The sequence below is a fragment of the Prionailurus viverrinus genome, chromosome X (assembly GCF_022837055.1).
Source record: "Prionailurus viverrinus isolate Anna chromosome X, UM_Priviv_1.0, whole genome shotgun sequence".
Classification (NCBI taxonomy): Eukaryota; Metazoa; Chordata; class Mammalia; order Carnivora; family Felidae; genus Prionailurus; species Prionailurus viverrinus.
Genome location: NC_062579.1, coordinates 92,760,438 through 92,832,526, shown reverse-complemented (window position 1 = coordinate 92,832,526; position 72,089 = coordinate 92,760,438). Strand labels below are relative to the sequence as shown.

The window sequence follows — 72,089 nt, the reverse complement described above, 5'->3', positions numbered from 1 at the left end:
CCACCATGCACTAGAAAAGCTCAGCACTCAGAATTGTCACATGTAGGTGCTAAATTTACACACCCAACTGAGTCGGCATCAACTCCCAGGCATATAATTACACCATACTGGATTTCAAAGACCAAGACATGCCTTCAAATGGCTCAAATTTCAAATGACTTCTAATTTCAGCAACCATTAATGACAAACACACGTGAGAAGGTCAGGTGAGTACTGTGTGGCTGAACAAAGTTGACTGATACAATAATGAAATAAAATAATAGTTTTAAGCCACTACATTTAAGACTGATTTGTTTTGTAATAACAGATAACCAGTTTAGTTCATAAACCATTCATGAAGATATATTTACATATAGGTAAACACCTTTTTTGTATATGCAGAGGGTATAGAAATGGATTGTTCTATACATCTAGCGTGTTAACTTATTTTTTACATAGAAGATATGTCAAATATATTTCCACGTCTCTATTTTTCTATCTATATATTTTACTTGTTAATAAAATCATATTGATGGTATTAATAATCAAATAGGAAGTAAGGTCAGTGTTATTTTAACATTTGTGAAAAAGACATTTTCTTCATACACTTTTTAAGAATTTTCTTTAGGGGCACCTGGGTGGCTCGGTCAGGCCAATGCCTCTTGGTTTCAGCTCAGGTTATGATCTCACAATTCATGAGTTAGAGCCCCACATTGGGTTCCATTCTGACAGTATGGAGCCTGCTTGGGATTCTGTCTCTCCCTCTCTGCCCCTGCCTCTCTCTCAAAATAAATATATAAACCTTAAAAAAAAAGAAATATAAAAAAACTTTGGTTTAGCTATGAGTTGGAAAATGATTCCCACATCATGACTCTTTCAAATTAATTCCCCACTTCCTTCCTAAAAGGAAATAGTTACCTTTATTAGCCCACGATGCTCCTGTCTACATGGCTCTGGCTAAGAAGACAAAGCAGATATGGCCTTACATTCTTTCCAGAACACTGGAGATGAAAATTACTCTGTGTATCACCACTGGACTTTGATACTTTCTCTATGCTGTGGTTATGCCTATTTATGGACAAGACAAACAGACTACAATTACAATCTATATTACATAAATCATAAAGAATTACTGGCCTTCAGTTTCCCTGTGAACAAGAATCTTGTAATCAATGGCACAAAAAGGGTACTCTAAAGTACAGCGGCTTTTTCTGTTTTATTTCTCACATTCAGTCTCACTCAGACTGGTAGCAGCAGGTGATATTTAAAAATTCAAAAACCAGGGGCGCCTGGGTGGCTCAGTCAGTTAAGTGTCTAACTTCGGCTCAGGTCATGATCTTGCAGTTGGTGAGTTGGAGCCCCGCATTGAGCTCTGTGCTGACAGCTCAGAGCCTGGAGCCTGCTTCGGATTCTGTGTGTGTGTGTGTGTGTGTGTGTGTGTGTGTGTGTGTGTGTGTCTGCCCTTCCCCCACTTGCACTCTGTGTCTATCACTCTCAAAAATAAATGAACATTTAAAAAAATTCAAAAACCAGATATAGTCAACTTATCGCACCAGTCTCCTATTTCTAAGACCAGTATTTGCTCAAAAACCTAAAACATATATAATTAGTTTTTGTTTACTTATAGTTCCCTTCCTCTGCATAACTTACCAAAATTGAAAACAATATTTCTGTTGTATACTGTCTAAAATTCAATAGATGCACAAATGGAGAAGTCAAAAATCAGGAGTCATAGATGAGGAATTTTGACATAATTGAATGTGAAACATCTCATCTCAGGAAAATGGCTTTCCTTTAACATACACAAATTTAATAGCACAGGATATTCTGAATTGCAAAAAGCAATCTTTGCAAGTATGTGTAAAATTAGTTACATTTTGTCAATGCACAGTAACTTTTTTCCATTCAAGAAGGAAGTTGTTTGCATTTATTTCCTGGTCTGTGTGATATAATTTACATTCAAGAAACTTATTCCAATACACAAGCAGTAAGTTAATGGCCTTGACTATATAACAGCCACCATTCAAACAAAAGTGCAGTGTTCAAAAAAGTGACTAAAGTTATAAGAGAAAAGGAAAACCAAATAAAGAAATAATGGTCACATGTTTTGGAAAGGGGGGTAGGCAAAAAAAAGTACAGAAAAATGAAATCAGGAGAGTATTTTTTAAGTTTTTATTTATTTTGAGAAACAGAGAGAGCAAGCTGGGGAGGGGCAGCGAGAGAGGAAGAATCCCAAGCAGGATCCACGCTGTCAGCACAGAGCCTGACACGGGGCTCGATACCACAAACTGTGAGATCATGACACGAGCCGAAATCAAGAATCTGATGCTTAACCAACTGCGCCACCCAGGCGCCCTGAAATCACAAAGTATTAACCACTGGTAGGTTGCTTCTACAAAGCAGGCTGACTTAATCTCTAGGAATTTGGGGCAATACACAGAAGCGTGAGTTTCCACACAAGAGTTAAGACTCCATATTTTACCACATTTTAGAATCACTCATTAGATCCCCCAGCAAGTGTCTAATTTAGTTCAAAATAAGTCCAATTACAGGAAGCCTTTTTATCTATATAACTTTAAACATGTTAGAGCCTATATTTTTGCTGCCAATGATAACATTTTCAAAAATAAGCAATTTTACACTCATCATATAATACTGATCACAAGTGATACAAAATAATTTCAATGCCCAAATATATCCATGACTAATATTTCTTCCTCTGGAATGAATAAATTCTAAGACAGAAATTTTGGTTTCAGGACAAAAAATTATTGCCAAATTTAATATACCTAGATGTTAATGAAAGAAAAGATTTTCTTTCATGTGTATAATAACTCTTTTCTCAGTGTAGGGTAATGAAATTTGGATTATAAAATCACATTGCTTGATTACTGCCATGTATTGCCCTTAGTTCCAAGTCTATTTCAAATGGAACTTATCAGAAGTTATACCGCAAGCCACATAATCCAGATACCACTGACGTCTGTTAATTTTGAGTTACAGAAATGGTAAGGACAGGGGCACCTATGTGGCTCAGTTGGTTAAGTGCCCGACTTCGGCTCACGTCATGATTTCACGCTTCAAGAGTTCAAGCCTCACACAGGGCTCTCTGCTGTCAGCACAGAGCCTGCTATGGACCCTCTGTCTTCCCCTTTCTCTGCCCCTCCCCCACTCACAGGGCTCTCTCTCCCTCTCAATTTCTCTCAAAAATAAATCAACATTAAAAAAAATGGTAAGGACAAATGTACCATGGTGACCAATCAGCAAAGATGATAGCATATGTGTTTTTTGTTTTCTTTTTGTTTTATTTGTGATACATCTTTGCGTAAATAACACATAAATTTAGAAAACCAAAAAGAAAAAAGGAGTTGTCAAGGGCATACAAGGGAGGCAGGAACTCTGAAAAATATGCCACAACAAAAACAAATATTGAAAAACATTTCTTTTGTCCAATTACCTGTTAGTCACTTCGGCACAGACTAGTATTACTTTGCATGTGTATAATTTTCAAGATGCATTTACATACATTTTATAATGGACCTTTCCAACAAATTTTGCAATAGCTGGGAAACACCAGAAAGACCTAAGTAGTCTCCTATAAGTTTTTATACACAAGGGCATACTTCATTCTTCCAATTCTAAGTCAGTCATATATATTATTGTCATAATTACATACACTTACTTACAGGACACACATAAATATATTATCTTGATAGGTGTCGCCATATGGTTTCCCAATTCGTTCCACATGATATATGTGACAGAGTCTGGTCAGAAATATAAATATCTGAATTCCCCTGGACTGGCTGTTATGACCAGAGGTAGCAAAATAATTTTAAAACATTTTTCCCCTTTCTGGTCAGTTTCAGTAGAGCTCAATGTGAACCACGAGAAGATATTGATTAGGCTCCTGAGAGAATAACACTGATTGTGCACACTTTCGGTGTATAAATGACAGAATTCATTTTACCATATCCCCAACTCCAAAGGCCAATTTCATCATTATTATTTTCTAAACAATTCATATTTCTCTGTCAAGGCAGTCCCAGGAAACATTTAGTCAGTTGCAACTGCTCCTTACAAGCACAGCCAGACTATGGAACTCCTAAAAAATGGTCAGAAACAAGGGCAGCCTTCACATATTGAGAAGCACTGACACATGACTAAGGAATGGCATTGACAGACACAACATCCTCTCCCTCTCCCTGGAACACGGATTTCAGCTCTGATGACATGTGTTTTTATTCCTGAGTGGCCGTTCCAGACCTTGACGCCCTTCTCTCAACCTGGGAGACCTCTCTCAGGCCACCCTAGATTTTTCTCTACAGGAAAATTACTAAAAAGATTTTAGAAGTTCTACAGAAAAGCAGCTATGTTTGTTTTATTCACCATTGTATCAGTATTTACCAAAGAAATAAACAACTTAGTGACTGAATAAATGTGTGTGATACCCACTACTTTTCAGAAGGTAGCTTCAATGTTTTTCCATCTAAGAGCCTTGTTTAATGCAAAACTAGGAACTAGAAAATGAAGCATTAGTCAGGGATGACTACACAATTGAATTGGCATTTACTGACTATAAGCTATGTGCCGAACACTGCGTAAATCATTGTACTGGTGAAATTTAAATTAATTCTTACACCACTTCTACTGGGTAATTAATATTATTATGCTACAGATGGTAAATAAACAACAATGGCAGGAAGGTTTGTGTATTTTATCTGGTTCTGCAATTCACTTCATATTACTCTGCCTCTGCAGTGAGAGTGGAAATAAGGAGGTTGGGTTACCTTTCAAAATGTAACGAGATACATTTAGAAATGAATACATCAATATAATAACAGTGTTGCCAGGCATCTTCTTAAGCACCTTAAATGCATTACCTCCATGCAACCCTCAAAAAGACCATGAGAAAATATTAGCCTCATTTCACAGGTGAGCAAAGTAAGGCTCAGAGAATTTCACTAACTTACCTAGAATCATTATCAGTGGTGAATCTAAACTTCACCTTAACCAGATTTCGCAGCATAATCTATAGCCTCTTAATCATTAGTATTTCTACTATCTACTCAAAAATACATACTTTAAAAACAGTTTTACTAAGATTTAATTCATGCACCATACAATTTGCCCATGTAAGAGGTATACAATTCAGTGGTATTTAGTATATTAACAGGGTTGAACAATTGGCAACTACAATCTAATGATAAAACACTTTTGTTCCCACAAAAGAAAACCCCACATCCATTAGCAATTCCAAGCAACTTTTAATTCTAGTCTAGAAAAATCATCATGCCATACTTGACTCTGAAATCAAACTTTTTAATTATTTATGGTGAATACTGGGATAAATATTTTTTATACCCTTATTAGTCTCTATTCACCCGCCTGAGTATGCATCATAGGCCTCTTATTACAGTCATGGGGCAATAAAGACATTTTCTAACACTTTCTTAAATGATTCTACCAGGATACATAATGATGGGCCAACAAGGTTCATCTATAGTAATATATGATAGGAAGAGTGAAAGGGCTTTTAGCTGTCCACAAATCATGGGCCATGTTTTCTCAGGACAAAAGCTTTCTTAGTTTACGTAGAGACAACAGAATACCAAAGAAGAAGTTTTGGATGATGAAATTATGGAACAGGAGCAGTGCAAAGAGATGGATTTAATCCATCCAAAGCCTAGAGCATTGCATGAAAAAAGAGAGGACCTGTGGACGACTGAGGAGCAGGTCATGGGTGCTGAGCACATGAAAAAGTGAAAAGAAGAACAGGTAAGAAAATACCAAAAAGAAACTTTGGTAGCTTAGCAATTATCCTTTTAGCTGACGCTGGACACAACTACCAATTAAGAAATCAAACTCCCCTTCGTTCTACTGATAAATGTGGTCTACAACCTACATTTTCAGAAACACCGATTTAGAGTTCCCATCTAGGGAAAGTCACATTCTCGTTGTTTCTTTTCCTTTCTCCACTTAATTGGGATAAACAAGATTGATACTGTGGCATAATTAAATAAGTACCACTTATTGCTTATTACATACTTGTAAACTGCAAAAGCAAACAAATAGTGGAACAGAACCTGTCAGAGAATTGCTTATTCATCACATGGAGTCTGTTTTCTCAGTTATTAGTGCCAGCCCAGCTCAATTTATAAGCACAGTCCTTGGGACAATATTGATAAATGCGCTTCAAAATTTTCTCTTTGACATTATATGCTTCCCAACCCCTCAAAGTACAGAAAATCTTCATTAAAAACACAGGCTTATAGTTACAAAATTCTGGCAATACCCCATTAAAATAAGAGAGTAACAAGATTTTCATTAGCTAAAATCAATAACATACACCACTGCAACTTGCCATCATTGCAAAAGTATATTACATTCCAATCAGAGAGTATAAAATATTGTAACTTCTACAAAGTTGCAAAGGTAACCAAAATTAGAGCAGTAAACTAGTGAGTGGTATGAAATCAATAGAATCATTGAGCTCCAAATTCTATGTAGAGTTCTTTATAGCAAAAATATATGATACACAAGAATGTGTAACACCAATCAATGATGACCACTCTTAACCTGACAATGCAAGTTGTGAAACATACTCTACTTCCTGTCTGATACCAATCAAAATTAATGAACAGATTTATTTCAGAAAAAAAAAATAATTCCGAGTGTTTTTCCTTTTCTAGCAGAGAAATCTCCCTTTAATAGACCATCAGAAAAGATGAAAGATAGGCCTCTTCCTAGAACTAGCTATTGCTATATAATCCCCATTACCAAAGGTCTTCTTCATCTGAATAATAAAAGCTGTAGTAATCCTGATGGAAAAAAAATCAATTTGCAGAGGGGCTGTGAAAAATGATATAAATGTAAACTTGAGGGGCTCATGGCTGGCTCAGTTAGTAGTAAGGCCTTGATTTAGGCCTTGTGAGGTGGAGCCCCACACTGGGCATAGAGGTTATTTAAAAAAAAAAAAAAAAGGGGGCGCCTGGGTGGCGCAGTCGGTTAAGCGTCCGACTTCAGCCAGGTCACGATCTCGCAGTCCGTGAGTTCGAGCCCCGCGTCGGGCTCTGGGCTGATGGCTCAGAGCCTGGAGCCTGTTTCCAATTCTGTGTCTCCCTCTCTCTCTGCCCCTCCCCCGTTCATGCTCTGTCTCTCTCTGTCCCCAAAAAAATAAATAAATGTTGAAAAAAAAAATTAAAAAAAAAAAAAAGGAAACTTGGATACATGTGAAAACACACTACTGATAAATTGCCATTGTCTAACTGTCCTGAAGTGCTCTCCTAAAGGAAAAAGTCTAGTTTCAGTGACGTTCCTTCATTGTGACATGCACTATTACATATCTCACAAATGATTAGTATCATCGCTTTTTCAGGAATTACCAAGTATGACACACCATTCCACTTGTTTTATATTTGTTATTTCATTAATCCCCCAATAGTCCTAAGTTTAAGGCATAAGTCACTTTTCAGATGAGGAAAACAAAATTATATATACCCAGAGATATGCAAAGAGCTAATAATATATATACATATATATACATATATGTATACATACACATACATGTATGTATACATACACATATACATACATATACATATATATGCATATGTATACATATACATCATATACATATATGATATATACATATACATGTACATATATGTGTGTGTATATCATATACATATATATATGTATATGTGTATATATATACACACACATATACATATATGCATATATAATTATAATTATTTCTATAAATAGAGAAACATAGGGGTGCATGGCTGGCTCATTCAGTAGAACATGTGACTCTTGATCTCTGAGTGGAAAGTTTGAGCCCCACATTGGGGGTAGAGGTTACTTCAAAAAATTTTAAAAAGGGCACCTGGGTGGTTCAGTCTTTGAGCATCTGACTTTGGTTCAGGTCGTGGTCTCACAGTTTGTTAGTTCGAGTCCCACATCGGGTGACCTCAAGCCCTGCTTTGGGTAAAACATGAGCCCTGCTTCCAGTAGCCCCGCTAAAAAAAAATAACATTAAAAATAATAACAAATAAATGCTTTGCACATACAAATTCATTAAAAATAAACAAATAAACATAAATTATGCTTATTACACTATTATATATTAATAATTATACATAATTATGAATATTGCATTTATTACAAATATATTTTAAAATGTAATTATATATTCATTACAAATATAATTAATATAATGTATATTTCTATATTTAACAATTACATATTTTATATAAATATATATTTGATTTTTATTTTCATAACAAGCCCAAGGACAACCCCTAGTATATACCTCCTGGATACTGGGGTACAGAATGACATGAGATTTATAGCAGGAGAATCTACTGATTCCAGATAAAGCAAGTCATATAACAGATAATTTCCATGAATACAACAGATTTTTAAAAATGAGGGACTCAATCCAAAGTGTGAGCATGACTGAGTTTCCTCTTCATTTCAAAAAATTTTCATGCACTGATATTCCTTAATTTTATTAGCATTCCAAAACATGTATGTCTGGCTACATATTCATACAACAGAGATTTTTCTTCATTGTTTGCTTTGGTTTTCAAATTGCTTTAAATTCTTATAGTATGGTAAATTAATACAGTATTTCAAAACATTTTAGTGATCCATAGTTGACATTAAACCCAAATCCATATTATCATTTTTATAGATGTTTGGCTATAGTATAGGACCAGGATTGGGCACAGGATTTGGGGGGTCATAGCCATGAGAATAAGCCCCCTCTTAAATTCTGTACCCCAGGGGAGCACCTGGGTGGCTCAGCTGGTTGAAATTTCTACTCTTAATTTTGGCTCAGGTCATGATCCCAGGGTCCTGGGATTGAGCCCTACTCTGGGCTCTGTGCTGAGCATGCAGCCTGCTTAAGATTCTCTCTTTTCTCCTCTGCCCCTCTCCCCTGCGCTGTCTCTCAAAGAAAAAAAATTCTGTACCCCAGAGACCTCACTCAGCTCACCTTAGTCCTGGCCCTGAACATTGGTAATTACAATTTAAAAGTCCTGGAGACTTTTGGTGATTAACAAAGGGATGCGATCCCTGGTGTTTTATTTACCATCCAATAAGCATCATGCCTGTGGATATTTCCACTAATTCACCAAAAGCAAAAAAATGTGCTTTGATTACTTAAGTAGCAAAAGATGGGAGGCATTTTAGGGAGGTATTAATATTCCATTCACTTAGTCTCCAAATCTAAGTGAAAGCTGGCACACGAACTCCAGTAAGTGTTCAGTTATCTTTGGAACATGTAATATTTTCCCCTTACATGACATCCTATAAATATGTGTAAAAAACCCACAAAACATTAGCATCATGAGCAATTAATTCCATGTTCTCCCCAGCTGATAATACTAACTCAAACTTGTTTCAGGTCTGTTCCAGGAGATGAACTTTCTTGAACATAGTAACATTGGCAGAATTTAAGAGTGGTAAGCAATTTCTGCTTATCCGAGCAGAATTTTATCACAAGGTAACTGAATTACTGAGTTACTTACTCTATAAAAAAATGTCCCCATATGATCACACTCAAGGTCAGTAGTGATATGTTAAAGGTGCCTACAATTCATTAGCTGGGGAATCTAGTTTAGAATTCAATTTTTTATGTTCATAATTACAGGTATCAAAATTACTTGAAGAAATAAATTTTAGAAAATGAAATCAGGAGATTCTATTATAAAGCACCCTAGACTTTTCTAATTTTCCCATTTATGAACTTATCTTCAAAAGAATGAGCACAAGGAGAAAAAGATTCTTTGAAATATAATACAAACTTAGAGAAATAATGCTAGTAAATACAAAATATATGTCATTAAAATTAGTAAATATAAATATGCATCTTTTTGCACATGGCCATAAACTGAGACATGATAAAGAAGTGATGTACCTGACGGGGTGCCTGGGTGGCTCAGTCGGTGAAGTGTCCGACTTTGGCTCAGGTCATGATTTCATGGTTTGTGGGTTCGAGCCCCACTTCAGGGTCTGTGCTGACAGTGTGGAGCCTGCTTCAGATACTCTCTCTCTCTTCCTCTCTCTCTCCGCCCCTCCCCCACCTCCTCTCTCAGAAATAAATAAAACTTAAAAAGAAGTATGTACTTGAGAATTTATAATGTGTACTAACATCAAATGGAATAAAAGAACTCAATATTCATGACAAGAAGAGCTCAACAGGGGTCATCAAAGGCATTCAAATGTTAGGATAAATATTATGATAAAAAATATCTAGGTAACCTCAGGTAGTATGGAATGCCATTTTAAATATAAAACCTATTCCTATAACATTAGATGCTAAAAGTCTGCTTAATATGTCCTTCTGCCTTATTAAGTGGAATCAAGTGAACAGAAATATTAATTTAAGTTTCAAACTCTCTTCTAAATTCCAGGATCATGTGGAAGCCATTTTGTCACATCACGCAGGATTACATGTGGATATAAGACGGGAGATAGACTGACCTTGGGCAGATAGGGATAAGCGGCCCCTTGTTAACAACAATGGAGCAGAGAGTACCGGACCTTCTGAAACACCCACTCCCTGGAGCAAACGGCCCAGACCATATCCTGGCTCAGCAACTGCACAGTTACTCCCCCTCCGAAGGCCCTGCCACTATAAACCCATGTAAGCCTCCTCAGAAGCCTTCATGGCCTCCTCTATAAGGAGCCCCTCCCCGGTAGTAGGAGTCTTTTTCTTTTGTTTCATTGTCACCCTAATACACTTGGGCATGTGCTGCCCTTAACCTTGTTTGTTGGTTCCATTCTTTGGCTCCCTCAGAACACTACCCCTGGTTTTAAAAAAAGCAGTAACGGATACAGAGATAACATGATGTTTTGTAGTGAACACAGACCTGCCTGCAAGATACAATACGTTTTTATTTTCATTGTGGCTCTCCAATTACTTTTTCCTGTCATTTTATTTCTACTAAAACAAAAGGCAATGTCAAAATAAACGTTGACTCAGGGTCCTAGTTAGTCAAGTTCCCATTAAAGTTTTTATGAAGACAATTTAATTTAGTGTATTTATGTTACCAGGAAACCATAAGTAAATAACCTTAACCACAATTATGTAATTGTCCCTTTTATGTTTATTAGGTACTTCCCTAGGAGATGAGAAAGAATTACTTTCCTTTACAGACAGTAAAGTATTAAGGTAACTATCAATTCTAAAACATTAGAACATTAGGATTAGAAAAGCTCCTGAAGACTGTATAGCCTAACTACCTCATTTTACAGAGGAAGCAAAGGATAAAAAAATTTCTAGGACACAAATCAGTCAAAGTGAAACTGACAATTTGCCACGTCACCACCGTGATCATGTACTATCACATCTCACATTCATAGAGCGAAACTACTTAGAACACTGAAATAGTCAAAAAATAAGAATGTAAATCTGTTGAGATTTGGACGGGAATATACATGAAACATTAAACATTTCTTCCAAGTTATTGGTTCCTTCACAAAATCTACTTTCCTCTCACATGTCAAGGCTGATAGATGATGTCCTGTCATGATTTTCTGGACATGACAGTCACATGAAAAAATTTCCCTTCATCACATAGAGAAAAGCTGTCACGTTAGTAGCCTTCGCAATCTTGCCTGTATTTTCCCTTTAAATAGCCATTGAGTGTTTAAACTAAAAAAATATACGAGCTAAAGTATGCTAAAAAAGAATACTAAAAAATAAATGAGCAGATAATATAAAGTTCTCATTTACTATACCCTACAGTTTCCCACATTATTTACATCTTACATTAGTGTGTTTGTTGTATTTGCTATAATTAATGAACCAATGCTTACAGGTTATTATTAACTATGAGCATAATATACATTTATGGGAAGTTCCACTCTTTATGTTCTACAGTTCTAAGGGCTTCCATAAAGGCATAAACCAACTGTCCTCCATTTCAATATCATACAGGATAATAATCACACCAAAAATTCCTGTGTGTTGCATCTGATCAAACCTCTCCCTCTTGATCTCTGTAGTTTTGCCTCTTCCAGAATGTCATATAGGTTGGAATCATGCAACACATATGCCACCTTTCCACAATTACTTCTTTGACTCAACAATACGCATTTAAGATCCATTCATGTCTGTTGTGTCTTAATAGGTCATTTCATTTCATCACTGAATAATATTCCATTACATGAATATACCATTGTCCCTTTATCCATTCACCTATTGAGGGATACCGGGATTGCTTTTACTTTTTTCCAATAATGAATACGGCTATTAGAAATATTGATACATACAGGTTTTGGTACGGACATAAGTTTTCACGTCAATAAGGTAAATATCTGGAAGTTCAAATGACAGATCATACCATCAGATTATTTGTACTTTGCAAGAAACAACGAAATTCACTTCCTACATGACTCTACATTTTGCATTCTGACCAGTAATGACAGTTCCTGTTGCTTGGCATGCTCAACAATGTTTAGTATTGTCAGTTTTTGTATATTTGCCATTCTAACAAGGATGTAATGGTTTCTCATTGTTACTTTAATCTACAATACCGTAATTACCCACGATAATGAGTATCATTTTTAAATGGTTTTTCAAGTTTATTTACTTTGAGAGAGAGAAAAAGCATGAGTGGGGGAGGGGCAGAGAGAGAGGAAGAGAGAGAGAATCCCAAGCAGGCTGCACACTGTCAGCACAGAGCCTGATGCGGAACTCGAATCCACAAACCATGAGATCATGACCTGAGCCGAAGTCAGACAATTAACCGACTGAGCCACCCAGGTGCCCCTGACCATCATTTCATATGTTTTTTGTTCCTACTATTTTCTTTGGTGAAGTATCTGTTCAGAATGATTGCCTATTTTCTTCCTGGATCATTTGTTTTCTTATTGCTGAGTTTTAAGTAGTCTTTTTATATTTTGGATACAAGTCTTTCAGATATGTACTTTGCACATATTTTTTATCAGTATAATTTTTTGTTTTCATTCCCTTAATCTTTCACAGAACATAAATTCAAGTCCAACATGCCATTTTTCCTTTCATATATTTTGATTTTGGTGTTGTACCTAAAATTCATTGCCAAACCTAAGGGCACATAATTTTTCTCCTGTGCCGCCTTCTAGAAAAATTGTAGATTTGCATTTTACATTTGAGTCTATGATCCATTCTAAGTTAAATTTTATGTATATATAGTTTTACAGACATAGTATGTGAGTAGGGGAGAGGGACAGAGAGAGAGACAGAGAAATAGAGAATCCCAAGCAGACTCCATGCCCAGTGCAGAGTCTGACACAGGGCTCGATCCCATGACACTGGGATCATGACCTGAGCTGGTATCAAAAATCAGATGCTCAATCGATTGAGCCACCCAGGTTCCCCAGTGAGTTAAAAATTTTAAAGTGTAAGGTCTGCGTCAACATTTTTTTATAGGCATACAGATGTCCAATTTTTCTAGTACAATTTGTCAAAAGATTATCCTTTTTGTACAGCCTTTACTCTTAAGGATCACATGACTTTATTTACATGGGTCTATTCTTTAACGTCATACTTTAATTCATTCATTTATTTGTCAATCTTCAATAATGTGTTGGCTATTCTAGGTCTTTTATTTTCCATATAAATGTAAAGTCAGTTTGTTGAGACACACAAAATAACTGGAAGGGATTTAGATGGAGACTGTATTGAATTGACAGATCAGGATGGACAGAATCGACACCTTAATAATATTCACTCTCCCTATTTATGGACATCAAATATCTCTGTATTTATTTAGATGCAGTTTGACTTCATTCAACAGGGTTTTAGAGTTTTTCTCTTATAGATCCTATAAATTCTGTTAGATTTATACGTATTTTTTTGTTTTGCTAATGTAAATGTGTTTTTAATTTCAAATTACTTTTGCTCATTTCTGACATACAGAAAATCTCAAATTGACTTTTAGACATTAACTTTGTACCCTACAACCTTGTTTATACTTGTTTACTGGTCCCAGGAATTTTTGGTTGTTCTTGCTTCTTTGGGATTTATACACAATCATGTCATCATGAGCAAAGAGCTATTATTTCAACCATCCAAATCTGTGTACTTAAAAAAATAACTTTTTAAAGTTTATTTATTTATTTTGAAAGCAATTGAGAGGGGCAGGGAGGAGCAGAGAGGGAGACAGAGGATCTGAAGCAGGCTCCACAGCATGGAGCCTGATGCAGGGCTCGATCTCACAGACTGTGAGATCATGACCTGAGCCGAAATCAAGAGTTGGAGGCTTAACTGACTTGAGCCACCCAGGAACCCCCCAATCTGTGTACTTTTAATGCCTTTTTCTTACTACATTACCTAGGTCTTACAATATGATGTCAAATTGGACTGAAAAGAGAGAATGTGCTTATCTTTTTCCCAGACTTAGGGGGAAAGCATCTAGTTTCTCAATACACGTGTATTTACAGAAAAGTTACAAAGACAATACAAAGATTTCCTATATATACTTCACACCGTTGTATAACATGATAATCTTACATTGCTGTGGTACATTTCTCAAAATTAAGAAGGCAATGTTGGTATATTATTATTAGAGAAACTCCAGGCCTTATTTAAGTTTCATGAGTTATTCTATTAATATCCTTTTCTGTCTCAGTATCCCATCTAAGATAACACATTGCACTTAGTTGCTGTAACTCCTCTTAGTGTCCTCTAGTTGTCTCTTTCCTAGTTTTTCATGAACTTTACAGTTTTGAGGAGTATAGTTCATATGTTATGAAATGTTCATCTCATGATTAGAATGTGTATTGAGTATTTGGAAAGTACCATATCCGATCCTATTAAGAGGTACATAACATTCATATGACTTATCCTGATGATGATAACCTTCACTGATAAATAAAGTAATAGTTGTCAAGTTTCTCCATTAAAACTTAACCGTTTTTCCCTTTGGGGAATATATTCTTTGGGAAAGAGTCACTAAATCCAGTCCACATTCAAGGAAGTTTTAGTTCCTCTTCCTGGAATGGAAAGCATCTGAGTATACATCTTCTGTAAGGAAGAGTTGTCTCTTCTTCCTCATTTACTGAATATTTTACTGATGTCAGTATAGACTCATGTAATTGTTATATTACACTTTAAATTATAATCTAATACTGTTTTATTTGTTTTGTTGCTCCAAACATTCCAGTTTTGACCATAAGTAACTTTTTCAGGTTAGCTCATATACACTTCTGACACACACACACTTTTTGTTTGTGAGGCTCTCTGCTTCAACCCTGGAATTACTCATTTCTCCAAGGAGCCTCAATACTTTAAATGAATGTTGATATATAGAAACCAGGATATGGGCACTGCTTGCCGTAAGTTTTAACCAGGTAAATGATAAGATCGTATCTGTGATTTTTAGATCATTCTAATATTACATTGTGGAGAAAATATTTAAGGGGGATAAAAGTGGACATGGGATGACGCAATGGGAAAAAAATGAAGTATTCAAGGTGAGATGTCTACCCTAAATTAGATTCATAGAAAAATTATACTTCATGAGTTTGTGTTCTATTTCACTGATCTCCCTGTCCGTTCCTAAGCCAGTGTCATGATATTTTAGTTAATGAATCTTTACTACAATATTATAGTGTCTGATATGACACATTTCTGCTAACTATTCTCTTTCCAAAATTTTCATGGGCATTCCTGCATATGTTTTCTTACACTTGAACTTCACAATGCATTTTACACCCCCTAAATTCCAAGAGGGATAGTTATTGAAATTGTGTTAATTTGAGAGAAAATGAGTAAGTTGGCACAATTTAGTCTGGGGACATAGATTTATTCTGACAGAAAGTGTGACTCCAAGTAATAATATGAGAGGTGAGGTTGGGAAGGAAACATACAGGCAAGCCATCAGGCAGGATGCATTTCCCCATCACATTGAGTTGAGGACATTCTTGGAATTATGAACAGCCACAGAATCTACATATACATACACATATATGTATGTATACATATACATATATACATATACATATATACATATATATAGAATATACATGCACATATATACATCTATAATATATATACATATATATGTATATATATACATATATATATAGAATATATGTATATAGAATACATACATATATATAGAATATATATACATGCACATATATACATATATAATATATATATAAATATATACATATATACACTATATACATGTATATATATATCTATTGCAAAGCACTACAATAAACTACTTATTCAAAGATTTCTATTTCTGGGGCGCCTGGGTGGCTCAGTTGGTTAAGCATCCGACTTCCACTCAGGTGGGTAAAAGCCCCGCATCAGCTCTGTGCTGATCAGCTCAGAGCCTGGAGCCTGCTTGGGATTCTGTGTCTCCCTCTCTTTCTCTGTCCCACCCCCCAGCTTGTGCTATCTCTCTCTCTCTCTCTCTCTCTCTCTCTCTCTCAAATATAAACATCAACAATTTTTTAAAAAATAAATATATATAGGTCTGTGTAGAGAGATATATATAATACTTAAAAAAACAAGATTTATTTTTCTTTATTGGACAGTATTAGAAAACAAAAGCTGGGAGTGAGATGGGTTTATCCATACCGGTTATGTTTGCTTCTAAGCCCTATCAGTGGGCAGGGCTAGGAAATAGGTGTGTGTATACTAACTCACGTACACTATAATTATTATGATATGTATCCATTTATATCCATATTAGGCTAAACAAATTCATAATGATATCACCAACTTAAATGCAATGAGGCATGTTCCTTCCTTACCTGTAGCCACTGGAAAACCTGGGTCTTACTGTGTGGAATCCCCTTACACAATTCTTCAATTCTCATTTACAAGTATAATGGTTCCTGAATTGTTGATCCACAACCCCATGGGAAAAATCACCAATTAGAATACAGTGCTTACGTATAGTTCCTTTTACCTTTAGTCCTAGAATTTCCATTCGATTCAAAAGTAAGATTGGCACAGTTTTGTCCAGCCCCATTTAGTAAATTTATGTAATATATATGTAATTCATTTAGAGTATTTTAGGATAGTGTCCATTCCAACATGGGATCTACTTGCTTCCCAAATGATTTTTAAAGTTGCTTAAAGATCAATCCTTGTGTGGTAAAGTTCTATTCATTTTAACAAATATTGTGTTGTTGCTACCAATAAAGTAGCATACAGAAACGTTGATCTGCTCTAAAAGCTACGCTGTGCTACATTTACTTAAATTTTCCCCACCTTGCACACATAGCAGCTCCTACTCTGTAATCTCTTAAAATTTTACTTGTAGGGGCGCCTGGGTGGCTCAGTTGGTTAAGCGGCCGACTTCGGCCCAGGTCACGATCTCACGGTCCGTGAGTTCGAGCCCCGTGTCGGGCTCTGTGCTGACAGCTCAGAGCCTGGAGCCTGTTTCGGATTCTGTGTCTCCCTCTCTCTGACCCTCCCCCATTCATGCTCTGTCTCTCTCTCTCTCTCAAAAATAAATAAACGTTAAAAAAAAATTAAAAAAAAATTTTACTTGTAGAAGATGTTACATAAATGGAATGGCATAGTACGTAGCCTTTTCAGATGGTTTTCTTCCCGTTAACAATATTCATTTATAATTTATCTAGGTATTTACATGGCATTATAGCTCACTTCTTTCTACCACTGAATAGCATTCCATTGAATGGATACACCATAGTTGAATTATACATTAATCTATTTTTTAATATCTTGGTTGCTTCCACTGTTTTATTTTTGTGAATATATATACTACAAATATTCCTGTGCAGGTTTTGTATGTCCCGAAGTTTTTTTTTTAATATATGAAATTTATTGTCAAGTTGGTTTCCATACAACACCCAGTGCTCATCCCAAAAGATGCCCTCTTCAATACCCATCACCCACCCTCCCCTCCTTCCCACCCCCCATCCACGCTCAGTTTGTTCTCAGTTTTTAAGAGTCTCTCATGCTTTGGCTCTCTCCCACTCTAATCTCTTTTTTTTTTCCTTCCCCTCCCCCATGGGTTTCTGTTAAGTTTCTCAGGATCCACAGAAGAGTGAAAACATATGGTATCTGTCTTTCTCTGTATGGCTTATTTCACTTAGCATCACACTCTCCAGTTCCATCCACATTGCTACAAAGGGCCATATTTCATTCTTCCTCATTGCCACGTAGTACTCCATTGTGTACATAAACCACAATTTCTTTATCCATTCATCACTTGATGGACATTTAGGCTCTTTCCACAATTTTGGCCTGAAGTTTTAAAATCAGTTAAGAAAATACCTAGGAGCACAACTGCTATATAAAAAGGTAAGAATATGCTTAGTTATGTAAGAAACTAACAAAATGTTTTCCAGTTGCTTTACCCTTTTCCATTCCCACCAGCAACGAAGGATACTCCACATCCTCGCCATGCATTGGCATCATCAGTTATATTGTATTTTAGCCAATCTAACACGTGTGTAGCTGAAATACGTGGCTGATTCAATTTTCATTCCCCTAATCACATAGAATGCAGAACATCATTTTATATGGTTACTTGTCTCTAGAAGTTATTTGGGGAGTAGTCTGGTAAGGTCTTTCACCAATCTGTAAAATCTGGTTGGTTTTTTTACTGTTGAGTTGATCAATTGACAGTGTATACAAATATCAAATGATTATGTTGTATACATGTAATTAGTATATATGTCAATAATACCCAAATAAAAAATAGTTCTTTGGTATGTGTTTGGTTAAGTCTTTTAGGGGTTATATGTTTTATAAATATCTTGTCCTGCTTAGTGGCTTGTCTTCTCATTCTTTAAACATTTTCCTTTACATAGAAGAAACTTTTCATTTCAATAAGATCCAAATTATAATCCTTTTTGTTCATGTATGATGCAGTTAGTATCGAAATCTCATCACCAAACTCAAGGTTACATAGATTTGCTCGTATGTTATCTTCTAGAAGTTTTATAGTTTTAGATTTTGGAGTTAAGTCTATGATCCATGTGTAGTTAATGTTTGTCAAAAGGTTAAGATCTATGTTTAGTTACATTTTTTGTGTGTATTGATGTCAAATTGTTCCAGCACCATTTGTTGAAAAATCTACACTTTCTCCATTAAATAACTATGGTGTCTTTGTCAAATATAATTTCATTGTATTTGCTTGAATCTATTTTTAGATTTTCAACACTACTATGCTGATTTAAATGTCTTACTATTTTTCACCAAATCCATACTGTTTTAGTTATGTTATTTATTATTAAAGAAATCTTGAAATTTTATTGTGATATTCTTCCAATTTGGTTTCCTTTTTATATAACTTTGAGAATCAGTCTTTCAGTATCTTCAAAATAGCTTGGTGTAATTTCATTTGGCTCTGCATTAAATCTATAAAATTGGGAAGAATTGACATTAACAATAATGAGTGTAACAATTCATGAATTGAGATTTATTTAAATGTCCTTTTTTTCTCTTTTCCCTGTTTTTTTAGTTTTCTGCATACAAATCAAGTATACTGAACTAAATTTATATTCCAGTATTTATTTCTGGTGCCATTGTGAATGTTACTATTTTTTTTAACTCTAATTTCAAATGTTAATTGCTGGTATATAGATAAACAATTCACTTTTATATATTTAGTCTATATTCTGAAAACTTGCTATATATGCTTATTAGTTCCAGCAGGGTTTAATTTGCTTTACTTATTAATTGAATCAGGAAATTTTGGGTAGTTTTTCAGGTGGAGTTTTCTACATAGAGAATAATATATGGGAATAAAGGCTGTTTTATTCCACCCTTATAATGTGTAAAACATAAAAACGAAATCTTATTGTAATAGCTGAGCTTTTCATTATGAATCAGATAAAAGTGGTAAAGAAGAAAATCCATGAATTTTCTCCAATCATAAAAGTAAAGTGTCCAGTATATCAACATTTACAGTAATGTTAGATGCACATTTTTAGATGTCACTTATCAAGATGAGAACGTTCTTTTATTTCTATCTTGCTGAGAGTTTTATCATGAGTGAGCAAAATACTTTTCCTATATGAATTGATATGATTTTCCTTATTTAGCTTGCCATGATAGATTACACTCATTGAATTTTTAATGTTGGACCAGTCTTACATATCTGGAACACATCTGCTTATAATTTTTTTAAACAATTTTTAGATTCAATTTACTAAAAATTTGTTGAGAATTTGTGCACCTAAGTTCATAAGAATTACTGGTCTGGAGTTTTCCTTTTCTGCAATATCTTTATTGGGTTTTATTAATCCTAGTTACACAGAATGTGCTAGAAGTGTTCTCTCTACTTCTGTTTCCTGGATAGATTATATAAAATTGCTATAATTTCTTCCTTAAATCCCTTACAGATTAACCAAGAAAACATATATCACTTTCCTTCTGGAAGGTTATTAATATTCACTCAAATGCTGTTATGTACTAACACTATTCATATTAGCAATTTCCCATCATGTGAATTATGGTAGTTGGCCTATAACATAAGTGGTCCACTTCAGTAAGCTATCAAATTTGTGAGTTTTCTTTCAAACCCTGAGAATCTCTGTCTTCCACTGGTGCATGCAGATCATTCACATTTAAAGCCATGTGGATTATAATTACATTGATATTTACTATATTTATAATAGTTTTGTACTAACTGCTTTTTAAAAATTTCTTTTTCCTTCATTTCCTGCCCTTTATATTTTCATTGAGCATTTTCTCTATTTTCACTTTATATCCTCCTTTTTAAAAGTTGTTTTCTTGGTTGCCCTAGAGTATACAATACAACTTATTAATAATACAAATCCACTTTCAGGGCACCCGGGTGGTTCAGTCAGTTAAGCGTCCGACACTTGTTTTTGGCTCAGGTCATGATCTCACGGTTTATGAGTTAGAGCTGTGCATCAGGCTCTGTTCTGACAGTGTGGAGCCTGCTTGGGATTCTCTCTCTCCCTCCCTCTCTGCCCCTCTCCTGCTCACTCGCTCTCTCTCTTAAAATAAATAAACTTAAAAAAAATTTAAAAGTATAAATCCACTTTCAAATAACATCATACCCACTTCATGTACAATACAGATACCCTATAATATTTTGCTAATTCCTCCTTTCTATTGTCACATTGCTGTCATTCATTCCACTTGTACATGCTATAATGACCCAATACTTATTTTCTACATTAGGTAAACAGTCATCATTTAGGTCAATTAAGAAAAATATTTTAACTTCATTTATCTTTCTCTGATGCTCTACCCTTATTTAAGGAAATGCAAATCTAAACATCAAACAAATATGATTTTCCTTCTGCACAAGAAACTTCTTTTCATTTTTCCATCAGGAGAGATCTGATAATGAATATTCTCAGTTTTTGTCTGCTAATTTCTCGTTCTGCTTTGAATTAATTTCTCTGGATGTATATTGTTACATGTTTTATTTCTCTCAAGTCTTTACAGCACTCGATTAACTTGCTGCTTGAATAGTTCCAGAGGATAAGTCCACTGTATTTCTTCTGCTTGTTTTTTTTAATAATTTTTTTAATGTTTACTTTCGAGGGAGAGAGAGAGAGAGAGAGCGCAAGCAGGGGCAGAGCAGAGAGGGAGGGAGACACAGAATCCAAAGCTGGCTCCAGGCTCTGAGCTGTCAGCACAGAGGCTGATGTGGGGCTTGAACCCACAAGCCATGAGATCATGACCTAAGCTGAAGTCAGATGCTTAACCGACTGAGCCACCCAGGTGCCCCCTCTGCTTGTTTTTTTATAGGTATGATTTTTGGTGTATCATTTTTCTTTATTTTTATTATTTGTTTTTTACATTAACCCTTTTGTTATAGGCTAGCAATGCTCCAAATGGCAGAGCTTCTACTGGTCTTTCAACTCCTCAGTCTTCTGATGGCAGAGTTTATTGTGACAGCAGAAACGGGGGTGTAGGTTCACACACCACCAGCTATGATGTTCATACAGGAACCACAATGCCAGATCACCATAGCTTGACTTTCCATCTTTGTTCTTCCATAGAAGGAGCAAGTCTACATGGCATGCTCAATTATTTTACTCCTCTTCCACATTTTCCTAAGGCAGCAATATAACAGGTCCTGCCTTTACCGAGGATTCTGACTTTCTTGGTGCGTTTACCCAGGTCACATGCTCAAAACTAGGTCTGAGCCCAGGCAGGAAGAGACACGGTGTCTGGTGTATCATGTTTTAAAGATTTTCTCTATTGTGATTTTTTTTTAAATTTTTTTTTTCAACGTTTATTTATTTTTGGGACAGAGAGAGACAGAACATGAACGGGGGAGGGGCAGAGAGAGAGGAAGACACAGAATCCGAAACAGGCTCCGGGCTCTGAGCCATCAGCCCAGAGCCCGACGCAGGGCTCGAACTCACGGACCGTAGGATCGTGACCTGGCTGAAGTCAGACGCTTAACCGACTGCGCCACCCAGGCGCCCCTATTGTGATTTTTTTTTTATGCAGTTGGAATATATATCTAGTTGTAGGTATGTTTTTTAAATAACACTTGGTATTTCTTGGAGTGCCTAGGCAGCTCAGTCAGTTAAGCATCTGACTCTTGGTTTCAGCTCAGGTCATGATCTCACAGTTTATTAGATCGAGCCCCGCTTAGGATTTTCTTTTCCCTTCTCTCTGTGCCCCTCCCCCTCTCATGCACTCTCTCTCTAAACTTAAAATAATAATAATGATAATGATAATGATAATGATAATGATAATGATAATGATAATACTTGGTATTTCTGAGTATACTGGACCTGTAGTTCATTGTCTGCCATTAAATTTGGAAAGTTCTTATATATTACTGCTCCAAATATTTATTGTACTTATTATTTCTCCTCCTAGTATTCCAGTTATATGCATCTTACAACTCTTTATATTTTCCCTAGATGTTCTATTCTGTATATTCATGATTCTCTGTCCATGTGTTTCAGTTTGGGAAGATTCTATACACCCATCTTCAAAGTCAATGATTATTTCCTTTACCATATCCAGTCTATGTTGAGGCCATCGATGGCATTCTGAATCACAATGGTTATTTCTTACCAGCATTTCCTTTTGATTCTTAGAGTTTTTAACTGATTTTCTTTTTCATCTTTTCTTGTATCTTATCTACTGTTTGTATATTTCAGTCCATAACATAATCGTACTGATTTCAAACTGCCAGCCTGATAATTACAACATCTGTATCAAGTCTGAATCTGGTACATGGGCCATTTTCTCAATACATAAAATTCATATTGTGTTTTCTCATGTTTATAACACCCTTGTAAATTTTTCTTGCATACTGGAAATGCATCAGAAATATGAATGGAGATATATACTCCTTTCTAATTAGGCTTTATTTTACTCTTTCTATTGTGTTTTCCATATTCCCTTTCTATAAGTGACTGATGCTTCAAATTACTTGAATGTCCACTTTTGTTTCCTATCATCACAATGGGCTTCCTTTTGTTTCCCATCATCACAATGGGATTCCTTAAGTATTATAGTCAGAAAGAACCTGGTTTCTATAGCAATTTCAGGTTTAATCCATTTTTATTATACTGGTGCTCTATTGTTATGGTTGGAAACTGTAAAGCTAGGGAAAAAGTGTAAAGTTGGGGGGATTTAAAGAATCTTATGATTAAGGGGCACCTGGGAAGCATAGTTGGTTAAGTTCCTGGCTCTTAATTTCAGCTCAGGTAACGATGTCATAGTTCATGAGATTGAGCCCTGCATCAGACTCTGTGTTGACACGGATTCTCTCTCTACTTCTCTCTCTGCCCCTCTCCCACTCATGTGCATTCTCCCTCTCTCTCAAAATAAATGAATACAATTAAAAAAAAAGAATCTTATGATTGAATCTCCATCTTTTAGTGGGCCTATATTGAATTGCTTTGACATTCAAAACTGTTACTCCATTTGTGTAGCTTTTTTCCTCAGCTCATTTATTCTGCAATGCCTGGCTCCAGCATTCCAGTCAATTTCCTTGAATCCTTCAACTCTTTTGACTACATCTTTTGCCCACAGGTGAAACCAAAACACTAAAGGGATATGGAATCAACAAAATACCCTTCACACAAATGGACTAAATACCTGAAGGTCTTTAACCCTGGAGTATGATTTTGTTATGAAAAAGGCTCTTGATATATTTCACAATTATCACTCTTCCCTAATTTTTTCAGAGACGCAAGTGGACCTTCCTTGGATATGCATTATGAAAACCTGATGGGCTTCCTTTACATAAACCCATGAAAGTATGGGAAACTCCTGAAACACTGAAACACTCAGGAATTCTTTACTGTCATGATAGTTACAAATCAACCTCTAGCAATTCATCAAAATGATCATTTAAATTTTCCTTCTAATTTATGGCTTTAATGGCTTATAAGACAAATAAATCAACCTTAACAGTGACTCTTCAGAAACACACATCTCTCTAGGTTTGGGGATGTTTGTTTGCTCTATAACCTAAGTTATATAATTAGTCTAAGGAAAGTCACAGATTTTAATTTAGTGTCATTTTCTTATACTAAATTTGGAAATGTTGGTTTTTAAACTCTATTTTTTGGGAGTTGAAAATGTAATTCCAAGTTGACATTAAATAAAATCCTAAAATAGAAATACAGTAGAAAAATAATGAAGCAATTCAAAAATATGAAAAATGATTCCAGAAAAGAAGCTTAAAAATAGTAGAGAAAAGTGAAACCATCATAAAAATAAATGCCATATTCAAAAAGGAAAAAAAAAACGTGAGGAGCACCTGGGTAGCTTGGTCAGTTAAGCATCTGGCTCTTGATCTCAGCTCAGGTCATGATCTCACAGTTCATGGGATCAAGGCTTATGTCAGGCTCTGTGCTGCCAGTGCAGAGCCTGCTTAAGATTCTCTCTCTCCCTCTCTCTGCCCCTGCCCAGCTCATGCTTTCTCTCTCTCTCTCAAAATAAATAAACTTAAAAATAAATAAATAAATAATAAAAAATACAGAAAACAAGCCTCTGAAAAGTCAGCTGAAAATAGAGAGGAGAAATTAAGTAAAGTACTATCTAACATATGCAAAAAAAATGTTCCTGAAGAAGATAAAAGAAATGCAAACATTTTATTCAGAAAATCATTCAGACTAAAAGATTTAGCTGTAAGATTGAAAGTTTCCTTTCACTCAGATGAAAAATTGGTACAAAAGAAAAACAAAGATAGCTTAAAATACTCCTAGTCTTTGAGATAAAGGACACCGTGCAGTGAAGCAAAAGATGAAACTTAGGCCAATAAAAAGAAAATATCAGTCTGGCTTCAAAAATCTTCACTGCAACAGTCACTGATAGAATACAGGGAGCAATGTTTACAGAAGAAAGTAACCTAACCATTTTATACCCAGGTACAGTGTCACCTCGTTATAAAGCAATAGACAAAAAAAAAATTGAACTATGCAGATTCCCGGGAAGAATCAAAGTAGGCATGAAGTAATACCTAATTCCTCAAGTGGAATATCAAGAGATTAAAAACTCTCACACCTCCCTTTTGGTAGATTACAGTTCTAAGAATCTTAGCAAGACATTGGCAAAATCAGTGTTGGGTTTGTGGTTTCCAAATACCATTATTTTCTAACTTAAAGGTACTATTAGGTGAATATTTTGGTACTTCATAAGACTTATAGTTGCATACAACATAGAATGGAGCACAGCCAACATCACCATGAGGTGGACTAATCGTGATTCTTTTCTCTGCCTTATTTTAAGTTGTAACTTCCACTCCACAATAAAAATACCATTTTCCAGGGTGACTAGGTGGCTCAGTCTGATAAGTAACTGACTCTTGGTTTCTGTTCGGGTCATGATCTTACAGTTCATAGGATTGAGCCCCACACTGGGCTCTGCTGACAGCAAGGAGTCTGCTTGGGATTCTCTCTTTCCCTCTCTCTCTGCCCTAAACCCTCTCACACTCTCTCAAAATAAATAAACTTAAAAAAAAAGAAAAATACCATCTTCCCATCTAGATTCTGGCAATCCATGCACTGATACGCAGTTACCCTTTACCTCCTACTACTCCATACAAACAACAAGGAGTTTTTCCTCCTTGGACATGGGTTAATGTGTTACGGAGGCAAATTTGACACCAATACTCATTCCTCACCTTGCGTTATCCCAAATTTAATTCCTGTGGACCTACCAATTTAGCCCCCAATGCTACAAGTCATCACCCCCCTCTTTTTTTTTAGGACAGATCTCTTACATTCTTCTTTACTTTCCATCAACAGAGAACTCAGAGATACATTCATTATCTCCTGCGAGGTTGGGCTCCTTTCACCTTATTGACTTTAATCATCACCATCAATTTTCTAAGTTGGAGTCATATCTTAGAATGGGGTAGTTCTGCACCATCCCATGGATCTGGTATAGCTTGCGTTCCTACACACTGGGTGGTAATGGACAAAATGTGCTGCCCTTCCCCCTGTGGTCTGCTGTCGTTAAGTATGTGAAGTTTGGTAGCAAGATATATTACATTAACTCAAGTGAAGCAGACTTTTTGTTTTTTCCTTATCTTCTACAATTAGAACAAGAGGGTAAGCTCAGAAGGGCATTGGGTAGGGAAAAACAATACTCATTTTATCAGAAAGGGGGACTTAATGAGAATGGGTTGAGGCTGAAGAGATGATTTGTGCCAGGCAAGGACAGGGTGGAGTCTTGGAGGGGAGACAGGCAATGAAGAAGAGAAGATAGGATAGGATCATCTGACCTTGTTACCATGTCTGAATCTGAGTTTAAAGGTCTTCATATTCCTTTTGATGCTTGTGGATCTTAGTCTCCTAAGTACACTAGGATCCTCTATTTCATTGTCACTTTAGCCATGTTAAAACCTCAGAATTTCTACCAAAGAATATTGCCTTGCCCTTAGATAACCATTCCATAGCACGCTAAAGACCACAGCCTTTCAACATTGTGGGGTCATCACAGTACTTTCCTTAGCCAATGGCAGCTATTAGAGATGAACAGCTCACAAGTCACCATTCTGACACCACCCTGGAAGGCACGGATTCTGGAGGGGAAAATGAAGTGTAGTTTGAAATAGGGGATGTTTCTTTAGCACCCCTAAAAAGCCTTCCCAGTTGACCTCCCACTCTTTCTCATCTTGAAATATCCACTTCTTATGGTACACAAGTCAAGGATGTTTCCTCTAAATCATTAATCATGGCCACCATCCATATCCCTAGTTAATTTTGTCTCCCATCCTTCACTATCAAGTACTAGTTTGGAATACAAACTCATTGGATATACGAGTCATCCCATTTCTCTCCAACTAATTCCTTTTATATGTTTTAAACATTGTTCATTTTGTGGGGCACCTGGGTGGCTCAATCAGTTGAGCGTCCGACTTTGGCTCAGTTCATGATCTCACAGTCTGTGGGTTCAAGCCCTATGTTGGGCTCTGTGCTGACAGCTCAGAGCCTGGAACCTGCTTAGGATTCTGTGTCTCCCTCTCTCTCTGCCCCTCCCCCACTTGCACTCTGTCTCTCTCAAAAATAAATAATTTTTTTTTAATTTAAAGACTGTTCATTTCCTACTACCAGATAATTTTCTCATCCTTTCTTTCCCCAGTGTCCACATAGATCATATCCGTTTTCTGTTTTCCAGTGTGAACTCACTTCCCCGGACTATCAAGAATCTGATGGCAAATCTTGCTATATAGGTATTGTGGTCTCACTCCAAATATAGGGGTTCATGTTCACTTCAATAGCTATAGTAGCCAGATGTGCTTTGTACCACTGTGGGAGTACATACAAATATTTATCTGGTGGAAGGTGTTCTAGGTATTTGTATGCAGATAACAACAACATATGGATGACAAATACTCTCAGTGAAGAGTTTGGGCTAATCAGGCATGACATACATGAAAAACTTTGTAAATATATGTCAGCACTTAACAGTAACTTTTATAAACCTATTTTACGGCTGGTACTATTTCCATCCTATTTACTTTCACTATTCTGGAGAAATGGAGCTTATCTTATGACTGGTGGCATTCAATTTAATGAATAGTGATAGCAAGCATCCAGCTTCCTAGAGGAGACAAGTCCTCCAAGATGAAGTTCTCTCCAATTAACTCCCTACATAGAGGAGCTTTAATTCAGATTTTTGGCTCTGAAGGAAAACATATGATAAGGTTAGCTACAGGTCTATGATTCTAAATTACCAACTATACTCATATAGCTTGTGGCCATTACAACCTCTAGACCAAGCAGGGTTTTCCTGAGTTTCCCATGGGGCACTCAATTCCTGGTGGAACCCAAAAACGTCCATGACTTAATGCCCATGTACCATTAAGTTACATGGTGACTGAGATTTAAGGCTACAAAAGAAATTAGGGCTGTTAATGAGTGGACCTTAAAATAGGGTGATTGTTCTGAATTATCTCTATGTGTTCATAAAAGTGGAAGAGGGGAAAAGAAGTCAAAGTAAAAAGTAAAAGGAACAATGAAATTAATGCAATGTGATACTCAAATTTGCTAGCTTTGAATATGAAAACAGGAGCCTATAAAAGAAATTAATATATTCTCAAGAAGGAAACACAAAGCAACAAAACGGATTATACCCCAGAACCTCCAGAAAGGAATGCAGCCCTAAGGATACCTTGAATTCATCCCAGAGAGGCACACATTGGACTTATTCTCCCAAAAATCCTGTTATAATAAAATTGTGCATTTTCTATTGGTAAGTTTGTAGGACCTTGTTAAAGCCATAATACAAACATAATACAGGTCACAAAGTATATTAACTCATTAACAATTTATTGATAACCTGCTTTGCATAAATACTGATAGGGGCATAGGATGACACACTACCGAAAAACACATGATCCCTAAATCCAAACAGGTTCTAGCTCAATAGAACAAAAAAGTCTTGAAGGAACATCTCAGGATCATAAGTCAGCTTCTGATGATCCCATTCTCCAAACTTCTATTCCTATTATTGTTCCCTGGTCTCTGTTCTCAGGCCCTCTTCCTTCATTACTCTCATAACCATCCTGGGACATCATCACTTCTATTGAGACCTATATATCTGCTTATTCTAGTGTTTCCTGTGAGGTTCTCCCCAAAGTTGGTATAGATCTTCATTGAGACAATCCCCTAATAGCAAAGTCTTGGATTCTAAGACTGTCTCAAACCAGAAAACAACCTATTTGTTGATAGGATCTTGTCTTTTCTCTGTATGTCTCTATTATCTGCCAAGGATAATACTTCATCACTATAAATGCTCAATACATCTTAATTCAGTTAGCAAATGCCACCATTATTATTACTACAGAGTCAGTACATAGGTTCCAAGGACACAATGGTCACATTGGTTTTGAGGTCAGAGAAACCCGGGCATAAGAGGAAAAACTTAAGCCAAAGCCTTATGATGACTTAAAATCTACAAAGCTTGAGGCTCGGTACACTTCTTGATGGATACAGGAAGGAACAACAGGTTTCACAGGTTATGTGAAAGGACACTGGTATGATTCAGAAGCAAACAAATTTAACTTGAGTTGTGGATCATCAGCGAATTTTGTGGAGCTAGGTCACAGATTATTGAACATAGAATGTTCAAATGTATAGGGCACCTGTGTGGTTCAGTTGGTTGAGTGTCCAACTCTTCATTTTGGCTCAGGTCATAATCCTAGAGTCATGGATCAAGCCCCGTATTGAGCAGTACACTGAGCATGGAGCCTGCTTAAGATTCTCTCTCCCTCAGCCCCTCCCCAGCTAGCGCACATGCATTCTCTCTCTTTTGCACTTAAAAAAAAAGAAGAATGTTCAAATTTATTAAACAACCATTCCAGTAACTTCTCTGAAATCTGGTGAATCATATCCAACTCCTTCCCTCAGAAAAAAATTCAGGGGTTAACACATATGTCCAAATAAGTGTGACAAATAATGTGTAATAAAACAGGAGACTCTGGTCAAGAGGTAAGGGGTTTTCTGAAATGAAGCCTCAAGAAGTGAATGCCACCCAGTGTGCAGAGAGCAGGTTTATAAACACATAAACTTTATTGTCACTTCTAGGTAAGTTTATATACTTACTTCTGAGCATCAGGTTTATAAAAACATAAATTTTATTGTCACTTCTAGGTAAATTTATATACTTACTTCTGAGTATGCATCCAAGAGAAACACTCGTATAATATCCGAGCAAACGTAAAAGGCTAGTGTTCACAGCAATTATGAGAAAGTGAAATTTAGAGACTTGGTGTTCATCTGTGGAGGTAAAATTAACTAAATGACTCACTCTGAAATACTAGCTAGTAATTCAAAGTAATGGACTAAACAACAGGCCACATACAGAGCGCCATGGATATCACATTGACATAGACCCTGAATGAAATTAATAGTGAAAATGATATGGTGGCTGACTTTGATTTACAAATACTCTAACAAAAATATAGAAATAAGTGGGAGTTGGATAAAATATAAATAGTAAAGTATTTACAACTGTTGAAGTTAGATAATGCACACATTATTAGCATACAAAATCTTTTCAAGTCATTTGCCAATTTTTTATTGTACTAAAATACCTGTAAGATTGAATTCATCATTTGAACCATTTTTAAATTTAAGTATTCAGTGCCATCAAATACATTCACAAAGACATGCATTCATAATCACTATTTCTAGAATATATTCATTGCTCAAGCAAGAAAACCATAATGATTAAGTAGTATGAATGCAAGCCAAGAAAATATCTTTAAAGTGCATAAAGGGAAAAGAAAAATGTCAACCAGGAATTCTACACCATTGACAATACTTCCAAAAGGAAGAAAAAATTAAAATTAAAAAATAAAGAAATTAAAAAATTAAAAACAAGTCATCACAAACAGACCTCCAATACAGGCCATGTAAAAGGAATTCCTTCAGCAAGAAAGAGATTTCCCATGGGAATATGTATCTACACAATACAGTGAAAACACTGGAAAATAGAAATATTTGGAAAAATATAAAATGTTTTCCATAATTTTAAAAATCCCTTTGAAAAATAGTATTTTAAATGAAACAGTCGTAACAACTTACTTTAGAATTTAATGCATATGTAAAAGTCAAATAAATAACAATAGTACAAAAGTCATAAGGGGAGATAAACAGTAGTATATTGTTATAAAAATATTATTGATGAAGTGTTATCACATAAATGTGGACTTTCCGAAGCTATAGTTGGACAACCACTACAATATCAACATAAACAACTATAGCTAATTAGAACAAAAGATATAGGGGTGCCTGGGTGGTTCAGTTGGTTAAGCATCTAACTTGATTTTGGCTCAGGTCACGATCTCAGTGGGCTCAAGCCACACATTGGGCTCTGCACTGGCAGAGAAGAACCTGCTTGGGATTCTCTCTCTCCCTCTCTCTCTGCTCCTCCCCTGCTCACATGCTCTCTCACTCTCTTTCAAAATAAATAAATAAACTTCAAAAAACAAAAGAAAAGGGGTGCCTGGATGGCTAAGTCAGTTAGGTGTCTGACTTCAGCTCAGGTCATGATCTCACGGCTTGTGGGTTCGAGCCTAGCTGACAGCTCAGAGCCTAGAGCCTGCTTTGGATTCTATGTCTCCCTCTCTCTCTGCCCCTCCCCTGCTCACACTCTGTCTCTCCTTCAAATAAACATAAGAAAGAAAGAAAGAAAGAAAGAAAGAAAGAAAGAAAGAAAGAAAGAAAAGTGGCACCTGGGTGGCTTGGTGGGTGAGTTGAGCATCTGACTTCGGCTCAGGTCATGATCTCACTGTTCGTGAATTTGAGTCCCGAATCGGAATCTGTGCTGACAGCTCTGAGCCTGAAGCTGGCTTCAGATTCTGTGTCTTTCTGCCCCTCCCCAGCTCACGCTTTGTCTTTCTCTCTCCCTCTCAAAAATAAACAAACATTAAAAACAAATAAATACATAACAAAAGAAAAAAGACATAAAGCAAATTAATGAATATAACTAACTTAAGAATTTAGAAAAAGAAAAAAGGAAACAAAGTACAATGCAACAAATTGAAAATGAATATAAAATGATAGATTTACAACTAATCTTATCACATTAAATGTTAATAGTATAAATATCCCAATTAAAGGCAGAGATTATAATAATAAATTAGTAAAAACAGGATGCAAATATATGAAGAAATAGAAAAAAAACACTTTAAATATAAACACAAAGATAGTTTTAAATTAAAACATGGAAAAATAATGTGACAACATCAAGAAGAATCTGGAATAAGTGTATTAGTATAATACAAATTATATTTTGGTAAAAAGATTGCTATATATTAGTAACATTATGTAATATTACTAGAGATTAAAAAGGTCATTTTATATTACTAATTAAACCAGTTCATCAAGAGGACATAATCATAATATCTTAATCAACCAACAGAACTTCAAAATACAGGAAACAAAAATTGATAGAAATATGAGAAATAAACACACAATTATAATCAAAGATTGAAATACCATTCTTTCACTGACTCATTGAACAAACAGACAGAAAATCAATAAAAATATAGACAACATAAAACACCATATGAATCAAATGGACATAACTAACATTTATAGAACATTCTTCCCAGCAAGAGCAGAATAATCTTTCCAAGTAAACTCAGAATATTTACCAAAATAGATCATATTCTGTGCCAAGGAAACAATTCTCAATAAATTCTAAAAAAAATTTTAAGGTTTATTTATTTTTGAAGGAGAGAGAGACTGAGCGTGAGCAGGGGAGGGGAAGAGCGAGAGGGAGACACAGAGTCTGAAGCAGGTTCCAGGATCTGAGCTGTAGCACAGAGCCTGACACGGGGCTCAAACCAATGAACTGTGAGATCATGACCTGAGCTGAAGTTGGACGCTTAACCAGCTGAGTCACCCAGGCACCCCTCAATAAATTCTAAAAGATTCATCATATAATCATTAATATCCAGAATGGTATTAAATTAGATATCAATGACCAAGAGATGTTCATTTATCATTTATCTTGTCCATTAAGTTCAAAGTATTGAACCTCCCCTATTTAGATGATATGACTATATATATAGAAAATCACAAAATATCTAAAAATGTTCTGAGAAGTATCAAATATAGCTAGTTCAAAAGAAACAAAAACAACATGCAAAAATCAATTTTACTTCTCTATAATAGCAATGAAGAATGAGAAAATATTAAGTACCACTTGAAATAGATTCAAAAAATGAATTATTAGGAATAAATCTAAGTAAATAGATATAAGAAAAGTATGCAGAAACCTACAAAACAAACTGAAAGAAAATTTTAAAACCCTAAATAAATGTAAATACAGACATTTTATGTTTCTATAATATGAAAATTCATATAAGAACTCAATTTTCTTGACATAAACATTCTCTATAAATTGATATATCTAATGCAATCCTAGCAAGGTTAATTTGTATCTGTAAAGACGCTTGAATGAAAATTTACAAGAGCTTCCTTTCATTTGGAACTTCCATCTTCCAGTAATTCGCCAAAATGAACAACATAAAAGGAAAAAGGAGAGGTACCCACTGTCTGTTCTCCAGGCCTTTTAGAAATGGTGGAGTTGTTCCTTTGGCTAATTACATGCAAATCTACAAAGAAGGTGATATTGTATACATCAAGGTAATGGACAATGTTCCAAAAGGAATGCCCCACAAAAGTTACCATGGCAAAACTACAAAGTTACGCAGCATGCTCTTGACATTGTTGTGAACAAACTTGTGAAGGGCAAGATTCTTGCCAAGAAAATTAATATACACATTGAGCATATTAAATACTCAAAGAGCCAAGAGAGCTTCCTGAAGCTTGTGAAGGAAAATGATCAGAAGAACACGGAAACCAAAGAGAAAGTTATTTGGATTCAACTAAAGCATCAGCCTGCCCCACCCAGAGAAGCACACATTATAAGAATCAGTGGGAAGGAGCCTGAGCTACTGGAACCCATTCACTATGAATTCATGGCATAATAGGTGTAAAAAAAAAGAAAGAAAGTCTTCAAAACTGTAAAAATTATACTCTTGAGTAGAACTGTGCTGTCCTCTCCCACAAAGAAATATTTAAAGCAAAAAAATTAAAAAATGAACATGAAATAGAAAAGGAGGTAGATTAGCCAAAAGAATTATTTAAAAGACTACAAAGCTAAAATACATACATAATTTGAATTATTAACATAAAGCTGGAGAATTCAAGAAAGTTTAATATTAGAAAAGGGTTTAAAAACAGATAAATAAAAGTGAAGACACAGTCCAAAATTTGAAAAAAGACACATGTTGAATGATTTTTTTAAATGTGTAAACATAATAAAATGAAGAAAACTTGTTATTTACAATAAATGATGCTGTAATACCACTAAAGTAACCCACTAAACTGTTCAGTGTAACTATTGACCGTATAAAAAAAAGCATGACCAATAAAAGAAAAGAATTGATAAATAGGAATTCATCAAATTAAAAAACTTTAGACATGTAGGGGCGCCTGGGTGGCTCAGTCCATTAAGCATCAGACTCTTGATCTCAGCTCAGATAACAAGCTCTCAGTTTGTAGGGTCGAGCGCTGACAGTGCGGAACCGTCAGCACAGAGTCTGCTTGGGATTCTCTCTCTTTGCCCCTCTCTCTCTCTCTCTCTCTCTCTCTCTCTCTCTAAATAAAAGAATAAAATAAAATAAAAAATTTAAAAACTTTAGATATGCAAAACACACTAGAAAGGCAATGAAAAGTACATCATGGGGAATATAGTCAATATTATAATAACTTTGGTGACAGATGGTAACTACATTTAATCATAGGGATTATGTCATAATATATATAACTGTCCAGTCACAATGTCATACATCAGAAAATAATTTCATATATGTGAAGTGCACTTCAATAAAAAAAAGACTATATCCTCTGAAATAAAAAAGACTATATCCTCTGACACCAATAGAATTAATCTTTAAATTAATTTTAAAATGTTAAGTAGAACATACCTAAGGGGTTGGAAATTAAGAAACATGCTGCAAATAAGCCATGTGTTCAATGAAAAAAAATTTTTAATAATTTTAAGCAGGGTGCCTGGGTGTCTCAGTTAGCTGAGTGTCCAACTCTTGATTTTAGCTCAAGTCATGATCTCATGGTAGGTGGGTGTGAACCCTGCATCAGGCTCTTTGCTGAGCACGGAGCCTGCTTGTGATTTCTCTTTCTCCCTCTCTCTCTGCCCCTACCTTGCTTGTGACTCTCTCTCGCTCTCAAAATTAATAAAACGTAAAAACATAATAATTTTACCTAGACAATAATGAATATATCACATAGATCTTTCAAGATGTGGATAAAGTTGTACATAGGAAAACACATAACCTTGAATGCATATTTAGGGAAAAAGGTAAGGCTGAAAAACAAGTATAGAAGTTTGCATCCGAGAACACCAGCAGGTTGATCCTAAGTAGTACAAAAGAAGAAAATAATAAAGAGTAGAGTTGAAGTCAATAAAATAGAAAATAAAAACATTCTATGGCAAATAATGAAAAACTTGTTTATTGCAAAGATTAATAATATTAAAGCACTGATAAAATGATGAAGAAATGTCAGTATATAGAGACTATATATGTATATACTTTATATATCAAAAACTAAAAAAAAAAATGTAAAACTTAGAAGTGATGCCATTTATAATAACATCATAGATATTATAAAATCAAAGGGCTATTTAGAAACTCAAAATACTAGTAAGGAAAGATATGCAAGAACTTAACACAAAAAAATTACAAAACATTACTAGTAAGACCATCCCATCAGACACAAGAAAAATCGTTTGACAAAATTCAAAGCCCATTCTTGATAAATGATATCATAAAAGAAAGCAAAACATTAAATTTAACAAAAACGCAAGCCCTGTACAAACCCAACTAAAAATATTTTTAAGAGCAAGTATGAGAGAAATATTCCAATTTCATGGATTACAGGAATTCATATAGATAGTTCTCCTCAAATGTGTCTAATATATTCAATGCAATTCCCATAAAAGTCCCAGAGGTTGGTTTATAGCTATTGGGAAATGAATACTAAAAATTATATGAAATAGCTATTTGGAATAATCAAAACTATTAAAAAATAACAAAATGGGGAAGGTATAACACCTGATAACAATATTTATATCAGATTAATTGGAATTTTTTAAAAAGCCTGTAAAAACAGATAAAGAAGACATTATATAAACATAAAGGAGAGAATCCAACAAGAAGATATAACAATGGTAAATATTTATGCACCCAACATGGAAGAACCCAAATATATAAAACAATTTATAAAAACATAAAGGAACTCATTGATAATAATACAGTAATACTAAGGGACTTTAACATTCCCTTACATCAATAGATCACTAAAAAGAAAATCAACAAGGAAACAAGGGCTTTGAATGACACACTGGACAAAAATGGACATAACAGATATATTCAGAACATTCCATCCTAAAACAGTGGGATACACATTCCTTTCAAGTGCACATGTGATATTCAACAAAACAGATCACATTTAAGATAACAAAACAGGTCTCAACAAATACAAAAAGACTGAAATCATATCATGCAACTTTTCTGATCACAACTCTATAAAACTAGAAGTCAACCACAAGAAAAAATCTAGAAAGACCACATATACATGCAAGATAAACAACATGCTACTAAACAATGAATGGGTCAACCAGGAAATCAAAGAAGAAATAAAAATACACAGGAAACAAATGAAAATGAAAACACATCAGTCCAAAACCTTTGGGATGCAGCAGAAGCGGCCCTACAAGGGAAGTATATAGCAATACAGGCTTACATTAAGAAGAAAAATCTCATATAAACAACCTAACCTTAAACCTAAAGGAGCTAGAAACAGAACAACAAATGAAGCCTAAATCCAGCAGAAGGAAGGAAATAATAAAGATTAGAGCAGAAACAAATGTGGGGCACCTGGGTGGCTCAGTTGGTTAAGCAGCCAACTTCAGCTCAGATCATGATCTCACGGTTCGTGAGTTCGAGCCCCTCATTGGGCTCTGGGCTGACAGCTCAGAGCATGGAGCCTGCTTCAGATTCTGTGTCTCCCTCTCTCTCTGCCCCTCCCTTGCTCTTGCTCTGTCTCTCTGTCTCTCAACAATAAATAAATGTTAAAAAAAGAGCAGAAATAAATGATACAGAAACTATAAAACAGAAAAGATCAATGAAGCCAGGTGTTGCTTCTTTGAAAAAATTAATAAAATTGTTAAACCCCAACCAGTCTTATCAAAAAGAAAAGAGAAAGGAACCAAATAAATAAAATCACAAATGAGAGAGGAGAGATAACAACCAACACCACAGAAATACAATTAAGAGAATATTATAGGAATAACAATGAAAAGAACCACTATATGCCAACAAGTTGTACAACGTGGGAGACATGGATGAATTCCTAGAAACATGGAAAGTACCAAAAATGAAACAGGAAAAAATAGAAAATGTGACCAGACAGAAAAGCAGCAAATAAATTAAATCTGTAATCAAAAAACGCTCAACAAATATTAAATCCAGGGCCAGATGACTTCAAAGGTGAATTCCACCAAACATTTGAAGAAGAGTTAATACCATTTCATCTGAAACTATTCCAAAAAATAGAAAAGGAAGGGAATTTTCCAAATTTATTCAATGAGGCCAGCATCACCCTAACACCAAAACCAGATAAAGAAACCACTGGGGCGCCTGGGTGGCGCAGTCGGTTGGGCATCCGACTTCAGCCAGGTCACGATCTCGCGGTCCGGGAGTTCGAGCCCCGCGTCGGGCTCTGGGCTGATGGCTCAGAGCCTGGAGCCTGTTTCCGATTCTGTGTCTCCCTCTCTCTCTGCCCCTCCCCCGTTCATGCTCTGTCTCTCTCTGTCGCAGAAATGAATAAACGTTGAAAAAAAAAATTAAAAAAAAAAAGAAACCACTAAAAAAGAGAACTACAGGCCAAAATCCCTGCTGAACATGGATACAGAAAATCTCAATAAAATATTAGAAAACCAAATCCAACAATATATTAAAATAATTATTCACAAGGATCAAGTAGGATTTATTCCTGGGTTGCAAGGGTCGTTCAAGATTCACAAATCAACAGTACTACTCCACACTAATAAAAAAAGGGTAAGAATCATATGATCATTTAATTAGATGCAAAAAAAGCATTTGACAAAGTAAAGCATCCATTTGTGAGAAAGGAAAACCTCAAGAAACTAGGTTTAGAGCAAACATACCTCAAAATCATAAAGGCCATGTATGAAATACTGACAGCTAATATCATCCTCAATGGAAAAAAAGTGAGAGCTTTTCCTCTACGGTCAGGAACAAGTCAGTAACGTCCACCCTCACCACTGTTATTTAACATACTACTGGACATCCTAGCTACAGCAATCAGACAACAAAAAGAAATAAAAAGGAGCCAAATTGGCAAGGAAGAAGTAAAACTTTCACTCTTTGCAGACATCACGACACTCTGTACAGAAAACCTGAAAGACTCCACCAGAAAACTGCTAGAACTGATACACAAATTCAGTAAAGTCACAGGACACAAAATCAATGTACAGAAATCTGTTGCATTTCTATATACCAATGATGAAGCAACAGAATAGAAATTAAGGAATCAATCCCGTTTACAACTGCACCAGAAAACAAGATACCTAGGAGTAAACCTAATCAAAGAGGTAAAAGACTTGCACTCTGATGAAAGAAAGTGAAGATGACATAAAGAAATAGAAAGACATTCCATGCTCATGGAATACCCAAAGCAATCCACACATTTAATGCACTCCTTGTCAAAATGCTAACAGCATTTTTCACAGAACTAGAACAAACAATCCTAAAATTTGTATGGGAGCACATTAGACCCTAAATAGCCACTGTGATCTTGAAAAAGAAAAGCAAAGCTGGAGGCATCACAATTCTGGACTTCAAATTATATTACAAAGCTGTAACGATTAAAAACAGCATGGTACTGGTGCAAAAGTAGACATATAGATCAATGGAACAGAATAGAAAACCCAGAAATAAACCCACTATATGGTCAATTAAGTTTCGACAAAGCAGGAAAGAATATCCATTGGGGAAAAGAAAGTCTCCTCGACAAATGCTACTGGCAAAACTGGACAAAAACATGCAAAAGAATGAAACTGGACTGCTTTCTTATACCATACCCCAAAATAAATTCAAAATGGATTAAAGAACTAAATTTGACTCAGGAAACCATTAAAATCCTAGAGGAGAACACTGGCAGGAACAACTTTGACATCGGCTGTAGCAACTTATTTCTACATACGTCTCTAGAGGCAGGGGAAACAAAAGCAAAAATAAACTATTGTGACCTCATCAAAATAAAAAGCTTCTGCACAACAAAGGAAACAATCCACAAAACTAAAGTGCAACCTACAGAATGGGAGAAGATATTTGCAAATGACATATCTGATAAAGGGTTAATATCCAAAATGTATAAATAAATTATAAAACTCAACACCCCAAAAAACAAATAATTCAATTAAAAAATGGGCAGAAGACATTAATAGATGTTTTTCCAAAGAAGATCTACAAGTAGCCAAGAGACACATGAAAAGATGCTCAACATCACTGATCAACAGGGAAGTGTAAATCAAAACTACAATTACCTCACACCTGTCAGAATGGCTAAAATGAACAACACCAGAGACAACAGGTGTTGGCGAGGATGCAGAGAAAGGGGAACGATCATGCACTGTTGGTGGGAATGCATCGTGGTACAGACACTCTGGAAAACTGTACAGAAGTTCCTCACAAAGTTAAAAATAGAACTACCCTGAAATTTAGCAACTATACTCCTAGGTATTTACCCAAACAGTAAAAATATAGTCATTCAAAGGAATACATGCACCCTCATGTTTATAGCAGCATTATCTACAATAGCCAAATTATGGAAATAGCCCAAATGTCCATCAACTGATGAATGGATAAAGAAAATGTGGTATGTATGTATATATGTGTGTGTGTATATGTGTGTGTATATATATATATATATATATAAAATCTTAAAAAAATTAATGCCTTGAGCAAATGACAAGTGGAAGTCAGAATTAGGAAGTAAAGGGAAATGAACATATATTATGCTAGATGCATATGAATATACATGTATATGGCCTTAATTTAAATCTTGTACTAACCCTGCAAGGCAAATTTCTTTTTTTTTTAATTTTTCTTATGTTTTATTTTATTTTTGAGAGAGAAAGAGTACGTGAGCTGGGTAAGAGCTGAGAGAGGGAGACAGAGGATCCGAAGAGGCCTCCATGCAGACAGCCGAGACCCAATGTAGGGCTTGAACTCATGAACAGTGAAACCATGACCTGAGCCAAAGTCAGACACTTAACCAACTGAGCCATCCAGGTGCCCCAGCAATTTTCTATCATACACTACATTATGCATTATACTACTTCAATTATTCGATTGAGGAAACTGAGGTTCTAAGAACTTAAGATTTTTTGCCAAAGTCACAGAGTAAATGGCAAAAGAGGATTTAAAGAAATTTGCAAATTTCTATTTCATTATCAACCTAAAAAAATTATCTGGTTTTATGAAAGATATTCCAAGTAGAAAGTGAATTGTCTGTGCAATCATCTCCAAATAATGAAGAAATTCTCAATAATTCCTTCAGTTTCAAATGCTGGTGAAACCTTTTTGTGAAGTACAAAGTGCTGCATTGGCCAGCTTGGCTACACTAAAGCCACACACAGTCAGCATTTCCATTCTTAATGCTGTAGGGGCACACTGTAACTCAGCCATAATCAATCTATGTTGGCCTAAGGTTTGTCATTAAAGGTCATGACTGAAAAGCGCCTTTAAAATAAAAACTCCATTTAACCAACTTAAATAGGAATAGGGCACATGAACAGAGGCTGATTTTCCAAATGATTATAATTCACAGCCAGGTGTCAGATGTAAGTATTTGCTTTATGCTTTCCAGAAGATTGTTGCTGTTTATTTGCACCTGCAAAAAATAATCAAACAGCAGGAGAAAATAATTACAGGTACAGCTAAATCAGGCAATGCCCTTATCCAAAGATACTATGAACATTCACTTCCATTTTCAAAAGGCTTATCATACTAAAATCTCAAAACCACAAACATTGCAGATACCAGTGAAAGAAAATGAAGATGAGAATATAGGGCTAAAGTAAGTAAATATTCTGACCCGTAAGTTGAACATAACAACTTGACTGTGACTTGAGGAATGTAAGAACTCCATAATTGTCTAAAAAAAAAAAGGTAAGTATGAATATTAATGAAATGAAATACTGGAAAAAATTCCAAAATTGCAACACATCCTGGAAGACTAGTCCTAATGTCATCTAATAAAGATGTTAGTATAATTAGGCAGATTCAAGCAAGTTGGCCATGAGCAGTGGTGTACGTGTAAAATAGCTCTCTACAAATAAACCCTTTCTTTGTATCCTTTGCTCATTTCTGTGGTAGAAATACCCAAAATACATGAATTTAAAGGTATGAATGTGACACCACTGCATGCAGGATTGAAAACAGATGTTTACCACTGGCTCTACTAATCAGATGTTAGCCACCTATGTCACACTGATGGCTCAAACCAATAATATAATCTTCTACCATAGGGTAGGATATTAATAAGAGCAAATTAAACCTAAAACATACAAAAGAAAGAAATTAATAAAGATTAGAAAGGAAATGTATACAATACTGAATAAAAACAACACAGAACAATCAATGTAACCAATGGTTGGTTGATTTGTTGAAAAAAATCAACAAAATTGACAAGCAGTTGGCTGAATTAAAATGAAAAAAAGACAGAAGAGAAATCTTATTAAAATAAAAAGTATTGGGTGCTTGGGTGGCTCAGTCGGTTGAGCGTCTGACTTTGGCTCAGGTCATGATCTCACAGTCTGTGGGTTAGAGCCCTGCGTTGGGCTCTGTGCTGACATCTCAGAGCCTGGAGCTGCTTCGGATTCTGTGTCTCCCTCTTTCTCTCTTCCTTCCCCTGCTCATTCTCTCTCTCTCTCTCTCTCTCTCTCTCTCTCTCTCAAAAATAAACATTAAAAAAATTTTAATAAAAAGTATTATAAGGAAATATTATGAGTAACTACTTCCCAAAAGTAAAGGAAATAAATAAAGGAAATGCACAAGTTCCTGGAAAGACACAAACTAGTGAAAATGATTCAAAATGAAAGTGCAAACCTGAAAGAACCAATAAACAGCAAAGCTATTGAATCAGTAATTTTGTAAAAATTCCATACTAAAGAAAAGTTCAGGACCAGAAGGCTTCACTGGTAAATTCCTCCAAACATTTAAAGAAGAACTAATACTAATCCTTCATAAGTTCTTCTAAAAAACAAGAAGAGAAGGGAACATTCCCAACACACTCTACAAGGTTAATGTTGCCCTTATACCAAAACCAGACAAACATATTAGAAAAAAATTACACAATAATAATATTTATAAATATTGACACAAGATTTTCAACAATATATTATCAAACCAATCCAGCAACTTATAAAAGGGATTATACTTCATGAACAAGTGGGATTTATTACAGGATTGCAAGACTGGTTCAACAACAAAAAGTCAAAGTAATACAACATACAACAGAATTAAGGGCAAAACCCACATCATCATATCAATGAGGAAAAGAAGAAGCATTTGAGAAGATCTGGTGCTCTTACATGATAAAAACACTAAAAAATTAGCAACAGAATTGAACTTATCAGCCTGATAGAGGGCATCTACAAAAACCAACCTCTAATCATGACATAACACAGAAATCATTCCCTTAAATTCAGGAAGAAGACAAATATATCTGCCTTCACCACTTCTATTTTCTTTCTTTCTTTCTTTCTTTCTTTCTTTCTTTCTTTCTTTCTCTCAAGAGTGTGCAAGTGAGAGAGGGGCAGAGAGGGAGAAAGAGAGAACTCCACAAGGAGCAGAGAGAAAGGGACAGAGAATCCCACACAGGCTCCACACTGTCAGCACGGAGCCTGAAGCAGGGCTTGAGCTCACTCAATGCAAGGCTCCAACTCACAAACCCTGAGATCATGACCTGAACCAAAGTCAGATGCTTAATGGACTAAGGCACCCAGGCACCCCCTGCCTTCGTCTCTTCTATGTAATATTACACTGTAAACTCTGGCTAAGGCAACTAGGCAAGAAAAAAATAAAGACATCTAATTGGAAAAGAAATAAAACTCCCTCTTTGCACATGATACAATCTTATATGTAGAAAATCATAAGGAAGCCACTAAAATAACTATCAGAATAAATGAGTTCACTAAGGATGCAGACTACAAAATTGACGTATACAAATTAACTGTTTCTATGTATTAGCAATGAAAAATCAAAAAAGAAATTATACAATTATGTAAATTTCATTTATAGTAGCATAAAAAATACTTAGGTGTATATTTGTCAAAAGAAGTAGAAGGTTTATATATTCAAAACTTCAAAACATCACTGAGAGAAATTAAGTAAGTACTACACAAATGGGAAGACATCTGTGATCACGAAGTGGAAGACTTAAGACCTTGCTAAAATTGCTATACTACATAAACTGATGTACAGATTCAACATAACCTCTATCAAAATAGCATCTAGCCTTTTAGAAGAAACAGAAAGATTATCCAAAATTTCATATGAAAATACAAGAGACCCAGAATATCCAAGAGAATTTTAAAAAAAGAATGATCTTGGAAGAGACATATTTCTCTAAATCAAAACTTAGTACAAAGCTATAACAATCGAGAAGAGTTTGGTACTTGCCAATAGAAAGACATATAGACCAAAGGAATGAAAATGAAATACAGAGATAAAGCCTGTATATTTATAATACATTAATTTTTTATGTTTATTTATTTTAGAGAGAGAGATAGAGCATGTGGGAAGGGCAGAGAGGGCGGGAGACAGAGGATCTGAAGCAGGCTCTGCACTGACAGCAGAAAGTCCTATGGGGGGCTTGAACTCATGAACTGTGAGATCATGATAAAGCCAAAGTCAGACGCTTATCTGACCGAGCCACCCAGACACCCTATGATATATTGATTTTTGACAAGAATGCCTTGATGACTCATTGAAAGATAATAACCTTTTGAACAAATGATTCTAGAACAAATGAATATCCACTTGCAAAAGCATGAAGGTGGACCCCTACATCACACCACATTCAAAAAGTAACTCAAAATACATCACAGACCTATGTGTAAAATCTAAAACTATAAAATTCTTTGAAGGAAATCAAGGACTAAATACCCATGATTGTAGATTAAGCAATCATTTCATAGATATGGCTTCAAAAGCACAAATGACAAAAAAAAAAGAGGATAAATTGGACTACATGAAAACTAAAATCACTTCTGCTTAAAGAACTACCATAAAGTGAAAAGATAATTCACAGAAAGGATGAGAATTTTTGCAAATCTTATATGTGTCATAACAGAGTTATATCAAGAATATATAAAGAACAATAATAACTCGATACTAAAAAGACAAATACCTCAACAGATCAATGGGAAATTAGATTTAAAGGAAAACCTTTCTCTAGTCTAAACACTTCTGACACCAAATTTTAGGTTTTTTCCCCATACCAACTGATTTTCCAACTCCCTGTACACCAATAGGGTGCCCTATAATGAAATTCAACATTACTCCAGGTACTTAGTGTCAGACTCTAAAGGTTTAATGGCTCTGTTTCACCGGACTACCCTCACTTCAGATGCCAGCTGCACGTAATGGTCCCCAGGATATTCACATTTCTGTCCCACCCAACCAGAAACTTGAAGGTTCCCGTAACCTCCCTGCCTCAGGTTTAATTATTTGTTAGAATGGCTCATAAAACTCAAGAGACATGTACTTATGTTTAGCAGTTCATTATAAAGGATATTATAAAAATATAGATAAACAGTAAGATGAAGAAGTACATAGGACAAGGTCTGGAAATGTCTGGAGTACAGGAGCTCGGGGTGCATCATCCTCCAAACACACGCATGCATTCCCAATCCTGAAATTTCTCTAAACAACATACTTTCAGAATTTTTATGAAGGCTTCATGACATAGGCATAAACAGGTATTCACTACATTAATCTAGACAGCTCTTCCCTCTCCTTCCTGTAGGATGTGGGTGGTACTGAATGTTCCAAGCTTCTAATCATGGCTTGGTCTTTCTGATAATTAGTCCCTGTGCTGAAGCTACTCAAAAACCCACCAATAGTTGCCAGATTTGGACAAAAGACCCTCCTAACACCCAGGAAATTCTAAGGGGTTTGGAAGCCCTGTGTCAAAAACCAGGGATACATACCAAATATATATTTTGTATTATGTCACAAGATTTGGAGCAACTACACATAAAAAAATAGTCAAAATCATTAGTCATTTAGGTAATGTAAATCAAAACTACAATGAGAAACCACTTCACACCTGCTAGGAGAGGTAACATTTAAAAAGAAACAAATACAACACCACACGACAAGTGTTAGGGAGAATGTAGAGCAACTAGAACCCTCAGACATTGCTGGCGGGAATATAAAATGCTACAGTTGCTTTTGGTAACAGTTTGCCATTTCCTCAAAATTTTTCAGCATGGAGTTACATAGGACTGAGTAGGTATATACCTACTCCTGTGTATACACCCAAAAGAAATTAACATAGAAGTCTGAACAAAAACTTGTACACAAATGTTCCTAGGAACATTATCAATACTAGCCACATAGTAGAAACAACATTTATCAAATAATGATGGGCAAATAGCATGTGATATGTTGATACAACGGAATATTACTCAATAGTAAAAAGAATTGCTGATGCATGCTATAACATGGATGAACCTCAACAGCATTATTCTATATTGTATGATTCCATTTATCTAGCTGTCTAGAATTGCAGAATCTGAAATATCATTTCCTAGAGCTGGAGGTGGGGGAAATGGGGAGTTAATGCCAATGGCAACATGTTTATTTCTAGGAGAATAAAAATGCTTTAAAATTAGATACGGTAATGGTTGTACGTGAATTTACCAAAAAGCCCTAAATTGTATATACTAAATGGGTGAATTTTATGGGAGTAAATTATAGTGTCTCAGTAAAGCTTTATAAAAAAAAGTAAAATCAACTAACATTTACAGAGTACTTATTAAGGCCCAAGCACTATGCTATTTATTTTATACTTCTTATCTGACCAAATTCTAATGATAATGCTATGAGTTAGGTATTATCATTAAACTTGTTTAAAAGAAGGATAATCTAAGGATCAAAAGTCAAGTATTCCTAGGTCTGACAGCTAGCAAGTAGTAAAACTGAATTTCAACCCAGGTTTGTTTTATTTCAAAGGCCATGCCTGCAATTTAACCACCGCCTGGTCATTGGGAAAGAGAGGGTCACTGAAGAATAAATGGACACAGTGAAAGTGTGTAGAAAGAGCAAGCAAGGGTCTACAGAGGGAACGTTGGGAAACTATCATTTGAGGGGCCAAATAGAGGAAACAAAACAGAGAGGATGAAAAAGATGAATAGAAAAGTGAGAGAAAAGTAGCTCAATGGAATGATATTAATTATATGCGCTTATCATATGGTAGCACACAGGTGCTGAGAATACAGCAATAAATAAGACATAGTTACTGTCCCCAAAAGATACTAGAGAAAATAGATAATTATTTTCTTTAAAAGTCAGAGTCTAAATGGAGGTTTGACATAGCGCCTGTAGACTTCTGCCGGATGCTATTCAAGGACGTATTCGCATGGACTTCAGGAAAGACAGCAGAGGCAAATTTCAGTTTAAATGGCTGTCTTCAGCATCACATTATTGATCCTTTTTGTATTACTCCATCTCACAAAACACCTTCCCTTAAGCTCCCTTACCTTTCCGATGCTTAGCAGTCTATTTTAACTTCTTTCCCTTGTTGTCTGCAAATAACCAGCTATCAGTCACTTAAACCACAGTGTGAATGAGTTAGTATTATGTGAAACTTTGGTAGAAATGAAGTGAAATAAATCACAGGTCTTATGAAAATTCTCCAAAATGTAAAGATGCAAAGTGCTCAGAATAATATATTATTTAGTCTGTACCATTTATTGCATAATCTATATAAACATAATCTAAGTATCAAAAAGTTGATATATATATATATATATATCATGTTTTTCAGAATATTCTATAAATACTTTGAGAGAAAGAACCATATTTTCTATATATCCTAGACATATACTTCGCAGAGTACCGATGCAGGAATAAATATATGCTCACGGCTTGTTTGACTGATTAGGAATTCTGTTAATTTTATCCAAATAATATTTCATGATATTTTCCAGGGAGTGAGAAATAGGTTTGATTTACTTATTTACCAAAAACCAGAGGAAATTATGATAATTCCCTTCTCATAGTAATGATTTCTGAATTCACATTTTAATAATTGTAGGACTTTCCTTTTGATTATATCAATATTTTAACTCTAGTAGAGTAAAAATAATGGACTTTCAAATGCACTACATCATTCTCTCTTCACAAAGAAGGGCTTCTTATATTTTTGAAATTCTAAGCTGTTGAACTAGACCAAATGAGTGATTTGTCCCTTAGAAAAGGCAGATGTCTGTAGGTATGTTGTTTAAGAAATCCCTTGGGGCAAGGCTGGAGGGAATATATGCTAACTTCAAACCTACATATCTTCAAAACTCTCTTGAATAAAGAGTATCTATACACAGTAGGCCAAGTCCTACAGGTCTTTCTTAGGAAAAGTTCCCTTTGGACTCAGTTGGAGCTTTCTCTGCATAAGGATTTCTAGCTCAGTAGAGCCTGAACTGACAATAAAAAATCCTTCACCCCTGCAGGCAAATCCTCAGATTAAAGTATATAAAGAAAATTAGAAACAAGGAGTTTCTGGTGAAATATCCCCCTAATCAGGTTTGGAAGTTGCTGAAACCTATAGCCCCTTAAATTTGTACACAAAGAAAAAGTACTTAATTCAAAGCTTACCAGGAAGGCGAAAGGTCCTTGAACAAGAAATCATCTCTTGGAAAAGAAGAGCAGGTGCCCATCTTTACTGCCTAACTTGAAGATCATCAGTTGGAACCCTTCCCTCCATGACTATTTTCATCCCTGTTCTCTCTGGTTCTGAAATGCTGGCAACACTGGAGCCTTAGAAAGGAAAAATTGGTGATTAATATTAATTGCACATTTACCATGTTCAAGGCATCAGTACCTCAGTCCTTCTAACAACCTAATGAGTCAGGATTATTATTCCTATCTTTAAAATGAGTACACTGAGGTACAAGAAAGTTCAACAATTAGTCCAAGGCCACACAACTAGCAAGTGGCAAGGACACTGAACACAAAGTATAATGCTCCAGGATCCAATACTCCGAATATGGAGACACCCACAGTCCTTCAGGCTAGTCACGAAGGTCACAGAGGAGAAACAGTGAATTCTCCAGTATGTTTAAAATGGCTGATTTGGCAGGTGAGAGTGGGAAAGTGAAATACCTATAACACACTTGAAAAAAAAATTCCCGTTCGGGTGCCTGAACCTTAGAAATTAATTTAATGTAACCTGTCTACAGGGGATTTTCTGTATGGCAAGAGTATTTATTCAAATAACATCATGAGAATTTGTGCCTTCTGCAAATACTATAACCCCTACTGGTATGTGAAGGAAATATTTATCTGATTTTTAACCTCGAATAAATATTGCTGTAAGAATCTTCTGGAGTGTTTTTTGAAAATAAGTCAGCAGCTAATACTAATTTTCCCTTAAAGTTCTATAAACTCATTGCAAAAAAGCCATTTTCAGGAAATTTGCCTGTTCACACTTGTGTAAATCTACAAGGCAGGTATTACTTCATATCCCATAAAATATAATATCAACTCAAGGCAGACAAATAACATTTATCATCCGTCAGTCAAGTGCTTTCATTTTGCAGTTTTATCTGCTATCCAAAAGCTACTTGTTTACTGGGCACTCTTATCTTTTCTCTGCATGAACTGCCCTTGCAATAAAGCAAGCCCAGGATTTTGACAATGCATGGAGATTTGGTTTTGATTTGAAACCAGGTCAAGATTTCACTTTGATTCCCTTCTCTTAGATGCTTGTATTTCATACAAAGCCATAATACCAAACCTGGCCTGAACTGTGAGCATCTCTCTCTATTATGGGAAGAAGGAGAAATATCTCCTGAGTAGCTCACCAACAACAAATTAATCTCTAGGTTTGTCAAGGGATTTTCTCAGAGTAATAAATGATCTGATACGATTGGAACTGCTGACATCTAGTCAAAGCAATATAAAAAGGGAACAGTCTATTGACTCTTCTAAGCATTTCACTTTGGAAATAACACTCAATAGGTGTCAAAGGGTAAAATGAAAGCATCATCTTTTTCAATTGCCAAATGACAAAGATGCTCTATTTAGGAGGAATTGAAAGGCCCATCTTGCCACAAATCTCTCCCCCACCAGGATATCGGGTTTCTTGAACATACTGCCATAACCATTTCTTCTCAGAGAACTGCTAGAGGGAGATGTAGTCATTTTACTCATTTAAGAGGCTGTATTAACAACAAATGTTAAGTATCTTTCTTCTATGTCACCATTATATACTATGCCAACCTCTCTCATCACATTCATCATTCTGCATCATGATTGCTTATATTCAGCCTCTCATATAATCTCTTACATCCTTGAGGAAAGGGACTGATTAGGCTAAAATTTCCAATGCCTAGAAGGATATCCAGTCTACTAAGTCATATCTCCATAGTAAATATTCTAGGAATGTATAAATGAATGGAGAGAGGAAGAAGTAATACAGACATGAATTAGAAATTGGAATGACAAATTTTATTATTAAGCCATTATCAACCAGAGCACAAAGCAAACTCCCCCAAAAGAGGGTACAACCTGGTGGCTTTTCAAGTTACATGAAACCTATAGATGAGTTTTAGGTGATTCATACAGTATAATCAAGAAGTGTTTAAAAAAAATTACTTCCATTGTTGAACACCTAGGAGATTTCATATTATTTAAAAACAATCAATTATGTCTGGTTCTTCATGCGAAGCTGGAAGATAGCTCGATCAGTCAATATAAGGGTCAATATTCCTATGGGGCAGTCATCTGCTGTCCCCATTAGATGGGGCTTGGACTTTCCTTTTCTTTATGGTCCCTAGACGATCCAGTATTCTTCTTTATGTAAACTGCCTAGCCAATATAACTCCTTGAGATTGTGCACTAAAGGAAAAGCATACATGAATAGTACCTTCTCTCTTATCTATAGAGGTTAGGAGTGAGAGAAGAGAAGAGTCATGTTCTTCTGAATTAGAAGAACATGAGTAAATAAGGACCAAAATGAAAAGTACTAGCACTTCCTGAGTACACTGGCATCATGGGGAAAGGCGCACCAGTACTAAACAAAACCTGGGCCTTGCCACATCAGTTTTTTTTTTTAATTTTTTTTTTCAACGTTTATTTATTTTTGGGACAGAGAGAGACAGAGCATGAACGGGGGAGGGGCAGAGAGAGAGGGAGACACAGAATCGGAAACAGGCTCCAGGCTCTGAGCCATCAGCCCAGAGCCCGACGTGGGGCTCGAACTCCCGGACCGCGAGATCGTGACCTGGCTGAAGTCGGACGCTTGACCGACTGCGCCACCCAGGCGCCCCGCCACATCAGTTTTTTAAAGAGTAAATCCTATAAACAGGAACAACCACAACTACAGAATGAAGTGTTATGACACCCTCATTCTTTATAGACCATAATGTAGCATTTTGGCTAACTGAAAACTTTAGACAACAAACACTATTTTCACTGAAGTGTTTCAGTTAATGTTGAGGCTGAAAATAAATGAAGAAAGTGGTTCAGATGGTGTTTGCTCAATTAAAGAGCCAATCAATAATTTCTTTTCATGAACCTTGGGATATAATTTTGCTTTCTTCCATTCACATGCAAATGCGCTATTTCAAGTGAACAAAAGATGCACAAAGAAAGAAAATCAAACATTATGTATCCTAATACTAGGGGTATAACATGCCAAGTCAATTTTTTTATAAAGCATTTTTTTCAGCTTTTGTACAATAGGGCAGCTGTTTCTATTCATCCAGAGTCTGTCTGTCTTTCTTTCTTTCCTTTTTCCCTTTCTTTCTTTTTTCTTTCCTTTTGTCTTTCATTCATTTCCTTTCTGAGGAAACTGGTGAATATGATTACAGCAGAGTGGCTTCCTAAAATCATATTCAAAATGACAGCATTTTCTTTTTAAGTATCATTGACAAATGTAAAGTGTTACTACAACAAAGCCAAATTATAAAAACCCAAATGTTTGTTAGCAGCAAGAGTCACTGCGGACACCATTTCTATACATTGTTTTTTTTTAAATTTTTGGGTAGAAAAGTGTATAAAAAGATGGTAAACTAAAAATGTTAGGAAGAAAGTATGAAAATGTGCACCAATCAGACTTTGAGATGATTGCATCTACTATCAAAACCAGCAATATTTCTATTTACAAACTAAACATACTATTTCCAATATAAAATAACTTGATAAATTTTCTCATTACTTTCAGTGGCTTTACAAAGCACGTAAGGTGAGGTAGGTTGATAAAAACACTTGAGAAAATAGATATTGATATGCAGAGAAAAATTCACCTGAAATATGTAACTACAGAGAAAAATTCAACAGATGAAATTACTACTTTTTTGCTTCTATCAAAATAATTAATAAGCATTCTCTAAATCACTGACTAAACACTAGACTCCACAACTGTATTATTATGACTTGAATGAAGAAACAGGAACACCCTTTGACAATGTTATAATCATTTTAGGTTTTAATTTATAAGGAATAATTGATGTCTGTGAATAACCTGCTACTTGTTGAAGGAAGGTTCTTTTCTTAAACTTTTTCTTTAATGTTTATTTATTTTGAGAGAGAGAGAAATAGAGGGCAAGCAGGAGAGAGGCAGAGAGAGAGGGAGACAGAATCCCAAACAGGATCCACGCTGTTGGCACAGAGCCCAACGTGGGGCTCCATATCAGAACCATGAGACCATCACCTGAGCTGAAATCAAGAGTTGGGCACTTTAACCAACTGAGTCCCCCAGGGGCCCCTGAAGGAAGGTTCTTTTAAAACATCAGATGTTTTTATTCACTAAACAAGAGAAGTAGTATTTATTGAGGATTATTTGTATATGGCTACACATGTGTTATACATCTCAATATAGATATATATCTCAACATATATAGCCACATTTCATAAATATAAAAGGAGTATAATAATATTTACTTCAGGGGCACCTGGCTGGCTCAGTCCATAGAGAATATGACTCTTGATCTCAGGGTCATGAGTTCGAGCCCCACATTGGATATAGATATTACTTACAAATATATTATTTATCACATAATGTAACTATATGTACCACACTTATATCTAAGAGAGAGAGAGAGACAATATGATGTAGACATGATTATTTTCCTCACTTTACATATTAAAAAACTGAGAGAAAGTGGTAAAGTAGCTAAATCAAAATCACATGATTAATCAATGGTAAAAATAGCATTCTGATCCATCTTTCCTAAACTCCAAAGTTCATCCACATTGCATTTGGTTACACAAACTTACACTATGGTCAATGATTCCCATATTTTAAATATTAAGGTATTCTTTTCCAGGTAGGAGACTGAATTTTCAGTAAGTTATACACTTTTTGCTTGATTTCCATTGTAACAAAGAATACCAGAATCGCTACAGAAGAGAAACATGAGTCAACATTCACTACTGAATTGAGCGAGATGACCTGGATGAAAGCTGTTATCCATATCTTTCCAAGGCAAAGCAAAAAGAAAAGGATTAAAATGTGGCCTTTAAGCAGGCAGAAACTCCTGACACCAAAAAACTTCAACTGACAGTAATCTGGCCAAACCCCCAAGCAGAAGGTTGGCTTCAAGAAATGTGGTAAAGCTCAATTATTATTTGTTTGTTTTAATTTTTTAATGTTTATTTTTGAGAGAGACACACACAGAGTGCAAGTGGGGGAGGGGCAGAGAAAGAGGGAGACACGGAATCCGAAGCAGGCTCCAGGCTCCGAGCTGTCAGCACAGAGCCCGACACAGGGCTCTAAGCCACGAGCTGTAAGATCATGACCTGAGCTGAAGTCGGACACTCAACCGACTAAGCCACCCAGGCATCCCAGCTCAATTGTGATTTGTAAAGAAAATATACCAAATTCTGCACAATGATACAGAAATTGCCTTTTTTGTAGGCAGGCAGGGCCTAAAACCTAATCTTCTTTGTCACAATTGAAGAAACAAATGTATGGTGACCAACGGGAAAAAATGAATTAAAATCACCTCAGATTCATTCAGAAAAAGAGATTTGATAAAAGCTTTTCTTCTGTTCTCATCTCATTCTAGAGAATATCAGTATCTTCCTTCAATTATGTTCTCTGATCTAAAACAACCCACTTCTAATTTAAAACAGTTTTATGGAGGTGGGGCAACTGGGGGGCTCAGTCAGTTAAGCATCCAATTCTTGATTTCAGCTCAGGTCATGATCTCTCAGTTCATGAGATCTAGCCCATGTCAGCTCTGTGCAGCATAGAGCCTGCTTGGGATTCTTTCTCCCCCATTCTCTCTACCCCTTCCCTGCTCACTCACTCACTCTCTTTCTCTCCCTCTCTCAAAATAAATAAAACTTTTTTTAAAAAATAGAAGTTTTATTGAGGTATATTTACATACTATAAAATGCACCCATCATAAATTTACAATTCAATGATTCTAGTAAATGTATACTTGGCGCAATAATCACTACAATTCAGTTTCAGAATATTTACATAACTTCAAAAAGTTCCTTTGTGCCTATTTGCAGTTTCTGTTTCATCCCAGTACTAGGCAACTACTGATTTGCTTTCTGTTTCTATAAATTTCCTGTTCTGTAATTTCATATAAATAGACATACAATATGTAGTCTTTATGTGTGGCTTCTTTTTTTTTAACTTTTTTAAATTAATTTTTTAATGTTTGTTTGTTTATTTTGAGAGACAGCATGAGCAGGGGAGGGGCAGAGAAAGAGGGAGAGAGAGAATCCCAAGCAGGCTCCCCACTGTCAGTGCAGAGCCTGATGTGGGGCTCGAATGCATGAACCATGAGATCATAACCTGAGCCAAAACCCAAAATTCGGACACTTAACCAACTGAGCCACCCAGGCACCCCTGTGTGTGGGTTGTTTCTCATAGCACCTTTTGGAGGTAAATTTATTCTGTAGCATTTTCTAAGAGTTTCTTCCTTTTTTGTTTGCGTAGAGTGACACACAATGTTACATTAGTTTCAGGTGTACAACTTAGTGATTTGACAATTTTATGCATTACATTCTGTTCACAAGTGTAGCTACCATCTGTCACATTTCATCACTTTAACATATCATTCACTGTATTCCTTATCTTGTGCCTTTTATTCACATGACTTATTCATTCCAAGCCTGGAAGCCTGTATCTCCCTCTTCCCACTTCCCTTCACCAATATACTACACACACACACACACACACACACACACACACACAGGAATATTATGCATCCATAAAAAAGAATAACATTGTGCCATCTGAGTCAAAATGGGTGGATATCGAGGGTATTATGTTAAGTGAAATAAGTAAGATATCTATAAACTGCATTCCCTTGGGGTAAGTGGCTGGCTCAGTCAGTAAAGCGTGTGACTTTTGATCTTGGAGTTCTGAGTTCAAGCCCCACACTGGGTGTAGAGATTACATAAAAAAAAAAACTGCATTCCCTCAATTTGACAGGGGATGTGATGAATGAACATATCCTTTGGAGCCTACCAAAATAAGTTTAAATTCTGTCCATTGCTTGAAACTCACAGCTCACAATTTCATCAACTCTAAAATGAACATTATACTAACTTCATGGGGAAGTTATGAGAAGTAAATAAGATATGGAGTGATTTGCAAGTATTTCTAAAAAGCCTCAGAAACTTTTATTCAAATTAAATCTTGGGAAGCCCATCACATACAACAGATAAATGCACAGCTAATAATGACGCCACCAGGATAGAGAAGGAATTCAAGAAATTTGGAAACGATTGTGATTATGTATACAAAGATTTTAGTGCTTGCCATAAAAGAGCAGAAAATAAATGGCAGCAATTAATATTACATAACCACTGTTCTTTAAATCAGCACTTGAAAAGAAACTTTAGTCATGGACCACTGGGAATAAGGTTGGAAGCAAAAGATATTTTGGCCCATTTATTTCACTTTAACAAGTTTGTTACAGGGAATGTTGCTTTTGAACTTAACAACAAGTCCAAATCAAATTACAATTTGAATGCACTATAGCAGTTGGTCACTTAACAGACTTTGTTCCTAAATTTAGCATCTATACAAATAATTATTTCTAGCATAGTTTCTGTGTTGAAGAAACCATGAGGCATAAGAGAGCACACTGAACCTCACGGTAAGAGACCTAATTTCTAATTTGAATTCTAATACAAACTACATTAAAAAATTTATAACCTTTAAGTTTACTGATTTTCTTCTACATGGAGGTCAGCACACCTTTTCTGCAAAAGGCTAGACACTAAATATTTTATGCTTTCTGACCCACAGATCTCTATTTTAATGACTCAATTCAGCTGCTAAGGCCCAGAATCATTGATAGTCAATACATTAACAAATGGTTACAGCTGAGTCTCAATGAAATTCTATTTACAAAAACAGATGGGGGACAGGATCTGGCCCCCTGGCCATAGATTTTCAAACTCTGCCAAAAAAAATACCAGAGTTGGACCAAACTATTAATTTCCAACCTAGCTATGCATCGTGATAATTTGGAGTAGCTTTCATAAAATACAGATTTCTGGCCCCAATCACAACTCACTGAATCAAAATACCAAGAGTAACATTCAACAATCTCTAAAACCCAGGCTCCCTAAGTAATTTAAATGCAGGTTCACATACAATATTTATCAATTCCTGAACTACATGATTTCTAAGGCCTCTTCCAACCCTAATGTTCTTTGATGCATAGGTATCTTCCACAGTCATTTTGATCAATATTTAACATACTTATAAATACATGATATATTGAAATAATTTCATATCTTTTGGTGAAAGAAACTGGGAAAAACTTATGTAGAATATATGAATAGATTAATTTACATAACAAAATGTGTATAAAACATGGACATGCTATAAATATTACTACTCTTAAAAAAAAAAAGCCCAGAAGTCCTTGGACTTCACATTCTGACACATTTCTCTTAGAACAATGATTTTCTAACTATTTGGTCTTTAGGAAGCCTTAACACTCACTGTTTATTTGTTGAGAACCTTAAAGAGATTTTCCTAATAAGGATGTAGGCAAAGTTTGAGCATATCTCTTTATATTTTTTATATTTCAAGTTAAAACTGACAAAAATTGTAAATTAGCTATTATTGTAATAATATGAAACCTTTAGGAATGTCTGGGTGGCTCAGTTGGTTAAGCGGCCGACTTCGGCTCAGGTCATGATCTCGTGGTTCGTGAGTTCAAGCCCTGTGTTGGGCTCTGTGCTGACAGCTCAGAGCCTGGAGCCTGCTTCAGATTCTGGGTCTCCCTCTCTGTTTGTTCCTCCCCTGCTCACATTCTGTATCTCTCTCAAAAACAAATAAAATATTTAAAAAATAATAATAAAACTTTACATGTTAATATAATTTTTAAAAGGTATACTTTAAAAAATCTTGATAAAAGTAGCATCGTTTTGCAGTTTTTCATCTTTTTAAGATCTGGTTGAACAGGGGGCACCTGGGTGGCTCAGTGGGTTAAGTGACTTCAGCTCAAGTCATGATCTCACAGTTCATGAGTTGGGCTCTATGCTGACAGCTCAGAGCCTGGAGCCTGCTTCAGATTCTGTCTCCCTCTCTCTCAGCCCCTCCCTCACTCACGCTCTGTTTCTCTCAAAAATAAACATTAAAAAAATTTTTTTTTAAAGATCTGGTTTAATAGAAGAGAGTTAAGTTTTCCTATCTGCCTCTGCATTCAGTCTGTTGCTATACATCGTATTGGTTGAAGTATATGATGAAAATTGAGCCAAACATCGACATGTAATTGGAAACTAGATATTTTAAAACCATTTTCAGATACACGTAGATATTCTCATTTGATACTACACCAAAATTGAACAACTATCATTTCAAGGTTAATTGAAACGTGGAAAGTAAAATTGTAACAATATATTTTTTGGTTGGCTACATTCAAATTCATTGGTTTATCTTGCCCTCTGAATGCACCTTTTACTCCATGCTCAATTTTGTAACATCAAACATTGGTCATCTGAAAACTACTGGTCAGATTTTCCAAATGCTAACACCTTTCATTATATAATATCCCAAAATAGTATGTATTAATATGACCACCAGTCTCATAAGAAAAGCTATTAATTACTGGGTAACAGTCACAAATTTTCCAAGATATTAATTTTTACCCCAAATCACAAAATTTAACATTGGTAACTCTCTGTTGTCTTCTATGAAGTGGCAAGCTGGCTTGATTAATTAAAAAAAAATCTTTAAACACCTAAATGTGATTAATCATATTTTGTAGGTCTGTCAGATACAAATGGTGTTCCATGGAAAATTGGTGACTTCACCTAATATTTTAAACAACGACACAAATGAATTTCAAAAAAAATCACACTTGGAAAATTAAAAAAATACTTTACCCAAAACTGGGATTAGATTGCAAGACTTGAAGGATAAACATGCTGGCACAATCATCAAAATGGGCCTGCTGACCAGAAACTGAAATTAATTCAGGACAAGCTGATAAAAAGAAATAAAAGTCTATTTTTTTTTAATTTACAGTCATCTAAGCTATTTGGGAGAGAAAACAGCCACAAGTACTATTAACACAAAAGATTATGCGATCTTCATGTAACTCATTAATAGGGTATATTTCAGCAAATAATGGGTGGAAATTCAAGGAACCGAACAAAATTTCTGTCAAATCTATAGCAAAGCAACAGTGGTGTAGCCCTAAATACTTGTTATCAGCCTACACAAATATCAAAGTCTTTCTTTTAGGAATGAATTATTCTATTTTCAATCAAAATTGAAAAATGGACACTAAGAATTTGTTGTGGTCAGGGGGGCCTGGGTGGCTCAGTTGGTTGGACATCCGACTTCAACTCAGGTCCTGATCTCGCAGCTCGGGAGTTGCAGCTCCGGAGTTGGAGCCACACATCTGGCTGTCCACTGTCAGCACAGAACCTGCTTTGCATCCTCTGTCTCCCTCTCTCTCTGCCCCTCCCCTGCTCATGCTCTCTCTCTCAAAAATAAATAAAAATTTAAAAAAATGTATATACAAAAAAACAATTTATTGTGATCAAGACATTGCATTAAGCACTACTTAAAAATGAAGGTATAAAAATATGGCTTCAGACATAATAAATGACATGCCTTTCCCATTACTCAAAAGGCTGTTCCTCTCTCTCTGCCCCTCCCCCACTCATGCTCTGTCTCTCAAAAATGAATAAACGTTAAAAAAAACTTTAAAGGCTGCTCCATTCTTTCTTGCCTTTATTCTCAATATTCTGCCTACAATGTTCTCTCCCCAAATGTCTATGTCAAACAAGAAAATACCCTGCTATTAAAGGAAAATCTTACACTTGCAACTAATGCACATACCCCATAGTAACACTTTCAACTTTCTCTCTCCAGAAATAAGCATTACCCGGTGTTTTCACTGTGTGTCATATACATTTGTGGGAGGCAGCCTCTAAGATGGTCCCAACGAGTCCTACTTCCTGGTATTCATGCCCGACGGTAATCTTTCCCCATCATTATGAAATAGAGACATGCTTCTAACAAATAGAATATGGCCAAAGTGATGAGAAGTCACCTCTGAGGTCAGGTTACAAAATGGTTGTGGCTTCGATCCTGAGCCCACACTCTCATTCTTTGCTTACCTTCCCTTGAGAATCCAGCTGCCATAATATTAGCACCTCGAAGGAAGGGCCCCCCTATCATGGTAAGGAATGGAGTCCCCAAGACATGAAGAGCCTGTGAGAAAATAACATTTGGCAACCCCCACATGAGGCAGCTTAGAAGTGCATCTCTTAGCCCCAGTAGAGTCTTGAGATGAGTGCAATCCCTGCTGACAGCTTGACTACAACCTCAAGAAAAACCTTGAAATAGAGGCAACAACTGAGTTGTACGTGGATTCCTGAACCACAGAAACTGTAGGATAATAAATATTTGCTATTTTGGGTACTGAAGCTTCAGTGCAATTTGGTACACAGGAATACATAACTAATACATCCACTATGTTTTCTAATTTTTACTATATTTGTATGTATACATTAACAATAAATAGTTTTATTTATGGGTTTTAAAACATATTGTACAAACTCATTTCCATCTTTTTAATTTCACAGTATTTTTGAGCTTTGTCCATGCTCTTATATGAATAGGTATACATTACTCATTTTAACTGCTGCCTGGTATTCTGTATCATAACGAAATCATTTATTTTTTCAACCACTCATTGGGGTAAAGATGGATTGTTTATACACCATCACCATAATAAACATTATGGCAAGGAGCCATGAGTACACATGAATCCCTCTGCACGCGCTTAAAAATTTCTTCTTGAAACAGTATTGCTGTGTTATAGGATATATGCATTCCAACTTTATGGCTAGTACCCAACTGTTCTCACAAGTAATTTTATCAACACAATTTTCACCACAGATGTGAAAAACTTCCTTTCCCCACATCTCTACAAATATTATCAGAAGAATCAGTGCTCCAGAAACAGATGGGCAGTCAAATGATGATAAATAAAGGATGATTCAATAAAAGAATTAACGTTAGGTGGTGTGGGCAGGTTGTAGGGAAAAGACGTGGGATTGTGTAGCATCCTAGATCTGTGACCATTACTGGTTCATAAGTGATGAGGAGTGGGAGTGCATACTAGAGTAAGGAAGGAAGTCTCATAAGTCCCCTTCAGAGAGGGTAGGAACTTCAGACAAAGGACATAGCTCAACCACTGACCAATCCTGCAAGGAGCGAGTCTGGGAAATCAATGTCTATATGCCACTCTCTTATACTGTTGTGATCTCTTCTCAATGCTCCTTACTGATGCACATTAAAAAGCATTGGGAAGGACACCCACCAAGGTACTCCATACATGTCGCCACCTGGAGCAAGACTGAAAGTGTATCTCGAGGGAAAAACAGAAATATGATGAAATTCCATTCCTTACCTCGCAGCGTTATCTATTCTTGTCCTTCATATAGATGAAAAATATAGATCTCTAAACACAGGGAACACAGCAAGTCCATCATATAAATTAAGAAGCATGGTGTGCTATTAATGTTATATTCTGACTTAGAACCAAAAACTGTACCTACCATCTATGTAAGATATTGAAGGTGATTTGTGTACCTGTGATGTCACAAAATACCAATGATTATACAGGTAACACTTCTCAACAATGAAATTTTCCTTCCATTCCATGAATATGTGAATAATTCAATTGCAACACATATTTTGAGACTGGGTCTTAGATTCACTTCTAGTACCATTTATTGTCTCCCTCAAGGGGCACCACAAAACAGACGGCACCCAAAAATTAGAATGAAGGAAATTATTTACAAGTAATAGGCATAGAGCAGTGTAAAAAAAGGGATAGTGCAGTATCCCAGGACTGTTACAACTTCTGCATCCCAAATGGATAAGGATAGAGAGAGTAGTAACAGGAAAGCCTTAAAAGATAGAAAGTTGTCTTAGAAATATTTTTGGACTTTTATTCAAGGGATGAGATGATCCAGAGACCAGTCCACAGGAAGGCAACCAGAATAATTTCCCTGAAATCACTCTCTCCTTACACTCTGATATACTCCTTAATCCAACCAGATGATGGAGGAAAAGGAAACTCAAGTGATGTGCTCCTTACAGGTCAGTTTCCTGAACAAAGAAACAAGAGTGTATTAAGAGGGGACAGACTGAAACTACTGGGCTCATCAGGTTTTTTAAGATTTGACAATCAAAAAAGTTTGACATCATACTTTTGCTTTAATTAATAACCTTATTGTGCAGTAAATCATACAGAAGATTATCACACGTTTTATAAGCATTCAAGTTTGCTCATCCAGTATTTTTTCTATTTCCTTCATTCACTTTCACAATGTTTTCTTTTTTCTTATTAATATCACACTTTCACAACTCAGATGATGTATAACTTTTTAAGTCTTCCTGATTTCTTATGTACCCCAGAAGTAACTCCCTACATGATTTATAGTTTACTGTGACATGTCAACAAAAACAATAACTAAGAACCAGTATGATTTGATTGAACATATTGGCTGGAATCTCTGTCTACTGAAACTCTGACTTATACAGTACCTATAACTTAATTGGTAGTCAATAAATGTTTCAATAAATGAATAGTACTCAAATACTATCAGGGTATTTATATTTTTGGTTCCCTAGAGCTCAGAACTGAGGTTCGATTTAGAGAGAAAGATTTTGTGGGCACCTGGGTGGCTCAGTTGGTTAAGCATCCAATTTCAGCTCAGGTCATCATCTCATAGTTCATGAGTTCAAGGCCCGCATAGGGCTCTCTGTTGTCAGCACAGAGCCTGCTTTGGATCCTTGTCCCCCTCTCTCTTTGCCCCTCCCCTGCTCATGCTCTCTTGCTCATTCTCTTTCTCTCTCTCAAAAATAAACATTTTAAAAATAACAGATTTTGGAGTCCAGCTGTGTTTCAGTCATAGTTAAATTTGTGAAGATTAAACCAAGTAAAGAGAGTTAAGGTCAAAAATTGGGAAATACCCATACCACACTGGTAATAAGAAAAGGAATGAATAAAAGGAAGAAAAAGATGAGAGGATAAGAAGAAAAGCAGAGGGTACAATCATGGAAGCCCTATGACAAAGGAATAGTAGAAGAAGGAAAAGAAGAAGAAAGAGGAAGGGGGTGGTAAAAATCAGAAGGAGGAAGTTGACGAGGTAAAATACTACAGCATCCATGAGTCATTCAGATGACTTGATTTTAGATACACACACACACACATATATATGTATATGTATATATATATGTATATATATACGTATATATGTATATGTATATATATATGTATATATATATGTATATGTATATGTGTATATATATACATATATACGTATATGTATATCTATACATATATATAGATATACATATATACGTATACATATACATATATATATATATATATATATATATATATAGTTAAAGCGAATGCAAGTGGGGGGAGAGGAGAAGAAGGAGCCTTAAGCCCCAATGTGGGGCTTGATCCCACAACCCTGGGATCATGACCTGAGCCAAAATCAAGAGTCAAATGCTCAACCGACTGAACCACCCAGGCACCCCTAGATACATTTATTTCTTTATGACTTGTAAAACCTTATTATCACTGTAGAGGGATGTAATGATATCCCCTATCATAATTGTGAACTTCTTTTGTAAGTTGTGGTTCTCTAAATTTTTGCTTTATATATTTTAAGTAGACATAATCAGGTATTATAGGATACTCTATTGTAACTTTCTAAGTGAAAACAAGAATGTATCTAAACATAATTTTTATCCCTTTATACACTTATAATATTAAAATATAATGATATAAACTATCTGATTAATATTTATATGTTTTAAACTACTCCATCCTTGTACATCAATCTCTTTGTATACTTACATTTTATGAGTGTATCTGTTATAAACTGCATACTGTTGATCTTTTTTTCTTCAATACTACATGAGCTTTATTCACAGAATCTGTGCAAGAGATTTCTGAATCTGTTCCAATGAGGGAAGAAACCCTTCTCTAAAACCAGTTACTAAAATGTAAATTAATATGATTGCCCACCGAACATATACACTGTTTACAAGAGAACATATACACTGTTTACAGGTAATTTTTAGCCTCTATTTTAGTTAGGGTGATCAACAGGGAGAAAAAAATCTTTCCCTAAGATACTCAGCTGCAAATGGCAGGCAGTGTTGGACTCCCCCTCAGTGATACTGCACCACTCTGGAAAATAGACCGTCAGGCTCATTCCTGGTGCCAAAGGCAGTAGCAATGATGAGGGAGCTTGGGGCAAGCTGAGGGCAAAATATAGGATGGCATGCTCCACCCCCATCCCGGGTGGAATATGTGTGATATTCCTCAGACACTCCTGGCTGGCTACCCAAGAGCAAAAGAAAGGGGTATAAGTGCTTGCCATGGTAATGTGGGAAACTAAGGCAAATGAAAAATGAAATTCCCTTACTGCCTTTAGCCCACTGACAAGTCCTTGAGACCAGCAGAGTGATGTCACTCTAGGAGCTCCACTGCCTCAAGGATGACACTTTGCTGGGGTCAAAAGAGAACCTTGGCTTAACATTAATCCCAACCTCAAGGATCCTGTAGGTCTACTTCCTTTATCTCAACTGCCCTAAGATACATGCTGGCAATCATTCTGCAAGTGTATGACCGATCAATATACATCTTAAGGGTCTCATGACTGTGGTTTTATTAAACAGTAATAAATGGTGTTTCCCTAGCAACAGCTGCCCTTCAAGGTCCTGAAAACCTTGCTTCCAAAATTCCTTAGAGACATACTCTATCCCTGACCCCCTCCCAGCCTGAGGGTATATAATCAGTTACCCCTCACAACCCCAGTGCAGCTCTTCCTGCCCACGGGCCCTGCCTCCGTGCTTTAATAAAATCACCTTTTATTTTCACCTTTTTACACCAATGACGTCTTCAAGAATTCTTTCTTGGCCATCAGCTCTGGACCCCATGAGCCCCCCATCACTCCAAAACTTCATCAGCAAATCCTTCCTGTTGCCTTCTGATGGCCAAAGCAGTCAAAGATTTAAAAGTCTTTGGTTCATAGATGGCTAGACCTTCAAGTACTTTCCTGTTGACCTCCACCTGGCACTTAATTAAATTGACAATGAAAGCTGGGTGTACTGCAGGCTGTATTCCTGGGAAGCAGGCATAATTCTATTAATCCAGAGTGTCCTCATGCTCCTCTTCAGTCTTCGCACTTTTTTACATTTCACAAAAGTTCTGGTGACAGCTCCAACCACCAGTCTGTAGCGCTGATTCTTCCTTCCCTGGAAATGCCCTGCGAGTTGAAGCACCTCTTAGACTCTCCAGTACCTCTCAGGGAGGCAAAGCTGTGTGGTGACAAAGACCATAGTGCCTGCGGGCCAGCCTTGCTAACCATTTTGAATCCTTTCTAAGAAAGTTGGTCTTTTAATGGAAACAATGAGTCTACTTGTAAGTAATGTATATTTAATTTATATTTAACACCAAAAAAAAAACCACCAAAAAAACAAAAAAAAACACCTATAGGATTTATTCACACCATTTATTTTGTCCCCAAATAATCTTTGATTCCTTTTTCCTGCCTTTGAAACTAATTTTTCAATCTTGCCGCATTATTCTTTCCATTAATTTAAAATATATACATTCCATTTCTATTCTTTTAGTGCTTTCTCTGGAAATTTGTGCATGCATATTTAAGTTAATTCTAAAGTGGACCAATACATTTTCTCTCTTCCTAGATCATATACGTATTGTGGAACACATTAATTCTTTTACCATCCATTCAGTTTTAGATCCTCCTTCAGCTGTGAATAACATTTTCATTGAATGCATTATCCTACGTTGCGCTTTAGGGTTTTTTTTTTTTTTGGCAAAAGTATAATATTCTGCTGGCCTTTGACTTCCATCACTGCTGTTGACAAGTCAACTGTAAATTCACTGGTTGCTCATCTCTTAAGTATATTTTCTCTTCGAAGATATCCTACATGACCTCACTTTTAAATATCAATAATTTCGTTAACATGGGCCTACTGTACAATTTCCTTTTATTTTTCTTACTTGGAATATTTAAGGTTTCTTAAATCTTTTGGACAATGTCCTTCGTTGTTTTGTTTTTTTAAATGTAATCCCTATGCCCAACATGGACTCACCCTTACAACACCAAGATCAAGAGTTGCACACTCTACAGTCTAAGCCAGCCAGGTGCCCTCCTTTAATTATTTTTAAAGTATCTCTGCTAGTATGTCCTTTTATTCTGCTTCTGCTCTATCTCTTCCTATTCTGTTAGTCTGATTAAAGGATAACACCCCTATTCCAAACATGGAATGAACAGCATTATTCCTGTTACCTCTTAATGAATTACCCTTAAAATGTAAAACAAAAACAAAAACAAAAACAGAAACAAGAAAACACTTATTATGAAAGAATAAAACAGAAAAAAACCCAATTATGTTGACATGTGATTATCCACCTTCATTTAGTTCTGATGAAAGGAAACGAATCCTGGTACAAAAAGAAACAAACACAAAAATGTCCAAAGCTTCATTCAACCCTAATACATTATGCAGAATGCCAATAGTGGAGAAGATAGGTGATCATTTTTGTGGCTGCTCGGGTTAAGAGTGTGGTTAGAGGAGTGCCTGGGTGGCTCAGTTGGTTAAGTGGCTGATTCTTGATTTTGGCTCAAGTCATGATCTCCCAGTTTGTGAGTTCAAGTCCTGCTTCAGGATCTGTACTGACAGCACAGATCCTGTTTGGGATTCTCTCTCTCTCTCTCTCTCTCTCTCTCTCTCTCTCTCTCAATGCCCCTACCTGGCTCATATTCTCTCTACCTCTCTAAAAAATAAATGAATATATATTTTTAAAAAAGAGCATGGTTAGAAACAGAGTCATACATTGTCTACTCAAAGGAGGAACAGCATTACAACATCATAAAGGCCATATATGATAATCCCATAACAAAGATTATATTCAATGATGAAAAACTGAAAACTTTTCATCTAAGAAAGACAAGTATGGCCACTCTAGCAACTTGTGAAACTACCTGACCTATTCAGAACAATCAGGGAAGAAAAACAAACAAATATAAGTCATCCATAAAGAATTAAAATTTTCTGTCTCCAGGTAACACCATCCAGTATATAGAAAACATTAAAGATTCAACAACAACAGCAAAAAACTGTTAGAATAAACAAGTACAATAAATTTCCTTTCAACACAATAAACATTGAGAAAAAAAGTTGCACGTCTATACACTACCAAAATCCACATGAGAGGAAAATAAGAAAACAATCTGATTTACAATAAAAAAACAAAAAAGCATTTATACACCAAACAGAAAAAAAATCCTACAAATAAATATAATCAAATGGGTGAAAGATCTGTAGACCGAACTGATAAAAGAAACTGAATGGACAAAAAAATTAATTAATGAAAGAAAGAAAGAAAGAAAGAAAGAAAGAAAGAAATGTTCATGAATTAGAACACTTAATAAAAAAGTGTCCATATTTCCCAAAGCGATGCATATAGATTCAAGGCTATCTTCTCAAAATACTTATGGCAGTTTTTTATAAAAGTATCAAAAACAATCTCAAAATCCATATGGAACACAAACAAAAATAACCAAAATAATATTGAGATATAAGAACAAAGATAAAAGCTTCATACTTCCTGATTTCAAAATGTATTACACAGAGTAATCAAAACATTAAAAAAAACTTATACAAAAGAAATATAAAGACCAATAGAACAGAATAAAAAGCCCAGAAATAAAATCATGCACACACAATCAAGTGATATTCCATAAAGGTGTCAAGAATACACAATGTGGAAAGTCTCCTCAATAAGTCATGTGGGAAAATTAGATATCCTCATGCAAATGAATGCAATTGGACCTTTATTGTATGTATACCATACACAAAAATTAACTCAAAATGAATTAAAACCTTAAATATAAAACCTTTTGAAATGGTATAACTCTTAGAAAAAACAGAGGTGAAAGCTTCATGACATTGGTTTTTAACCATCATTCGTTACACAGGACACAAAAAACAAAAGCATCGAGAACAAAAATACACAAGTGGGACTGTATCAAGCAGAAAATTTTCTGCAACAGAAAGGGAATGGTGACAGAGTGAAAAGGAAATCTAAGGAATAAAAGAAAATATTTTTAAACTATATATCTGAGAACAGTTAGTACCCAAAATATTCTAGGAACTCCTACATCTCAGTAGCAAAACACTGATAATCTGATTACAAAATGGGTGAATATTTTGGATAGACATTTTTCAAAGAAAGACATTCAAATGGCCAATAGAAATATGAAAAGATGCTCAACATTTCCAGTCACCACCAAAATGCAAATGAAAACTACATTGAGCTATCCCCTCACACATGATAAGATGGCTAATATTGAAAATAGAAGAGATAACAAATGCTAGTGGCAGTACAGTGAAAAAGGAAGCCTGGCACACTGTTCCAGTTGCTGTAGACTAGTACAGACATGATGGAAAGCAGCATAGGTATGCCACAAAAAAATATTCTAATAAATACTATATGATCCAAAATTTCCACTTCAGGATATTTATCCAAAAGAATGGATATTAGGATCTCAAGAAGGTAGTTTTACTTCCAAATTCATTCCAGCATTTTTTTATAGAGGTTCCAACAACCTAAATTTCCACTGATAGGTGAATGAATAGGAAATGGTGGTAAACAAATTAAATGGGATATTATTTAGTTATGTAAAGGAAGGAAATCCTGTCATATGTGATAACTTCTTAAGAACATAAGTGAAATAAGCCAGTCACAAAAGGAAAATTACTGCATGGTTCTAGTTCTATGAGGCATCTACAGTAATCAAACTTACAAAGGCAGAAGGTAGAATGGTGGTTGATAAGCACTGAGGAAAAGGGAAAATAAAGAGCTGCCATTAAATGAGTGTAAAATTTTAGTTACGAAAGATAAAGTTCTTGAGAGATACTGTCCCATATTCTGCTTATAGTTAAAAATGCTGTACTGTCCACTGAATTTTTTAAAAGGGCCGATTCCATGTAATGTGTTTTTCAGTATGACAAAAAATTACTCAACAAAAATGGTACGTGTAATAAAGAACATGTATACAAGATGTTTCATAGAGTGCCAGTTATTCATTTCATCACGGTATTGTTATTACGGTAACTAAATGTCTTCACCACATTGTGCTGCATATAATACACTCAGAAAACACATACATATTGGATACATTTAAAGAGTGTAAACTTTTCGTTGCATCCAGGTATTCTTATTTCAATGGATGAAATAGGTACAAGTTTGTATATAATACTCTATGAAAATACATATTTATAAAAGATGTTTCAGAGAATGCTACCCATTCCTTGCATCAAGACAGTGTGGTTTCAGTGAATAAATGTGTTTATCACACTATAGTGTACGTAATATAGTTTATCACAAAATATGTATATAGCTTTTTCTCAGAATGCTACTTGGGTTAGTAAATCAGAACAGTGATATTTCAATGAAAGACTGTGCTGACCACACTGTGGTATATGGAATAAACTATAAAAAATAAACATGTATAAAATATGATATTCGTAACAAGTATACACAGAACCAATAAGAAAAGACAATGGATTAAAGACACCTGTTAAAAATCACAGTTTATCAGTTTAGATTGAAAAAAACCTAAAAACCACTTGTCTAATAGTTGTCTATAGTAGCAAATTTTGATATCTAGATGTCCCTCAATAAATGAGTGGATAAACACATTATCATATATACTATCAAATAAGGAATGAACTAGAACCCATGAGTAACAAGAAAAAAATGACCAGATAATTAAAGCATAATAAAGAATAACTGTAAGTGTGTGTATGCACATGAGTATAAACATACAAATTCATGAAAAACCAGATGAAAGCTGAACTTCTATGAAGAGAAGAGGGAAATTAAATAGGTTGGGGTTGGTTGGACTTCCCCTTTTTACTCTAATTTTTCTACATTCTAATTTTTATCAAGAAAATATACTGAGCCTGGGTGGCTCAGTTGGGTAAGCACCCAACTCTTGATTTAAGCTCATGTTACCATCTCATGGCTTCTGAGTTTGAGCCCCATATCAGGCTCTGCTCTGACAGTGGGGGTCAGCTTGGGATTCGTTCTCTCTCTCTCTCTCTCTCTCTCTCTCTTTGCCACTCCCTTGCTTGCTCTCTCTCTCTCTCTCTCTCTCTCTCAAAATAAAGAAATAAATTTTAAAAAATGAAAGAAAATATACATACATGTTAACAAAAAAGAAAGCACTTCAAAAGGCAATATTACACTCTCCTCCTTTCAGGATTTCACAGAAGCTAGTTTTTTCTCTTCTCAAATTTAATTCGTCCAGACTAAATAATCCTTACCTTACAACTCTGCTTTCACACTTCAGCCTGCTGACCTTTCAGATTCTTTTATTCATATGATAGCTTCTGTTTCCCAAGATGCTTATGAAGCATTAGAAAGTGCAGAAAAGAATACAACTGAAACAACAAATAACATGAATATCTCAGTAATTGTTCTAATTCTACTTTCAACCTATTTCTTCACTCCAAATTAGTCTTCTATGGCTTGAAGTGTGAGTAGAGATAAAATATACGCACAGTACTATGTGTTGATGTTTTATTTTAGAAAGGCGTAAGGAACAGTCTCTATTTTTTAATGTTTTTTTTTTTGTTTTTACTTTTAAAAGAGAGAGAGAGAGAGAGACAGAGTGTGAGTGGGGGAGGGGCAGAGAAAGAGAGAGGGAGACACAGAATCTGAAGCAGGCTCCAGGCTCTGAGCTGTTAGCACAGAGTCCGACTTGGGGCCCAAACTCATGGACAGTGAGATCACGACTTGAGCTGAAGTCAGATGCTTAACCACTGAGCCACCCAGGTGCCCTTCAACTTTTATTTTGAAGTGCCGTTTCACATACATATGTTTAATGGACATACAAAATATACAAAGAATATGTTAAGTAATATAGGAGCCTAGACAGAGTAGTCTTTCAAGTAAAAGGGCCACTTTGGGGTGGACATAATCACTTTACAGAGGCACAAGCAAATATTCCTTACTTTTTCCATTATAAAAAGCCATTATACAAAAATAAGGATGTCACTGAAAATGTACTAGAAAGATATTAGGTAGGACAAACATACAAATACTAGAGTAACAATGAGGGACACAGCAATTACACATGGAAACTAGCAGAAAACCAGGGGTTAAATTACAAAAAGAATGAAATTATGTTCTAACATATCATATTGTCATTATTAAAAATGCTACGGGGCACCTGGGTGGCTCAGTCTGTTGAGCGTCCCACTTCGGCTCAGGTCATGATCTCACATTTCGTGAGTTCAAGCCGCACTTCGGGTTCTGTGCTGACAGCTCAGAGCCTGGAGCCTGCTTTAGATTCTGTGTCTCCCTCTCTCTCTGTCCCTCCCCTGCTCGTGCTCTGACTCTGTCTCTCTCTCTCAAAAATAAAGATAAAAAAAATTAAAAATGCCACAACACCTATTGGTTTTGTGATGTTTTCTATTTGTATTGTAGTTATTGAGTTTTCACAAAATTGGACATGTTTTATATTGATTTGGGTATCTTTTACAATAAATGTCAGGGTCATATATACCATGAGTAAATGTTGATCATTAAAATACAAATTAGCTCCTTCTTAACAAAAATTGCAGAAGCTGAAAAAAAAAAACTCAATAACTTCATCTGGGTATCTCTTATCTTTTTTGATGGGGTTTTGGAGTGATGTGGGTATGGAGCTGATGTCCAAGAAAGAATTCTTGACATGCCTTTGGTGCAAAAAGGTGATTTTATTAAGGCATGGGGACAGGACCCCTGGGCAGAAAGAGCTACACTGGGGTAGTAAAGACTGACTGGTTATATACTATGGAGTTGGGGGAGGTAAAGACAAGAGCAAGTTTCCAAAGCTGTTTTCATATGCTAAAGAAGGAAGACTCACAGTTATTATCAAGCTAAGGTTGTTTTCCCTTTGGTAAGGCATTAACATTAGGGGGATAGGGGGTTCCTGGAGAAATGTTATACTCTGTATTTGCCTCAAGTATTTGTCAATGGGCTGCAGGCCATAAGGAAATTTAATTTTACCTGCCATTTCCTTCTTGCCTTTGTCCCCCCATCACTAAGGAGGACAAGGTGATGTTGGGGATCCAGGAAGCAAAGTCTATAGGTTTCTGGACATTAGGCTATTGATGAGATTGCCTTTTTCTTGTAATTGACTAAGATATTTGTAAACTGATGGAGACTCCTGTCCTGCAGGACTGTGATCTCTATCAGTTAACCATTTGTTTTCTTTCCTTTCCTTTATTCTTGGGCATCCAGGAGTGCCTAAGGAATATCACACAGATCCTATGGGGTGGGGGGAGGCAGTGTTTGTGGGGTATCAGCTTGTCTTATGCTCCCTCATGACTTTTCAGTAGCATGTTTCTATGATAATATATTCTAATATTAGTCTCAGTCCTCAAATGAGTATGTGATTGTTAAATTCACTCTTTAAATAATTATATATACACACCTTATACCTCCACTTAAAGATATTATTTCTTCATGTACTAATACTAACTTTCACACATAGATGCATTGTTTTTTGGAATTGGGATTTTATTGATATTCTCAATAAACTGAAATAATAGATTTTTAGGAAAAACTCATTATTGGAATAGATTTTAGAATTCATTTAATTCAAAACTTCATTACAGACCACAAAGGATATTTTCAGTGGTACCCTTGAAAGATGACCTAAGAAAGTGCTTATTTGACAAAGTGACTTGTCCTACCTTTGAAGAAACTCTAATTGTTGCAAATTTATTGTTTCTATTAGAAAAAGAGCTTCTTCCCTCTTCTTCATACAATAGTTTTCTCAAAATGAGGTTACCACGTTCCAGAGTATGTATGACATGATTAATTGAAATAAACTACTAAAACATATATACCTTTTAAAAACACCAGAAAATGACAGATTACCACTGGGAATAGCAGATTAAGGACCTTGCAAAATCATCACCTGAATAAAATAAAAAATAACACTGACATAATTGTCATAGTAAATTTGTTGAGAACTATAGAAATAAAACAAAGCCTTGCAACAATTCGAGAGAATATATTAATGAAATAGCTGCATCTCAATAATAATGGGAAAATTTTTGGCAATATAACTTGCTCTATTCTCATCTCCCATACCCCAAACGTGTGTTAACCTTGAAAATAAACAACCTTTCACTATGAAAACAAGTAGCTTGATAACTAATTGAATGGGAACTGAGATGGAGCTCTTTCAAAAGTGCATTACTAGAGAATGATCATTACTTAACCAATCTGGTGG

The 72,089-nt window shown here is 35.6% G+C and overlaps 2 pseudogenes; one reads left to right on the top strand and one right to left on the bottom strand.

Annotated features, from left to right (window-relative positions):
- Nucleotides 1-33,405: 33,405 nt before the first annotated feature.
- LOC125157722 (60S ribosomal protein L21-like) lies at nucleotides 33,406-33,881 on the top strand (annotated as a pseudogene).
- A 29,050-nt stretch (nucleotides 33,882-62,931) lies between these two features.
- On the bottom strand, nucleotides 62,932-64,104 carry LOC125157952 (39S ribosomal protein L20, mitochondrial-like; annotated as a pseudogene).
- Between the last annotated feature and the right edge of the window lie 7,985 nt (nucleotides 64,105-72,089).